At 51.0% G+C, this 70,920-nt stretch overlaps 1 protein-coding gene across 1 annotated transcript; it reads right to left on the reverse strand.

The window, feature by feature from the left end:
• Positions 1–26,640: 26,640 nt before the first annotated feature.
• CCDC69 (coiled-coil domain containing 69) lies at positions 26,641–55,515 on the reverse strand (the record flags this gene model as incomplete). Its single annotated transcript, XM_080699364.1, has 10 exons — positions 26,641–26,818; positions 27,633–27,730; positions 29,205–29,324; positions 29,911–30,012; positions 31,550–31,623; positions 41,320–41,407; positions 44,519–44,625; positions 48,411–48,480; positions 49,328–49,453; positions 55,465–55,515. 10 exons carry the CDS (start codon positions 55,513–55,515, stop codon positions 26,641–26,643), a joined length of 1,014 nt encoding a protein of 337 aa, XP_080555490.1.
• Between the last annotated feature and the right edge of the window lie 15,405 nt (positions 55,516–70,920).

Below are 70,920 nucleotides of genomic sequence, written 5' to 3' on the forward strand. Positions count from 1 at the left end.
TGGCGTCCTCATCTCTGAGATGACGCCCCCCTCATTAGGTTTGGATTGGTACTGGGTGATTATAAAAAAACCACCCAGACTTCTGTGGGAGAGCACACTATCTCACCCCAAATATATTTCCATGGCGTCCTATGAGTTAGTCATTCAGAGACATTGCAGCTTGTGGACACAAGACAGGCTGGCTCTGCAAAGCTGTCCCTTGGCAGGAAGAAAGCGACACGGATCTACCCTCATGCACTGCAGAGCTGGGCCGAGGGGCTTCTTTCTGATCCCTCTCCTCCTCCTGCTGAAAGTTAGAAAAAACTGGGGCCTAGCCAGGCACGGTGGCACATGATTGTAATCCCAGCATTTGGGAGGCTGAGTCCAGAGGATCGTGGTTCACGGACAGCCTCAGCTACTTAGTGAGGCCCTCTGCAACTCAGTGAGACCCTGTTTCAAAATAAATAATAAAAATAGATAAAAATAGGGCTGGGGGTGTGTGGCTGGGGGGAAGAGTGCCCCTGGGTTCTAACCCCAGTACTGCAAAAAAAAAAAAAAAAAAAAAAAAAGATTAGACCCTGACACCTGGCCCAGAGAGAGGTGGCAGACCACAGATAGCACTTACTTGGAGACTTGGTGTCTAACAAGACACGCCATGGCCACTGCGCCCCCGCTGCTGCACCACCGCCACGCCACACCACTCTGTCTAGCTCTAGGGGAGGTTTGGCCCCGTTACCCCTTTTAGTGTCTCAAACTCTGTTTTTTGTTTCTGAAAAATGTGTGTGTGTGTGTGTGTGTGTGCGCGCGCGCGCATGTGTGTGTGCGTGCGTGCGTGTGTGTGTGTGTGTGTGTGTGTGATACTGAGGAATGAACCCAGGGGCATTCTACCTTTGAGCTATACCCCCAGCCCTGTTTGTATTTTTTAGTTTTAAACAGGGTCTTGCTAAGTGGCTGAAGGGCTCGCTAGGTTGCTGAAGCTGGCTTTGAGGCTGGCTTTGAGCCCGGGCTCCTCGTGTCTCAGCCTCCCAAGCACTGAGATTACAGCGGTGTGCCACCACGCCTGCGCGTGTGCATTTTAAAATTGGCATGCTTTTCTCTCTATTAATCTGTATAACTGCAGTCCTTCCGTTCATAGATGAAAATAATCAAAACTAAGTCAGGCGTGGCAGCGCACGCTTGTCATCTCAGTGCTTGGGAGGCTGAAATAGGAGGATCACAGGTTCGCAGCCAGCCTCTGCTACTTAGTGAGGCCCTCTGCAACTTACTGAGACCCTGTTTCAAAATAAAAAAAGGGCTGGGGGTGTAGCTCGGGGGTAAGGGTACACTGAAGACACCCCTGCACCTCTGTGCCCAGCGGCTGGCTGTACTCGAGCTGGCCGCTCCAGTTACTCTACGGCTAGGTGTCTCCCGTCCACAATGCCTCCTCCCCCAAGTCAGAAATGCCCTCTACCAGCGTGGGTTTTTTTTTTTTTCCCTGGTACTGGGGGTGGAACCCAGGGGCATTTTACCTCTGAGCGATATCCCCAGCCCTAGTTTTTTATTTTGAAACAGGTCTCACTAAGTAGCTGAGGCTGGCTGAGAACCCGGATCCTCCTGTCTCAGCCTTCCAAACGTTGGGATTATACGTGTGTGCCACCACGCTCGGCTCTACCAGCGTTTTCTATCCAGCCTTCTAGAGTCTTGACCAATGCTTTTCCATCTTGGCCCCTTTAAAGCAAACTGGGGACTGTCCCCAAAATACCAAAAGCAACGCCCAGAGGGACCCCAGTTCTAGGGGGAGGCCTGGGCTTTGGCAGCTTCTCACATCTTTCTATGTGATTCCGAGGCTCAGCCAAGGGGGCTGAGAGGCACTTTTCCCGGTGGAATTCAAATGCCCGCCTCTTCCTGGAAGCCAGGAGCGCTTTCTGCCTCCCAGGAATACCCGAGGTGCAGGGGGCCCTGGAGACCTGAGTGGCAGCTGGGACCCCTGTGGATTTACCAGTGCTCCACTGGGGGGGTGGGCGTGGGGGCCCAGCCTCCATCCTAGTCTCTCCTAGCCTCGGGCTATTTGCAGATCAGTCAGTTCTGGATAACTGGTGGCACCACACAGAGCTTCTAACACTTTCTCCCTGGGTTCTATCTGATAAAGGACACTCCGCTTCCCTCCCCCACAGGTGGAAAAACCAGTTCTGCCTCCAATCGAATATTCCTTCCAATTATACAGGGCTCTGCGGATCCTCTTCTTGGCTGGTTACTGACGTCAGTCTCATCATTGATCAAATGGTAGGTGATTAATCGGCAGCACAGGATCATTTCTCTGTGACTCAGGCTTTTACCTTTTTGTTTGTTTGCTTTTTTTTTTTTTTTTTTTAGGTACTAGGGATTGAACCCAGGGACATTCCACCTCTGAGCTAAACCCCCAGCCCTATTTAATTTTTTAATTTGAAACAGGGTCTCACTAAGTTGTGAGGGTCGTGCTAAGTTGCTGAGGCTGGCTTCGAACCTGCGATTCTCCTGGGATTACAGGTGTGCACCACCACACCTGGCTTTTTAAATTTTTTTTGAAAATTATTATTATTACTGTACATGCTTCTTTGCTGTTCCCTGAGAGAGACTAACCATTTGCCTACGGCAAGCAGAGGGGACACGTAAGGACCGTGGAGGTCTTTCTACCCAGCAGGTGTAAAAAGCTTTCTTTAGTGACACCCTTGAAAAGTCCCAGGAAAAAGGGAACCATTTTCCACCTGCACTTTGCTCTTCCTCCTACGGCCGGAGAGAAAGGAGCTCGGGAGTTTCGGATTCTACCCAACTCCATAAGGAAAATTACTGATTAACTCAGGGCTAATTTTTCAAAAAGTACCTATCGCTCAAATGAGGCTCAGTGTAGGAGTTGGGAACAGGACAGAAAAGAGATGAGTCCCTGCTCCAACCAAGTTGGCAACTGATTACAGCCGTCTGCAAAACGGGAGATTCTGTGAACCCCCACTAACAACAACAACAAAAAATTGATGAATCAAGACATACTCTGTGTGTGTGTGTGTGTGTGTGTGTGTGTGTGTGTGCGCGCGCGCAAGCGCACGTGCTGGGATTGAACCCAGGGGAATTCTATCTCTGAGCTATACCCCCAGCTCTATTTCATTTTTATTTTGAAACAGGGTCTTGATAGGTTGATGTGTGTCTTACTGCTGGGTTCAATGCTTAGTAACACACACACACACACACACACACACACACACACACCCCCCACACACACACACTAAAAAAGGACATGTAAGAGTCTGCCATTTTCCTCCAGACTATCATCAGTGCCTCCTGGAATGTGTACACCCCACTCTGAAGGCCCTCATTCCTATAAAATCCAGATCCTTCCCAGGCTGGGGTATAGCTCAATGGTAGAGTATGTGCCACGTATGCGTGAGGCCCTGGTATCATATTAAAAAAAAAAAATCTCGGTCCTTCCCTTCCCTGTTTCTGATGGCTTCCCTGCGACCAGCCTGTGGCTGGGCGCCTCGGCTGAGGCAGCCGGGGTAAATGCCATCCTGGCCCTGGGCCTGGCACCCCCAGCTCCAGGCACTCAGCTTCTTAGAAAGCAGTGACTTCCCCTTCTGACCTGGATCCATCTTTCCCAGGCTGGACAAAGGCCTGGACATCGTCTGGTTGTCTCAGGACCGCAAAGGGTCTGACCTAGGTTTGAATCCCAGCTCACCTCTCCTTCGTATAGTGCAGAGAGGTCCCCCAAAGTATTTAGCATACCACCTCCTTTTCAGAAAAAAAACAATTACTCAGTGTCTCTCTGGAAATTAACCTCTTTTTTTTTTTTTTTTTTTAGGAACCGGGGATTCTCCTGTCTCAGCCTCCCAAGTACTGGGATTACAATCATAGGCCACCACGCCCGGCTCCAAATCCACCTTCTTTAAGCAAATAAGCAGAGGATGCAGGGACAAACTTGCCTTCTATTATAGACCTGGAATTCATTCCAGCAGCCTGGGGCGATACCACCCACTCTGGAACTTCTGGTGCAGTGTCTCCCAATACGCCCAGAGCCCGTCTACCTGAGGGGGTCTACCTCGAAGGAGCTCATTGTAAATGTAGCTCTGTGGCCCTGGGCAAGTATTGCTCCTCTGTGCACCTCTCTCACATGTGAAATGAGGATAGAAAAACAGTGCTTGTCTCAAGAGTTATGGTGAGGGTGAGAATTAAGAGGCATCCAGCCAAGCAGGCGTAATCCCAGCACTTGGGAGGCTGAGACCGGAGGATTGCAGGTTCAAAGCCAGCCTCAGCAACTTAGGGAGGCTCTCAGCAATTTAACAAGACCCTGTTTCCAAATAAAAAATAAAATAGGGCTGGAGGGTGTGGCTCAGAGGTAGAATGCCTCTGGGTTTAATCCCCAGAACCACAAAAGAGAGAGAGACAGAGAGAGAGAGAGAGAGAGAAAGAAAGCAAGCAAGAAAGAGAAGTCTAGTGCTTAGAAGAGGACCCGGACTGCAGGAAGCACTATGTAAGAGTTTGTAATTATTTTCTCTTTTAAACTTTTGAGAGCTGGAGTGTTCACGTCTACACAGTGGGCACGAGAGCACCTACCATATCCATGGCTCAGCCAGGCTCAATAAAAAATGGTGGTTGCTGTTTTACAGTTATTATTATTATTCTTTTGTGATACTGGGAATCAAACTTAGGGGTTGCTCTACCACTGACCTACCTTACTATTTTATTTATTTGTTTGCTACTGAGAATTGAACCCGTGGGCATTTTCTATGCTGAGCCATACCCCCAGCCCTATTTCATTTTTTATTTGGAAATGGTCCCTTGCTACGTTCCAGAAGGCCCCACTAAGTTGCTGAGGCTGGCCGCGCACCTGCAATTCTCCCGTCTCAGCCTCCCAAGCACTGGGATTACAGGCATGCACCACCTCGCCTGGCTACTTTATTGTTTATTCTGAGACAGGGTCTCACTAAGTTGCCCAGGCTGGCCTTGACTTTACGCTCCTCCTGTCTCAGCTCCCGAGGTGCTGAGGTTACAGGTGTGCGCCATCACGCCTGGCTACAGTTATCCTTTAGGCAGGATGAGGATGCCCGGTTTGCAGGCGAGGAACCCAGCAGCGTGCCTTCTTGAGAGCCACACCCTTTAGAGATTACAACAGCAGCCTCTTCTCGTTTCCAACACTCTGCCAAGTACAGGCACTTCCACATCTGCCTCATTAACTCACGAAGGCCTCAGTTTCATCTTCATTTTATAGAGGGGGGTCTGACGTCCTGGAAGCCAGGGACAGTCTATTGTCCAGAGCTGGTCTCTGGTCTCTGCTGGTCTCTGCGGGCATTTTTCAACAGCAGGAGGAAAGGAAATTGGGAATGCAGATGGGAATGCAGCTGGATTCCAAGCCAAGCCATTTATAAGCATAAAGACCCCCCCACACACACACTTCCTCTCCTCTGCTGGAGGGAGAGTGGGGGTGAGCACACTCAGGAATCCGAGCACATACCACATCCTGGGCCTTGTCCCCACCCAGGAAGTATCCTGGGGAGGCTGGGTGGGGGAGGCTGGTGACACCCACGGGTCTCCCCAGAAAAATCCCAGAATGGTACAGAAGCCCCATCCAAATCTGACCACTTTTGCCAGCTGGGCGCCCGGCACAGGCCTCGTCCCTCTAGAGAGGAGGCAGCCAAGGCCCAGGGGGCTGGCAGGGCGCCCAGGGGCTGGCAGGTGAGGGGCTGAACCTGGTGTCCCGGGCTCCCTGTGGGTGCTGCAGTGCAGAGGTCCCCGTGCGGGCAGCCACCCAGCACTGCAGAGCCCCCCGCCCCCACTCCAGGATCTCCCTGAGTGGCCCAGATCTGCACCTCCTCTGCACACAATCACCCACATTCTGCCGCGGCCCTTACCCAGGAACCACAAATACTTTCTGTATCCAGGCCGACTTGGGAACAAAAGGGCAGAAACCAAGGAAAGACGGGAGAGTGACTGTCACAGCTGTGCGGGGTGGAGGCCTGGCGCCTCCCCAGCCCCACCCAACTCCCAGGATCCCGGTCCTAGAGCAACTGGATGCTGGAAACCAACCCCAAGTGGCTCGGGGTGGTAAGAGCCCAGAGAGCAGGGGCTCGCCCAAGGTCCCCACCACACCTGAACGGGAACCCAGCTGCCCACGAGCCCCAGCTGGCGCCCTCTGCAAGGCCCGAAGGTCAGGCTCTCAGGGGCTGGACGGCCCCACTCCCCTGGGAGGGCCACCGAGGCCAGCGGTCTGGGTGGGTGGGGCTGCGGCTTTAAGGTGTGTTTTGGGCAAGTGGGGAGGAGGGGCGGGCCGGTTCTTGGGGGAAACTGCAGCCCTTTCTCAAAGCCTGAGGCCCTATGTCCAAATTTGGAATCGTTAGAGAAGACGGCCACAGTTAAGACAAAACGCAGGGGAGGAAGGTGGCAGAGTCCGAAAGACTTTCTCCTCCTCCTCCTCCCTTTCCCGGGCTGCCAGGGCTGGCCCAGGCACCCAACCTGTAATCAAGACGGTCCTGGTGGCTGACAAAGAAATCTGTTTCCATGGCAGTGTCTCCTGGGCCAGGGGCTCCGTTTATCAGCGCCCGACTTGGAGAAGGAAACGGAGGCTCAGGGAGGAGGCCGCTGACTGAGGCCGCACACCGCCAGCGGCTGGCCGGGACCCAGGTCACTTCCCCCTTGCTAGTGTTTGGGGGCCTCTGAAGCCCAAGCCCTGGGTAGGCACCTACGGTGCTTAGGAGGAGGGCCCGCCCCCACTCCCCTCCTGCCGGGAGACTCCTCTATAGGTTAAGTGGGGGTCCAAAGGGGTGGGGGCAGCAGAGCTCTGGGCATGGGCCGAGGGGCCTTCGCCTGTCTGCACATGGCTGCCCAGAGCACGCAGGGGCCGCTTCCAGGTCAGCCGAAGGGTTCCACTTTTCTTTTTTCTTTTTTGTACTGGGGACTGAACCAGGGGCATTCTACCTCCAAGCGGCACCCCCAGCCCTATTTTATTTCTTAATGGGAAACAGGCTCTCGCTTGGTACAGCAAGAAGCCCCGGCCAAACCCAACCCATTTTGGTAGGTTGCTGAGGCTGGTCTCGAACCTGTGATCCTCCAGTCTTGTACGGAGGGTTCTGCTCTTCACATTCTCAATCTTGGCCATACCTTTCCCGGGGACCCCAGCTGCCCCCAGTAATCCTGTGCCATCAAAGTTTCTCCAGCCCCCCCAAGCTGAGGCCGCGGGCCCCGGCCACACCCTCTGCGGGGCTGCGGACCCTCCTCGCGCGCCCCCCCCCAGCAGCGGCGCTGCCCGCCGCGCTCAGCCTGGCAGCGGCTGGGGGGCCGCAGACACCCCCAGCGCCCCGGGCGCCCCGCGCCCCCCGCCCCGCGCCCCGCGAGCCCACTCACCGCAGCCCGCGTCCCGGCAGCTCGCGGCCGAGCCCGTTAGCAGGAGCAGCTGCCGCAGCGACACGTGGCGCCCGGGGGCCAATGGGCTCGGCCGCGCCCCGCCCCGCCCGCGGGGATCCTGGGGCGTCACGGCTGGGGCGGGGCGGGGAGACCCCGAGCCCCCCGCCTGCTCCGACCCGCCCAGCTCCAGGGAGGCCGGGGCTCGGCCAGGTCACGGGCCCGGGCGGCGCGGCCCCCTGCTGGGCACCCCCCCCCCCCAATTCCTGCGCGTTGAGAAACGGGCGAGCGGAGCCAGGTCGCGAGCCCAGCGCCTCGTCTACGGCCCGGTCGGGTTTCAGGCCTCGACGGCTCCATTTACCCACTTTCAGGGAAGGAGCCTCCGGGAGGACCGGCGATGGCCAAGGTCACCTGGAGGGCCAAGGTCACCTGTCGGGGTGCAAACTCGTCCGGTGACCCCAGAGGGGCCCCGATTGGTGCTTGGAGCAGAGAGACCAGCGCTTGGAATCCAGGGCTGTTGAAAAAAATCTCTGGAATCCAGAGGGATCTGAGAGCTAAGTCTTCCTGGAGGGGGGGACGCTTCCTGCAATAAAAGTCAGGACGGGCCTCCCTCCCCAGGCCCCTCAGAAATCCTGCTCTTGTGAAAAGATCAGCTCCCTCCCCTGGCCTTGACCCTGGGCAGCCAGCTGGGGGCTGAGTCTCCGTACAAAAGACACTCAGCTGCTGTGATTTTCCACGTGGTGCTGAAAGGTTAAGATGGTCCAAGCGGCTTCAAAGTTTAGTCCTTAGCGCCCCCCACCCCGCGTGGTGGCACGTGCTAGTAATCCCAGTGTTTGAGAAGCTGAGACAGGAGAATCTTGTTCGAGGCCAGCGTGGGCTGCTTAGTGAGGCCCTCTACAACTGAGACCCTGTTTCAAAAATAAAGTATAAGCCCAGCATTTGGAAGGCTGAGACAGGAGGATCACGGTTCACAGCCAGCCTCAGCTACTTAGTGAGGCCCTCTGCAACTCAGTGAGACCTTGTTTCAAAATAAAACAATAAAAAAAAAAATAGGGCTGGAGGTGTAGCTCAGAGGTAGAATGCCCCTGGGTTCCATCCCCAGTACTGCAAAAACAAAAACAAACAAAGAACAGAATAAAAAATAGGGTTGAGGGTGTAGCTTGGAGGTAGAATGCCCCTGTCAGTCTGCCCATGCCCTGTCTGTCTGTCTGTCTGTCTGTCTCTCTCTCTCTCTCTCACACACACACACACACACACACACACACACACACACACACACACACACACACACCTTAAACCTCAGAATCTGCCACTAGTCAAAGACCTAAAGCCTCTAACAGGGAGATCTAGCCTGGAACACATTCCTTTCACCTTGTCATCCCTCCCCTTTGCAAACATGTATTAAGCACCTGCTGCATATCAGGCCCTGAGCTAAGGAGCCTGTGGGAAGTGGAGCAGGGCCCACGGGGGCGCTTTACTCACAGGGGAGACCGAGGGCCACAGCGGTGCCAGGAAGTCCTGCTGCCGCCCCAGTGGGGCCCCGCCTGGGAACCAGAGCAGTCTAACTGCAGCCGAGAAGAAGAATGCACGCTGGGGAGGCTGAGAAACGGAGCCCGCAGGGTGGGCTCTGTGTGCTGGGAGCAACAGCTCGGCAGGCGGGGCCAGCGGGCTGGAAGCCTCATCCCGCAGCTCTCCCTAGGAGCCGGGCATGCCGGTGCGCACGAACACTCGCGATGCGGCCCTTCTTTTTTAGAACAGTAGACTATTCCTTTGATTTGTATAGACTTCCATTGGTGCACTAGAGTCTCGGCGTAACGCAGTCACAGTGCTAGTGAGAACCTTGCACAGTACTGGTGGGCTTTGCCCCGCCCACTCCCCATTCCCGGTACAGATGCAGGGTGCCCAGGCTCGGCACTGGTGTGGGGATGGGAGTGGTCCCTCCTGCCCCTATCTCCCTCTCTCTCTCTCTCTCTCTCTCTCTCCCTCTCCCTCTCCCTTTCCCTCTCTCTCTCTCTCTCTCCCTCCCCTAGGCCGCCCCGGCCCCCTGGAGTGTCTCCTCCCCTCTGTTCTCGGCAGCCCTCTGCTCTCCTGATCACACCCTCGTATGAGAGAGCGCACAGGACCCTCCCCGTTCTGTGGCTGGCTGTTCTCCGGGTCCATCCAGTTTTCTGCAAACGAATATTTTCTTCTTTATTCCTGAGTAGAATCCCATTTTTCGTGGCTCTGTCACAATTTTGTAATCCTTTCGTCTGGTAATGGGCTCCCAGGTTGGTTCCATAATTTGGCCATTGTGAACTGTGCTGTGACGTGGGTATGTTTGTATTCCTATAACTCTCTGACTTCGCTCCCTCTGGGAGGACGCGCAGGAGTGTGACGGCCGGAGCGAGGCCACATTTAATCTGCACGATTCACTTAAAGGGTTCAGCCCTGCTATGCACCGCGCACGGTTCTAGGGGCTTTAGCAACGCAGACTTAGCCCTGTGGAGTCTGCGGCCAGCAGAGGGGACAGACAATAAATACAACGGTCTATTAATAATGACAAGTGCTGTGGACGAAAAGAAGTGGGTGGAGGGTCCCGGGGGAAGGCGGACCTGCAATATCACGCGGGGCATTTGGCAGAAGAATCAATAAGGGCTGGGCGCGGTGGCCAGGCTGGTAACCCCAGCATCCGGGAGGCTGAGACAGGAGGATCGCGGTTCGCGGCCAGCCTCAGCTACTTAGTGAGATGCTTGGCAACTCAGTGAGACCCTGGTTCAAAATAAAGAAAAAAATAGAGCTGGGGGTGTAGCTCGGAGGTAGAATGCCCCTGGGCCGAATCCTCAGTCCTGCAAAAAAAAAAAAAAAAAAAAAGGAGGTTCAATAAGAAAGTAGGATGTGAGCCGGCTGTGGCTGCAGGTGGATATAAGTGGTTGTCATCCAGTACTTGGGAGGCTGAGACAGGAGGATCACAAGTTCGTGGCCAGCCTCAGCTACTTAGTGAGGCTCTGTTAAAAAAAAAAATAGGGGCCGGGTGTGGTGGCGCACACTTGTAATCCCCGCGCTTGGGAGGCAGAGACAGGAGGATCGCGCAGGTTCGAAGCCAGCTGCGCACGCTGGCTTAGGAGACCCTGTTTCCAAATAAAAATGCAAAAATAGGTCTGGGAGTGTAGCCCGGAGGTAGAAGGGCTTCCAGGAACCCCAGTACCACCAAAAAAAATAAATAGGGTTGGGGGTGTAGCTCGGAGGTAGATGCCCTTATGTTCAATCCCCAGCACCACAAAAAAAGTTGTGAGTGTGTGTGTGTGTGTGTGTGAGTGTGTGTGTGTATGTGTGTGAGTGTGTGTGTGTATGTGTGTGAGTGTGTGTGTGTGAGTGTGTGTGTGTACTGGAGATAGAATCCAGGGACATTCTACTAAGTCACATCCCCAGCCCCATTTACTTTTTTATTTTGAAATAGAGTCTCACTAAGTTACTGCACGCTGCCAGCCTCAACCCGCAAACCTTCGATCCCCCTGTCTCAGCCTCCCAAGTCCTGGGATGACAGGCGTGGGCCACCGTGCCGGTCTAGGAAGTGAGCCTTGAACACAGGCCGCGGGAGTCAGGAGCTGAGCCCGCTCCTGTGCAACGCGTTCCAGGCAGGGGGTGGCCGGGCAGAGGCCTCCTGGCAGGAGCAGGCCTGCATGTCCAGACAGCAGCAAGGGGCCGGGGCGGCTGGGGAGGAGAGGAGAGATCAGGAAGGCCCAGGCTGGCCGGCCCTCCCTGTTATCCCTGAGATGGGGAGGCGGAGGCAGGAGGGCCGCCATTCCAGGCCAGCCCAGGCAGCTTAGCGAGACCCGTCTCAAAATAAGAAAAAAGGGCCAAAGATGTAGCTCAGAGGCCTCTAGAGCATCCCTGGGCCAACCCCCAGTGCCGCCCCTGAAAAAGGGGAGCCCCGACTCATTAAACAGTCACCCCCTTTGCTCCTTCCCAGTTCCTGACAACCACCAATGTGGTTTCTGCCCCTACGGCTTTACCCCATTTTGAGTATCTCCTATAAATGGAGTCATACCATATGCAGCCTCTTGGGCTTGCCTGCCTTTCATTTCAACTGTTTTTAAAGTTCACATGCCGGCCGGGCGCGGTGGGCACACTTGTCATCCCCGCGCTTGGGAGGCAGAGACAGGACGATCGCGCAGGTTCGAAGTCAGCCGTGCGCTGGCTTAGGAGACCCTGTTTCCAAATTAAAAGGTAAAAATAGGTCTGGGAGTGTAGCCCGGAGGTAGAAGGGCTTCCAGGAACCCCAGTACCACCAAAATAAATAAATAAATAAATAAATAAAGTTCATGTGCCGGCCGGGCGTGACGGCGACGCGTGGAATCCCAGCATTTGGGAGCCTGAGACAGGAGAGGAGAAAAAAAAAGGGCTGAATGTATAGCTTGGTGGTAGCATGCCCCTGGGTTCAGTACCTAGGACAGAAAGAAAAGAGAGCTGGGTGCAGTGGCGCACGCTTGGAATCCCAGTACTTGGGAGGCTGAGACAGGAGGATCTGGGTTCCAGGGCAGCCTCAGCTACTTAGTGAGACCCCAGTCGAAATAAAGAATAAAAAATAGGTCAGGGGGTGGAGCTTGGAGGTCAAATGCCCCTGGGCTCCATCCCCAATACCACACACACACACGCACACGCACACGCACACGCACACACACACACACACACATAAATAAAATAAAATAAATAATATAGGGCTGGAGGTGTACCTCAGTGGTAAAATGCCCTTGAATTCAATCCCTACAGTACACACACACACACACACACACACACACACACACACGCTTTAAGCCCACCACTGTTTTTTTGTTTTGTTTTGTTTTTTTTAGTGCAAAAAGGGAACCACCTAGGTGGTGGAGGAGCACAGGCCTCACCTGCTGGTGGAAGAAAACCCGGAAGGAAGCAAACCGCAGATGACCTCACCCTCCTGGCCCCGCCCCGGGCCCCTTCCTCCACCGACCGGCTAGTCCGCGGGGCCTGCATGGGGGCTGGCCGTACTGTGATTCAGAACAGAACAATGGGTTGGGACTCCAGTCCAGACTCTCTCACCTCTCTCTGGGCCTCAATTTAAATTCTGATTCTAGGAAGAGAAAAATTCGATATCCAGGCGCCTCCTGGAATGGCTGGGAATGGCCACATCCCGCCACCTGCTGGCCGGTTCCAGTTCGGCCTGGAGTCCTTCAGGAGAGGTGTGCCCAGGCTACCCTGTAAGGAGACTTCTAGACAACCAGGAAGACCTTCTATTGCAAATATTATTTTATCTATTTTAAAACTTATTTAAACCAGGCGTGGTGGCGCACGCTTGTAATCCCCGCGCTTGGGAGGCTGAGACAGGAGGATCGCACGGGTTCGAAGTCAGCCTCAGCTACTTAGTGAGGCTCTCAGCAACTTAGTGAGACTCTGTTTCCAAATAAAATAGAAAAAAGGTCTGGGAGTATAGCCCGGAGGTAGAAAGCTGCTGGGTTCCACTCCTAGTACCACACACACAAAAAAACTTATTTAAAACTTTATTACAAACACCTTTCTAGGCAATCCAATATTTTTCTTAAGATTTTTTTAAAGCCAGCCGTGGTGGCGCATGCTTGTAATCCCAGTACTTAGGAGGCTGAGACAGGAGGATCACAGGTTCGTAGCCAGCCTCAGCTGCTTAGTGAGACCCTGTTTCAAAATAAAAAATAAAATAGGGCTGGGGGTGAAGTTTGAAGGTAAAATGTCTCTAGGTTCCATCCCCAGTGCCACACACACACACACACACACACACACACACACACGCAAATACTTAGAAAAGCCGGGGTTCTGGTCCTACCACATTCTGGCCGAGTGACCATGGACTATTTATTTATTTTTGTCTGCGCTCCTGTTATCTCAGTTATAACGCATGGATATTATACAAGTGTTCACATCATACATTCGATGGCATTCGCTGACGCGATGGCGGAAACCATTGGGAGCAGCCGGCACGCTGTAAGGAGAACGCGTGCAAGCCTCGCCGTCCTGTCCACTTCATGGCGAGAGGCCTAGTCTTGTCGTAGTCAAAGCTGAGGCTGGGTTCTGGCTGGGTTCTAAGACCTTCACTTTTTAGTTTTGATTTTAACGGTCCGATAGGAGAAAGAGGAATGAAAGGAAATTCCCTCTTACGATGCAGGCGTGGCGGCACACCTGCAATCCAGGCACTTGTGAGCCCAGGCTGAATTTGGAGGGGGACTGACGGGAAAGAGCCGCCAGGCAGGAGCCTGCCGTGCAGACCAGGGGCTTCTTATGTGGCGTCAGGAGGAGGGAAAGACAGCGGCCTCAGCAACCTAGCGAGCCCCTATTTCAAAATAAAGTAAATAAATAAATAAATAAAAAGGGCTGGGAGTGTAGCTAGGAGGTAGAATGACTTCAGGTTCAATCCCCAGTAACACACACACACGCACACGCACGCGCACACACGCACAATTCCATATATTCTCATTTGTGAGACTCCTCAGCCCCTAACATCCTTTTTTTTTTTTTTTTTTTTTTTGTACTGGGGATCAAACCTCGGGGCGTTGCTGAGGCTGGCTTTGAACCTACCATCCTCCTGCTTTAGCCTCGAGCCCTGGGAGTAGCGGTGTGTGCCTCTGGTTTCTAACATTCTCAGGTTCGATCTGCTCCTTGAAGAGTCAGTGCTTGCTTCAGGATTCCATGGGGTACTAAGACTCTGAGATCTTCTTTCTGGGATTTCAAGATGCCATGACTCATAGAAAGTTTTAGCAAAAGATTCCATTTGCATAAATTATTCTTAAGGAATGAAAGTCTTTTCCCAAGCCGGGCTGCAGCTCATCTGACGAGCTCTTACCACAGCAAGCTGTGGGTTTCTTCTCAAATAGTGAGTATTAGAAATTCCTTTCAAAGAGCTAGGCATAGTGGCACATGCCTGTAATCCCAGTACTTGGGAGGCTGAGACGGGAGGATTGCAGGTTAGAGGACAGCCTCTGTAAGTAGTGAGACTCTCATCAAGCTAGTGAGACCTTGTTTCCAAAGAAGAAATAAAATTGGGCTGGGGGTGTAACACTAAGGTAGAATGCCCCTGGGTGCATTCCTAGGAACACACGCGCACACACACACACACACACACACACACACACACCTAATTCTTTCTCATTTCATTTTGTTTTGGTACTGAGGATGGAATACAGAGGTGTACTATCTCTGAGCTACACTCTCAGCCCTTTTTACTTCTGAAACTGGGGCTCACTAAGTTGCTGAGGGTCTTAAGTTGCTGGGGCTGGCCTTAAACTTGTGATCCTCCTGTCTCAGCCTCCCATGTATTGGGATTACAGGCAAACACCACCACACTTGGCTTATCATTTATTTGGAATATATATATGTATTTGGAATATATATATATATGTATTTAGAATATATATATATATATATATATGTATTTGGAATATATATATATATATATGTATTTGGAATATATATATATATATATATATATATATATATATATATTTGGAATATATATATGTATTTGGAATATATATATGTATTTAGAATATATATATATGTATTTGGAATATATATATGTATTTGGAATATATATATGTATTTAGAATATATATATGTATTTGGAATATATATATGTATTTGGAATATATATATGTATTTAGAATATATATATATGTATTTGGAATATATATATGTATTTGGAATATATATATCCAAATACATATATATTTGCGGTAGTGGGGGTGGAACCCAGGGGCATTCTGCCTCCAAGCTACACCCCCAGCCCTATTTTTTATTCTCTATTTTGAAACAGGGGCTCACTGAGTTGCAAAGGGCCTCACTGAGTAGCTGAGGCTGGCTGTGAACTGCGATCCTCCTGTCTCAGGCTCCCAAATGCTGGGTTTACAAGCGTGCGCCACCACGCCCAGCAAATAAATATTTGATGAGTAAAATCTGAAAGATGAATGATGCCTACAAGCCAAAGCTCTCACGAGTGGTTGTTTCTGTCTATTTATTTTATTGGTGCACTGAGTCATACATCTCGGTGGGATGCAGGCACACGCCACTCACTTAGCCTTCCCCAGTTCCCACCCATCCCTCCCCACGAGAGGTTTATTCCTAAGGTCTTCTATTCCAAGCACTTCCCCTGGGGGTGCGGCCTGGGAGAGCGTCCCTCCCAGTTTCCTGACGCTGCCTGGACCCTGTGTCCTGCGCCTCTGCTCCCCACCTGTGGCCCTTGGTGGCCTCTTTGGGAGCCCTAGGGCTCGAAGAAGAGGCTGAGCTAGTCCCCGTCTCTGCAGTTGAAACTGGCCCGGAGTGGTTCATCCATCCATCAGCAGATATTTGTCTAAAGGCCTTCAAGGCCCGAGGTGCCAGGTGTGTGCTCAGGCCCGGGGGAGACACCGGGAGCACAGGCCTTTCCTAGAGCTCATCCTCATACCCTGGGGGCCGCAGAGGGGGCAGTCGTGACCTGATCACAAGACTCTGATCGCACGGAGTCTTGTGCAATCGAGACCCGTGGGCGGTAAGCGCGGGAAGGGGCGCATGGGGTGCTCTGAGCACCCGCAACAGGCTCCACCTGGGGTCCTGGGCTCAAGGACCTCATGGGACACGTCTCAGGCCTCGGGCGGGTCCTGCATGACTGTTTTCTGGGACACATGGACATTCTTGTGAAATCTCTCCCCTGGGAAACTCTGCTAGAACTTGGGTTCAAAGTGGTGACCTGCCCAGCTCCCTGGAGACTGCGGTGCCCGTGAGGCTGGAGGCTAAGCCTTCCCCTCCCGCAGGACTCAGCCATGAAGACGAAGGCCCGGGCGCTCCCCGGATTTCCTACACCACCCTGGGAGCAAAAGGCGGGCGGTGGCTACATTTGTGGCTAAATCCTGGGACTTGAGCTGCTTTCCCTGTCTGCCTCCCCCTAGGGGAGAGAAAGTATATCCAAAGCTGATGTGCTATTTCAGTAACTTCTTTTCTGTAACATTGTCTTCAAGGAAAATGTAACGATCTGAAGCTTGAAGCTGCTCCTCATATTGTTTCCTACAAAACCCCAAGCAACCTCAGTCCCCTTTGAGGAAGAAAGGATAAACTGTGGCCAACTGGGATACTATGTAGCCCTTGAAAAAGAAGAAGGCTGGGCTCTCCTGGGCAAAGCACCTGCTTAAAAAAAAAACAAAAACAACAACAAAAAACAAAAAACAGAAAAGAGCTTTTCAGCCGGATGTGGTGGCACACTTTTATAGTCCCAGTACTTGAGAGGCTGAGAACGGAGGACCACAGGTTTGAGGCCAGCTTTAGCAACTTCATGAAGGCCTCTGCAACTCAGCGAGACCCTGCTTCAAAACAAAACATAAAGTGGGGCTGGGGGTAAATTCCAGCAGTAGAATGCCCCTGGATTCCATTCCCTGCACCATCAAGAAAAATATGTATGGTGTAAAGCCATGACCAGAAAGAAAAAGAACTCACAAAGCTGTATTTTTAAAAATAGATATGCATATATAAAGGTAGAAAAAGGTCTAAGAGACAAACCAGGCCAAAGCTGCGTTACCCCCCCCTTCTGAGGGTTTAACCCAGGAGGGCTCTGCCACTGATCTCTACCCCCAACCTTATTTTATTTATTTTGAAACAGGGTCTTGCTAAGTTGCCGTGGCTGGCTTTGAACCTGTGATGCTCCTTTCTCAGCCTCCCAAGTAAGAGGATTACAGCCATGTGCCACTGTACTTGACTTTTTTTTTCTGAGAATAAATTTTATTTGCATATGATTTAAGTGAAATTAATTTTTAGGAATAGCTGTTTTTTCATACTGTGGATTGAATCCAGGGGTGTCTATCCCCAAATTATACCTGTGGTACTTTTAATTTTATTTATTTTGTTTTGAAATAGAGCTTCTCTAAATTGCGGAGGCTGGCTTTGAATCTGTGATCCTCCCATCTCAGCCTCCTAAGTACTGAGATTGTAGGCATGTGCCACCACGCCTGGTTAGTAATACCTTATTTTATGTACTGGAGAATTGAACTCAAGGGCATTCTATCTCTGAGCTATACCTCCAGTCCTATATTTTATTCTTTATTTTGAAACAGGGTCTTACTGAGTTGCGGAGGGCCTCACTAAGTAACCGAGACTGGCTGCAAACCTGCTGTGATCCTCCTGTCTCAGCCTCCCAAATACTGGGATTACAAGTATGTGCCACCATGACTGGCTGAATACCATCTTTAGTGTAAGGGTCAGCAAATTTTTTCTGTAAGTAGCCAGAGGATGAATATTTTAGGCTTTATGGGCCACAAGCTCCCTGTCAGAACGAATCTGTTTGTTGGAGTAGTGTAAGAGCCACCATAGAAGGCGTCTGCATGAGTAAGTGTGGGCTGGGCACGGCGCTGCATGCCTGTAAAGCCAGTGCTGGGGAAGCTGAGACAGGAGGATGTAGGCTTTAGGACGGCCTCAGCAACTTAGTGAGACCTTGTTTCAAAACAAAAATAAGTAAACAAACAAACAAACAAACAGGACTGGGGTATAGCTCAGAGTAGAGTGTTCAATCCCCAGTACTGCCAAAAAAAAAAAAAAAATGTTGGGTTTGGTGGCACCTGCTTATAATACCAGTACTTGGGAAGCGGAGACAAGAAGACTGCAGGTTTGAGGACGGCCTCAGCAAGTGGTGAGACTTTCATCACTCCAGTGAGGTGCTGTTGCTAAGCAAAAATAAAGTAGGGTTGGGGGTATAGCTCGGAGGTAGAATGCCCCTGGCCTCCATCCCCAGTACTGAAAATAAAAGTAAAAATAAAAAAGAAAGTTAAAACTATTCTGGGGCACAGGCCACAGCAGTAGCCGGGCAGCCAGCTCCATTTTGCCTCCAACTCTAAGGCCACTTCAAGCCCCACCTCCCACCAGGTCACGGGTCACCTATCTTGTCCTCAGGTCCCCCTTGGCCCTCCGGTGACCTCACTGGCCCCTGGGGCTCCATCCCCGCCTCCCCGTCTGTGGGGGGCCCTCCTTCCTGGCTGCTGGGCTGTTTTTTCCTGAGTGGGCTCTGAATTGTTCCATACACCTTGGCACAGGGACTCAGAGAAAAGAACTTTGTTTGGAGTCAGGACACAGGACTGCAATTGGCCCTTGAAACCAGCCCCCTGCCCTCCCGTTCCCGGGGTCTCTCTGCTGCTCGGGCCTGCGGGCCTGCAGCGTCTCCTCTCTGGGTCTCAGTCCAGCTGCGCCGGGGACTCCAGAGCCCTCTGCCTGGCCGGCTGCTGCTCACCTCTGTCCTTCCTCCCTGGTGGCTCTTCTCACTGTCTGGGACACCCTGGCCTCTCGTCTCTGGCTTTCCTGCGAGTGCCCTGTGTATGGCGCCCAGAGGGGAGGGGCGCTGGGTCCAGGTCTAGAGGTTGGGTTCCAGGCTCAGCTGCTGTACCGGCTGGGCTTCCTTGGCTGGTCCTATCCCCTCTCCCAGGGGCATTCTACCTCTGAGCTCCACCCCCAGCCTGATTTTTTATTCTTTATTTTGAAACAGGGTCTCACTTAATTGCAAAGGGCCTCCCTAAGTAGCTGAGGCTGGCCACGAACCACGATCCTCCTGTCTCAGCCTCCTGAATGCTGGGATGACAAGTGTGCCCCACCATGCCTGGCTAAAACTATTGGCCTTTGTGAGCAAAACTGTAGATGCTTAACAATTGTTATGAGCAGCCAGGCGTGGTGGCGCACGCTTGCAATCCCAGTACTTGGGAGGCTGAGACAGGAGGATCGCAGGTTCATGGCCAGCCTCAGCTACTTAGTGAGGCCCTCTCCAACTTAGTGAGACCCTGTTTCGAAATAAAGAACAAAAAATCAGGCTAACACATACACACACACCAGACTGATAGTTTTAGTGATCTGCCAGGGCCAGCACCTGAGGATTTATAGCCCAGAACTTGATAGTAGATAGATCTGCAGGAGAGGCTAAGACCCCAGGGAGACCCTACCTCCATCTCTGAGCTCCCCACCATCCCAGGAAGAGGCCAGGGCTGTGCTTGGAAGAAGATGCAGGGATATGAAGTCACCTTTCACAACCAACCAACCTGTGGTTATCTCTGGATAGTAAGCTAAGGGGCACATTTAGGCCTTTCTCTCTTATTTATTTATTTATTTATTTATTTATTTATTTATTGCGGGTCTGGGGATGGAACCCAGGGGCATTCGACCTCCGAGCTATTTATTTCTTTTTAATTAATTTTTTTTGTCACACTGAGGATTGAACCTGGGGCATTCCACCTCTGAGTCCTATATTAGTTTTTATTTTGAAGCAGGGTCTCACTAAAGTTGGAGAGGGCCAAGTTGCTGAGGCTGGCTGAGAACCTGCCAACCTCTGCTTCTTCTTTTTCAGCCTCCGGCGGATTACAGGAAAGTACCACCACCCCGGTTTTTTTTTTTTTTCCCTTGAAATATCTGTAACACACACACACACACACACACACACACACACACACACACACACGTGTAAAAGCGAGCAGAGCTCTGAGTAAGTGGGGAGTTGTGGAGGCTAAGGAGTCCATACCTCTCTGGTTTCTCAGCAGCTGAAACCCAGCAGCCCAGCCGAGCTCGCAACGAGAGGGGCGGGAAAGCAGCCGAGCCTCAGCCACGCGAGGCCCTTGGGAGCCCCAGGCCAGAGAAAGCCCACATCAGACGGGAGCCGGCCCTGCAGGACAACCCCACCCCCACACGAGGCTCCAGCCTCCGCAGCCCAAGCCGCTCACCCCCTCCATCCTGACCCAGGTGTTAGGGAAGGGCCGCTTCCAGAGGTGGGGGGCGCTCGGTCCGCTGGGGGGGGGGGGGCGGCGGACCTGGAGGAGGAGGCGTCTGCCGGAGGTATGGACTGGATGGTGGTGGCGCAAAGCCTTTGTGGCCAGCCGGGCCCAGGTCACTGGAGAGCAGGTCAGAAGGGCATTGACGACGGTTTACAGGGGTCAAATGGCTCAGGACCCATGATTTACCCACGGTTGGTGCCCAAAGAAACAGTAAAATGGGCTCACAGGAGTACAAGACAGGGCTTCGCGAAATCCTGGGCTGTCAGCTGGTGGGTAGGGGAGAAGAGAGACGGCTGGACAAAAGAGGCCCTTGTCGCCGCCGGGCGTGGTGGCGCACGCTTGTAATCCCAGCATTTGGGAGGCTGATGGGAGGCTGAGATCGGAGGATCGTGGTTTGGGGTCAGCGTCAGCTACATAGTGAGGCCCTTCGCAACTCAGTGACACCTTGTTTTTAAAAAAAAGACTAAAAAAAAAAAAAAAAATAGGGCTGAGGGTGTAGCTTGGAGGTACAAGGTCCCTGGGTTCCATCCCCAGTACTGCAACAACAACAACAACAACAACAACAACAACAACAACAACACAACCAATGCCAAAACCAAAAAAAAAAAAAAAAAAAACTAAAAAGAGGCCCCTTGTCTGACCTGTGCTTGGGGGTCAGGCTGAAGGCCCCCCTTGCTCCTGGGCACACCCTAATAGGAAAGGCAAAAATAAGGCGACGACGACCCCACCAGCATCGCTCCCCACAGGCGGGGGTCTAAAATCAGGCTCAGAAGACGTGGCTGCCCCTCGCCCTTCAGCCTCTTGAAGCCGGGCTTCTGGGCGCCTGCCTCCCTGGGGACGGGGTGCTTCGAGGGCGTCCTCGGGTTCGGACCAGGGAAGGTACCACCGCGCGCAGAGGCGTCTGGGATTACATTTGTGTAAGAGCCCATGGGGAGCAGTTGGTCCAATGAAAAGCTGCTCACGAAGCCAGCGGTGTCAGGCGAGCCAATCAGAAGCCTTGGGTGGGGCCGATGCAAATCTTAACAGCGAACGGGGAGCTGATTGGGTGGCCCGGGAGCGGAGGGCGGGGAATGCGGACGTCAGTCCCGGGTCCCACGCGTGCCCGCCCCGCCCGGCGGCCAGCTCCTGGGGACACCTGGGAGCGCAGCTGCTGGGCGGGGCGCTGCCAGGACGGCGCGTGCGCAGAGGGCGAGGCCGCGGGGAAGACCTTCGTCGTCTTCACAGGTGCGGGAGACGCCGGCGCCCGGGGAAGTCCTCCAGATATAACTCCCACGTTTCCCCTTTAGTTAGTTATTATTTTTGGTGGTGTTGAAGATTGACCGAAGGACTCTCTACCTATGAGCTACATCCCCAGACATTTAGGAAAAAAAAAAAAATTGAAGCCAGGTGTAGTGGCGGCTGCCTGGGACCCCAGTACTTGGGAGGCTGAGACAGGAGGATCGCAGGTTTGCGACCAGCCTCAGACACTTAGCGAGACCCTCTGCAACTTAGTGAGACCCTGTTTCAAAATAAGAAATAAAGTAGGGCCAGGGGTGTAGCTCAGAGGTAGAATGCCCTTGGGTTCAATCTCCAGGACCACAAAAATAAAAAACTTTGTTTTATCCCTAGTACCAATAAATAAATCAGTTTCACTAGCTATATTTCAAGTGCCCGATGGCCACATGTGGGAGGGGTTAATACCGGGCATTGCAAACCCAGAACATTCCCCCATAATTCCTGCTCAGTGCTCAACCCAAATCCAAGGATTTGGGTTGTGTGGTTCAACGTCTCTTGAAGGAGTCGATGAATGTTTCCTTCCTTCTGCTGGCGCCTCATGTCCTGTATCTCATCTGCTTCAGCAGCTCTACAGAATAGGCCTGAATAGAGATTACTGCTCTCCGCTGCCACGCGAGAAGAAAGAAGTCTCAGGGAAGACGGGCACTGCTTACGATCCCCTAGTACAGGAGGAGGATTAAGAATCTAACAGGGAACCTTGACTCCAAGTTCAGGATTTCCCACAGTACCTTCCATATAGAGTGAGCTTTGAGAGCAAGAGGTCTGAACCCTCCTGTACACAATGAAGACCAGAGGGGAAGAGATTTAAGACACCACAAGACAGAACTGAAGCCGGGGGGCTTGCCTGTAGCATCTCCAACCCAGGACCCCTTAATAGAGGGGTTCAGAGGGCACAGAGAACAGGGATGGGCAAAGAAAGGGAGGTTTCAAGGCCCCCCCAAGGGACTTTGGCTCTTGGGTGGTGTTGGGTAATCTGTCCCAAGCTTACTTTTCCCTCTTCCTCGTTCCCAGACCCAGAAGAGCTCTTTGTCCCCACAGAAGATTACTACGAGGTGGTGCAGCTGCCCACCCATCAGCCTGCCCTGCTGCCCCGCCAGGCGACTAACCCCCTGGCCCAGGTCACCCTGCACGGAGACTTCCCTCCGGAAGAAGTACCAGTGGATGGCACGGACATCTCCTTTGATGTGAAGAATGGCTTCACCATCCACCGGCCGTGAGCCTCCTTGCTGGTTCCCTCTTCTGCTTGGCCAGCCTCGGCAGCGTGAGACAAATATCTACCAAGTACATGGCTGATCTACATCGACTGTGCGTGGGCCTGGGGCCCTGGGCAGCAGGAGTGGAGGAGCGGGGGAGAGGGACCATTGGGGGAGCCTCGGGCCCGGGGGGTATGAATTAGTCCACGCTCAACAAACGTTTAACATTCCACGGAGTCAACCCAGCATCATGCTGCTGACGCGGCTGGCTGGCGGCACACACTTGTCATCGCAGTACTTGGGAGGCTGAGACAGGGGGATTGTAAGTTTGAGAGCAGTCTCAGCAAGGAGTGAGACTCATCAGCCTAGCAAGACCTTGTTCCAAAATAAAGAGCTGGGCATGGCGGTGCACACTTGCCATCCCAGTATTTGGGAGGCTGAGACAGGAGGACCACAGGTTCCTGGAAAGCCTCAGCAAGTAGGGAAGATTCTCATCAACCTAGTGGACCCTGTTTCTAAATAAATAAAATTGGGCTGGGGGTGTTGCCCGAAGGTAGAATGCCTCTGGGTTCAGTTCCCAGTAACACACACACACACACCCCACAAAATATGGCTTGGAGTGTAGCATGGAGGTAGAATGTCTTCCCCAATACCAAAATAATAATTATTCTTCTCCTTCTCTTCCTCCTCCTTCCTTTTTTGCTTCTGTACTGGGGCTTGAACCCAGAGACATTCTACCTCTGAGCTACATACCCAGCCCTTTAAAAAAATTAATTTTTTTTTCTTTTGGTACTAGGGATTGAATCCAAGGGAATTCTGCCTCTGAGTTACACCCCAGATCTTTTTATTATATGTTTATTTATTTTATTGTGCTACTGGTGATTGAGCCTATGGGTGTTCTACCTCTGAGCAATACTCCTATCCTTTTTTTTTTTTTTGGTGGTACTGGGGTTCCTGGAAGCCCTTTTACCTCTGGGCTACACTCCCACGGGCTACACTCCCAGACCTATTTTTTAAACTTTTTTATGTGGAAACGGGGTCTCTTAAGCCAGCGAGGCTGGCTCCGAACCAGCGCAATCCTCCTGTCTCCGCCTCCCAAGCACGGGGATTACAAATTTTGAGCTGGGTGTGGTGGCGCACGCTTGTAATCCCCGAACTTGGGAGGCTGAGACAGGAGGATTGTGTAGGTTCAAAGCCAGCCTCAGCTGGCTTAAGAGACCCTGTTTCCAAATAAAATATAAAAAATAGGGCTGGGAGTGTAGCCCGGAGGTAGAATACCCCTGGGTTCCATCCCCAGTACTGCAAAAAACTGAAACAGGTTCATGCTAAATTGCTGAGGCTGGCTGTGAACCCGCGATCCTCTTATCTTCGCCTCCCAATTACTGGGAGGACAGGCATACACCCTCAGGGTCTTACTGAGTTGCAAAGGGCCTCACTAAGCAGTAGCTGAGGCTGTCCGAAAACTGTGATCTTCCGGTTGCAAAATAAAGAATAAAAAAATAGGGCTGGGGGTGTAGATTGGAGGTAGGATGCCCCTGGGTTCTATCCCCAATACCACAAAAACAAAAAGAAGAATTAATGGCAGCCAGGTATGAGGGTGTATGACAGGAAATCTGATAGACCTGGCTTCCTGTCTCAACTCTGACCTCCATCTGCGTGCAGCGAGGAGGCATGCCGCTTCCTTTATGCCTCAGGGTCCTCTGCCAACCGGAGCCACTCCTCAGGTCACTGCCAAAGAATGTGTGATTGGTCCCTCTGTTGATCTGCCTTGCAGTAATTACGGAGCACCCGCCGCATGCCAAACGCTGCACCGAGTGCTGGGACTCCAAGGATGAGTCAAAAAGAGATACAGCCTCTTCTACCTGCGAGCTCCTCGCCTGTGCAGGGAGGGGAGGAGGCGCAGGAGATGGACAGGCACGGGCTGCGGGGCGTGCCAAGTGCCCCACTGACAAGTAGGGCTGTGCGATCTGTAGCCGGTGTGGTGGCGCACACCTGTAATCCCAGTACTTGGGAGGCTGAGACAGGAGGATGGCAGGTTCGTGGCCAGCCTCAGCAACTTAGAGCCTGTTTCAAAAAAGAAAGGGAGGCTGGGGTGGAGCTCAGAGGTAGAAGGCCCCCAGATTCAATTCCCAATTCCCCCCAAAAAAGACAGTATGTTACAAAACCATTTTTGAGAGTGGGGTGTGTGTGTGTGTGTGTGTGTGTGTGTGTGTGTGTGTATGCACGTGCATGTGTGTGTGCGTTAGGAGACAGGCCAGACTCATTTCTGGCTATTTCCTGGACTTCCACAGTGGGCCCAGACCCCTCAAGGTGATGTTAGAGAGGTGATGGGGGTGATGGTCTTTCTTCTCAAAGAAGTCACCTCTGTCAACTTCAAACATCTGGTGAACAGCTGTAAAAATAGCATGCTACCAACACCAAGGGCATAGGGAATTCATTTTCTTTTTCCTTCCTTCCTTCCTTCCCTTTTTTTTTTTTTTTTTGGTGGTACTAGGGATTGAATCTAGGGACAAGCAACACCACCAGACATTTTTAAAATTTTTAAATTAAAAAAAATTTTTTTTTGCGGGTCCGGGGCTAGAACCCAGAGGCATTTGACCTACGAGCTACACCCCCTGCCCTATTTTTTTTTTATTCTTTATTTTGAAACAGGGTCTCACTAAGTTACAGAGGGCCTCACTAAGTAGCTGAGGCTGCCTGCGAACTGCGATCCTCCAGTCTCAGCCTCCCAAATGCTGGGATTACAAGTGTACGCCGCCATGCCTGGCTAAATTAAAAAAAAAATTTTAAAGGGTCTTGATAAGTGGGTGAGGGTCCCACTAAGTTGCTGAGATGGGCCTCGAACCTGTTGATCCTCCTGTCTCAGCCTCCCAAGCGCTGGGATTACAGGCACACACCACCACGCTTGGCATACCTCTGGGGCACTTCCTGATCTCCTCCAGCAACTTGAGAAGCTTAAAGAATCTGTCCTTGAAGATGGTCTGACATGAGGTGTCACCGAGTGTGGCCTTGGGCAGGTGGTCTCACTTTCCCTGAAGGGATCCATGGTGCCTCTTACCTGCTCGCCGCAGCCTGGGTTGGAGGTGGCACCGGGACAGCTGACGGACAGTGCTTCTTGTCCCCCCAGCAGCTGGGCTGCCCCCTGCGCCAGCGAGCGGGCCCACGTGATCCGCCACAAGGGTCAGGCACAGTGGGAGGCAGAGAGAGAGCACCTTGTATGTGGCAGAGACCCGGGCTGGGGACGCTGGTGTCTACACCTGCCGGGCCACCAATCTCCAGGGCACAGGCTCTGCCAGCACCTGTGTCCGCGTGACCCGAAGACCTCATGCCTCTGGTAGGCCTTTTTAGCTCCCTCCGGGGCTGCAGGCATTCGGGTATGGGGTGACCTGTGCCCTCAGGAGGAGCCCCCAGCCCATCACTCTCCCCGCCTGCTCCCCACGCAGCCGCGCCCCACGCTCTGGTCTGTTCCGAAGGCCATTCTTTCTCCCAGGTGGCCCAGCGAGGCTCGGTGGAGTCCCAGCACCCGGGGAGGGAACCCTGAACTCCAGGTGGGCCACCCGGACCCTTTATATTCTTCAAAGATGTTCTCCCCTGGTGAAGGTGCTGAGGGGAGACCCACCTCCTCCTCTCCCAGGGAGACACAAGAGCGAGTGAACCAGAGATGGCACCTTCTTCTTTTGTTTCCACCCCAGGCCAGGGTATGGCCGCCATTTTTCTTCTGCTCACCTCCACCCTGGGCTTGGCGGAGGGCCCTGTGCGTGAGGGCTAGCCCACCGCTCTCGGGCTGGCGGGGTGCTCCTGACAGTACATCCCGCAGCCTCTGGCGCCCCGGGGGGGAAGGGCAGAAGCTTGGTCTAAGTGGTTTGGAGGGGGAGAGGGCGAGGACCCCTCTGTTTGCTCCCTGGGTCAACTCGAGGAGAGGCACTTGTCGGCTGAGCCCCCGGGGGGCCTGGTGGTCCCAGGGCTCCCCGGGCACAGCACCCGGGCTCCCGTCTCGTTCATCCCCACCCTTGTTCCGTCCTGGGGGACGAACTGAGAGGATCCGGTCTTCTCTACAAAGACTCTGGACGGAGCCGTGGCCGAAGGCGTCATGGTGGCGCAGGACTGGCCTAAGTGGCGAGGAAGGAGACCTTCGTGGGGGTGACCGACGCCAGGGCGAAGGTGGAGGCAGCCTCGGCCCCGAGGACCCGGTACAGCAGCTCCTCCTTCTCCTGCTGTAGCTGCCGCTGAACCTGCGCCTCCTTGTCCAGGGCTTCGCGGGCCAGAAGCAGGTCTTCTGAGAGCTGCCTGTGGGAGCAGACGGAGTCCCGGTTTGCCTCTGGGGACGCTGCTGCAGGGGTCGCCACACCCCTCCTGGAAGCCTGTCTGAGTTGAGGGGCCAGCTGGCCCCAGGGTCACCACCACTGCCGCCATCCTCCCAGCACGAGAGTGGTGCGTGCAGCCTGAGGATGGAGCTGGGTCCTCACACGTGCTCTGCTCTGGCTGCTCCGGTCTGGGCCCTGCCCTGGCTGTGGGACCACGGGTGGGTCGTTCTCTCACTGACCGTCAGTTCCCCCATGTGTACAATGTGGATCCTAATAGTAGCATTGGCGATAGGGCCCAGCTCTGAGGACCTGATGGGGATTCTGGGAGAGAGGATGAGACGCACGCACTAAGGCACACCTGACACCCATGTGAGCTGAGGGCTGCTCCATCCCTGGGCTGCTCCGCTCCCAGCTTCCTGTTCCGGCTCCCAGGGGGCTTTCCCAGAGCCCGCGCACCACGGCACACTGGCACTTGGTTTCTACTTACGGGCTGTACCCCTAGTCCTTTCTGTTTTGAAACAGTCTCCCTAGGTTGCTAAGGTTGTACTCGAACCTGAGACCCACCTGTCCTTGCCTCTCAAGAGCTGGGAATGCAGGCGTGCACTCCATGCCTTAGGACATGGGTTTCTGAGCGGAGCTGGCCTGTTGGGTGTCCTGACTCCCAAGGATGGAGGGGCCACGTTCCCTAGTCCATCTTGCGGGCCCACCTGCCAAGCGTCCCCAAGCCCCTCTGAGACTGCCAACGGGGGGGCTGTGGCAAAAGGGGGCACGTGCGGGTGTGGGGGCAGGGGTGCTACCTTGCCAACGCCGCCTGGTTCCGGGCCCGGACGTGGAGGTCCTCGTTCTCCTGTTGCAGGGTTGTGATTTTTTCCTCCAACATCAGATTTTTTTCTTTCTGTAACAAATCAGAATCAGAGGGCCGTGGAACCCACAGAGACCCCAGCGTGCCCCGCGCGCCCAGTCTCCTGTCTCTTATCTGCAGTCCAGAAAACATCTGTTCATTCTAAACTAGATGTCACCTTTCACGGAGTGGTAAGATAACCTAAATAAACAACCTAAAATTAAGCTACACCATTAACAGAGGGCTGCCAACTTCTAGATTGCTACAGGGGAATGTTTAAAAAGTCAAAAAGACTACATACAGCTACTCCTGTTTTCTATAACTATCAGCTCATAGAAGAAAGGATATTAAAGTATTTTTTCTTTTACTGGTGCTAGGGATTGCACTCAGGGATATTTTACCTCCAAGATATGTCTCTAGCCCTTTTGATTTTTGTGGTACTGGGGAATGGAACCCCAAAGCATTCTACCTCCAAGCTCTACCCCCAACCCTATATATCAATTAATTAATTAATTTTTTGTGGTAATGGGATATTGAAACCAGAGATATTCTACCTCTGAGCTACACTCCCAGTCTTATTTTATTTTATTTTATTTTATTTTTTTGTGGTACTGAAGATCAAACCTAAGGGCATTCTACCTCTGAGCTATTTTGAAACAGGGTCTCACTAGGTTGCTGAATGTCACTACTTGCTGCGGCTGTCTGCGAACCTGCGATCTTCCTGTCTCAGCCTCCTGTGTACTGGAATTACAGGTGTGTGCCACCGTGCCCAGCTTATTTTTTATTTTGAAACAGTCAGATGGGTGTGGTGGCACATGCCTATAATCTAAGTTCTTGGGAGGCTGAGACAGGTTTGAGGTGAGCCTCAGCAACTAGGGTGGCCCTGTTTCAAAAACAACAGCCGGGCGTGGTGGCGCACGCTTGTCATCCCAGCATTCGGGGCGCTGAGACAGGAGGAACACGGTTCGCAGACAGCCTCAGCGACTTAGTGAGGCCTTCTGCAACTCAGTGAGACCCTGTTTCAAGATAAAGAATAAAAACTAGGGCTGGGGGTGTAGCTCGGAGGTAGAATGCCCCTGGGTATATCTCCCTCTCCCCACCCAAAACAGAAATGGACAGGGAGCACCTTGGGATGGTCAAGGGCTGTGTGTCCCAGGGGCGGCCAGGGAGCCTTCTTCCTGAGCAAGGCCATCTGTCTGGGTCCAGCCTTCGGTTTTGGAGGCTTCTGTGCTCCCGGAGAGAAAGCCACCTGCGTCGTCCCCATCCTCAGCCCCCAGCCCGCCCTGGCTGATACGGGTCTCCTGCCTCTCCTCTCCCGCCTCTGCCTGGCACAGGACAGGGTCAGCCAGGCTGCTGCCCCGGCATGGCTGCCGCGACCCAGCACAGGTAGATGGCCGGGGGCAGCGCAGGCCCCGGCAGGGGGCCCTCGGCAGGCCCAGGCTGCTTGCGGCAGCACGGGGCCTCCTCGGCGCCCAGGACAGAGAAGAGTCCAGCAGACAGAAGCCCACGCCCGCCCGCAGCCACGGACCACCGCCTCCGCGAGGAGCAGCCGCTTGTCCAGCTCGTGGATCTGCTCGTTCTTCATCTCGACGACGAAGTGCAGGCTCTCCAGCTCCTGCTCCCAGAACCGGCTGGGGCTCCCGTAATCCTGGACGGGGCGCAGAGGGAGGTGAGGCCTGGGGAGAGCCGGGCCTCCCTCCTCGCCACCCGGCCGCGCGTCTGACTTCCACCTGCCGCCTGCAGGAGGCGCTCGCGGCAGCCTGCGCGGGCTTCTCTCAAGGCAACAGGAGAACCAGGGAGAGCCAGCCTTCTCTGCCCACGGCAGTGCTGCCCACCAGGCCACCAGGAAGGCGCTCCTTGTACCGTCCCGACCCCAGACTGGCGCCCGATGGCCCGCTATGCCAATCCCGGGTCGAAAATGGTGCCAGTTTGACCCGATAAGCGCTAATCCACACTAGTCCTCACTTAGGTCCTCTCTAGACTCGCCCTGCCCTGCCCTCACACCATACGGTGGCACTGACTGTAGGGGGCGGGGCGCTCCCTGCCGAGAGGAGCCCCTCCCAGGCTTAAATTAAAGCTCTCTCCATGCTCTTGGCCACACCCCTTGTCTTGTCTTTTTTTTAATTTTTTATTTTTTTTTGCAGTACTGGGGATGAAACCCAGGGGCATTCTACCCCCAAGCTGCACCCCGCCCCGAGGCTGGCGGAGGACAGGCCCCAGCGCACGGCCCCCACCTGGATGTGTTTCTGATAGTTCCGGCTCAGAATGGACTCCTCAGCCCTCTTCATCTTGGCCTGAAAGGCCTCGAGCTGCGAGGTCAGTCCTGCGATGGTTTCCTGGGGAAGGGAGCAGGGTGGTTCAGGAGAGAGGATTTCAGATAGGTGTGGGGGTTCTTCAGGCTGTCTTTTGGCTATTTATTTATTGATTGTGGTACTGGGGATGGAACCCAGGGACATCCTACCTCTGAATTACACCCCCAGACCTATTTTTTAATTCTTTATTTTGAAACAGGGTCTCACTGAGTTGCGGAGGGCCTCACTAAGTAGCTCAGGCTGGCCACGAACCTGTGATCCTCCTGTCTCAGCCTCCCAAGTGCTGAGATTACAAGCGCGCGCCATCATACGCAGCTATTTTATCTATTCATTTTTTTCTTGCAGTATTGGAGATTGAGCCCAGGGGCATTCTACCTCCAAGCTCTACCCGCCACCCTTTATTATTTTTTGAGGGTATAGGGGATTGAAACCTGGGGTATTCTACCTATCCCTAGCTCTATTTTCTATTCTTTATTTTGAAACAAGTTCTCGCTAAGTTGCAAAGGGCCCCACTAAGTAGCTGAGGCTGGCCAGGAAACTGCGATTTTCCTGTCTCAGCCTCTCAAATATTTGGATAACAAGCATGTGTCACCACACACAGCTTGGGCTACGCTATTTAACAATGTGTTGTGTTTTTGTTGTTGTTATTGGGATTGAACCCAGAGGCATTTTACCTCTGAAATACACCCCAGTCCTTTTTATTTTGTATTTTTAAAATAAAATTTTAAAATAAAACAGGTCTTGCTAACTTTTTGAGGCTGGCCTCGAACCTGTGACCCTTCTGTCTCAGCCTCCCAAGGACTGGGATAATAGACTGCATCACTACTCATGGCAAGAATGTATTTAATCTACTTCAACCGCGACTTGAAATGTCCCTGGCCTACTTCTCTCTATGCAGCCTTTGCCGGCTCCTTAACCCCATGTCTTGGTATTGAAGGATAATGGATGTCAGGTTCACCTGGCTTTCAAAACCCACCCAAGCCAGGTTCAGCAAGCGTTTCCACCCTCACCTCCCCTGCTCCTGTCCCCACACCTCCTCCCGCAGCCAAGCATCCCATCGTCCTGCAAGGGGAATTTGCGTCTCCAAACCTTTTCCCCAAGAATCTCCCCCACCTAGACCTTGACCATCGCCTTCGGGGTAGGACTCGAGCCCTGGATGCGCTCCTGTGCTCCCGCCTCGGCCCTCGCCTACTGGCCTTTCTCGACTGACCATGCCCGGGCCCCTGCACCCTCCCGTATCTCCGCTATTCCTGGCCACCCCTCTCCTGCACGCTGATGTGTGGATTGCTCTGCTCTGCCGGGGGCACCCTCCTCCCACCCTTCTTCATGGAAGAAGTCCCACGGTCTTTCGACAGTCCCCAGGGTGCCCCCACTGTCCTTGGGGAACCACCCCAATCGCAAACCAAGTCCTATTGAGTGTACAGCCCGTGACGACGTGGAGGGGCCTGGGCACGGGAAGGCCGCCACCTCGGCCGTCTGCCCCCACGGTCCTTGGCGTGGGCTAGTTTAGGCTCCAGGGTCCTCCCAGCCCACACGGAGGCCAGCACGGCCGCCCCCTCACCTGAAGGGCAGCTCTGGCCTCGTCCAAGGAGCGGGTGAGGGCTTCTTTCTCTTGTTCATGTGAGGCCTGGAGGACTGCGGGGAAAGCAGGTCTCTGTGAACTCAGACCCTCGCCCCAGCGCCGGCTGGCGAGCCCCTAGGGACCGGGGAGCTGCTGGCCACCTGGGGCCCAAGTGGGCCAGGGGCCGGGAAAGGGTCTTAGTCATCTTTGAGTCTGCTAGGAGATTAAAAGATGCTTAGGAGTTGGGAAAGCAATACAATAGTGTGTGTGTGTGTGTGTGTGTGTGTGTGTGTGTGTGTGTGTGTGCCGAGTTCACTGACCACACACTCAGAAAGAAAAAAAAAAAAAAAACGGAAGAAAGGAAAAGAAAAAGATTTGTCCAGAGAGGACGTGTAGATCGCGAAGCTGCTCCTGCCCATGTTTAGCAGTACCAGTGACTGCCAAAACCCAACCCGAGTGCACGACGCGTGTCCTGGCGTGGGAACCGCAGCAGCTCACGTAAAACGCACGGCCACGGTGACCGTGCCGAGAAGCAGCGCTTGCACCTGATTCGCCTGGAGGAGGCGAGAGGCTACGGGGACGGTCAGCCCGCCTCCTCCTCACCCGACACCGACACGTGGGATAGCTCAGTCCTAGTCACCTCTGGGCGGCCCAGAGGCTGGCAGCGAGTGGAGTAAGGACAGACTCCAACCCAGAAAGCAAGTTAGCCGGGCGTGCGCGCTCGTCATCCAGGGTTCTGGCCAGCCCCAGCTACTTAGGGAGGCCCTCCGCAACTCAGTGAGACCCTGTTGCAAAACAAAGAATGAAGAACAGGGCCGTGGGTGTAGCTTGGAGGTAGAATGCCCCTGGGCTCCATCCCCAGTACCACACACACACACACACACAAAGAAGAAATTTCTGTGATACTGTGACATGCAGTATCAGGGTGGCTCTCAAAGGCAGCGCCGTAAGTAAAAGAAGCCAATATGAAGTCATATCGTAGCTGGGCGTGGTGGCACACACCTGTAATCCTAGTACCTGGGAGGCTGAGACAAGAGGATTGAAGGTTTGAGACCAGCCTCAGCAACTTAGGGAGACCCTCATTAACTAGTATACAAAATAAATAAATAAATAAATAAATAAATAAATAAATAGGACTGGTGTGTAACAACAACAAAATGATAAAGGAATTGTGTGTGTGTGTGTGTGTGTGTGTGTGTGTGTGTGTACTGGGGATTGAGCTCAGAGGCATTCTATCTCTGAGCTACACCCCTATCCCTATTTTATTTTTATTTTGAAACAAAGTCTAAGTTGTAAAGGGCTTCACTAAATTGCTGAGGTTAGCCTCAAAACTGTAATCCTCCTGTCTCAGCCTCCCCAGCACTGGGATTACAGGCGTCCACCACCACGCCCAATTTACAAAGGAATTCTGACTGGTAGGAAGAATGGAAGACAAGCAGTCCCTTCCCTCCTGGGGTATGCAGTAGGACTTTTTGTTTTTTTTGGTACTAGGGATTGAACCAGAGGCATTCTACCTCTGAGCTACACCCGCAGCTCTATTTTTTTTTTTTAATTTTATGTTAAACAGTGTCGCAAAAAAAAGTGTCTCACTAGGTTGATGAGAGTCTCACTACTTGCCGAGGCTGTCCTTGAACATGTGATCCTTCTGTCTCAGCCTCCCAAATGCTGGGATTACAAGCATGTGCCACCATGCCCGGCAACTGTAGGACTTTATTTATTTATTTATTTATTTATTTATTTATTGTCTGGGGATGGAACCCAGGACCATTTGACCCCTGAGCTACACCCCTGGCCCTATTTTTTATTCTTTATTTTGAAACCAGGTCTCACTGAGTTGCAGAGGGCCTCACTAAGTAGCTGAGGCTGTCCGCGAACCGCGGTCCTTTGGTCTCAGCCTCCCGAATGCTGGGATTACAAGCGTGCCCACCACGCCCAGCTCGAGAAGGTAGGTTTTAGAAGAAACTGGAAGTGGGGCTCAAGGAAGTTGAAGTTAAGTCCTAACCCACGGAGGCTGTCTCGTACTCACACACAGAGCGTCCAGTTCCTGGCAAGGGCTTTCATGGTTTCAAAAATGTTTTCAGCTAATGTTGCAATATGTTTCAAGATTCTTAAAATTGTTCAGACCTCTGTTCTAGTTAATCTATTTGGTAACATTTAAGGATTTAATGTGAAATGGGGATATGTCTTTATACAAAAGATGTTTAGATAGGCCGAGTATGGTGGCACATGACCCCAGTCCTTGGGAGGTTGAGACAGGAAGATCGCAGGTTTGGGGCAGGCCTCAGCTACTTAGTAAGACCCTATTTTCAAAAATAAAAAATAAAAAAAATAGGCCTAGGGTGCAGCTCAGAGGTAGAATGCCTCTGGGTTCAATTACCAATACCAGAGCCGGGCGTGGTGGCGCACGCTTGTCATCCCCACTCTTGGGAGGCTGAGACAGGAGGATCGCACAGGTTCGAAGCCAGCCTCAGCTACTTAGGCTTTCAGCAACTCAGTGAGGCCCTATTTCCAAATAAGATAGAAAATAGGTCTGGGAGTATAGCCCGGAGGTAGAAAGCCACTGGGTTCCATCCCCAGCACCACACACACACACACACACACACACACACACACACACCAATAACAACAATAAAAAAAAACCAAATTACCAATACCCCCCCCACATACATACAAAAATGTTTAGAGCAGCCCTTTGATTTCCTTTTGTGGTACTGGGGATTGAACCCGAGGTGTTTTATTTATACAATACCTTCCAGCTACACCCTTACCCTTTGTTTTTGAAACAGGGTCTTGGTAGGTTACTGCCAAGAATCTCTCTTTGTTACTGAGGCTGGGTTTGAACCTGTGATCCTCCTTTTCAGCCTCCCAAGTACTGGGATTACAGGTATGTGCCACCTTGCCTAGCTTAAACAGCGTTCCTCAAAATAGCTAACATGTAGAGGGCTAGGCTCACAGGAAATTAGCAAAACCATGCATGTAGACCATCAGGTCTAGCCTTTATACACATTTTAGTAGCGGGACATACTTGGAAACATGTTTGATACAATGTTAAATGACAAGAACAGGATATAAAATTATTTTACATGTAAAATAATCATAACCACGTTGTGTGTGGGTACTGGAGCTTGCTTTCTCTAAGTTACACCTCCAGTCCTATATTATTGCTGAGGCTGTCCTCAAACCTGCGATCCTCCACTCTCAGCCTCCCAAGTACCGGCATTATAGACATGTGTCACTATGCCTGGTTAAAAGTGTATTTTTTAAAAGGTAAATAATCACCGGGCATGGTGGCGCATGTTTGTAATCCCCGCGCTTGGGAGGCGGAGACAGGAGGATGGGCAGGTTTGAAGCCAGCCTTGCTGGCTTAAGAGACCCTGTTTCCAAATTTAAAAAAAAAAAAATACACACACACACACACACACACACACACACACACGTCTGGGAGTATAGCCCAGAGGTAGAAGGGTTTCCAGGAACCCCAGTACCACCAAAGGTAAATAATCTAGCCAGGCATGGTGGTACATACCTGTAGACCCAGCTATGGAGGAAGGGGAATCACAAGTTGGAGGTCATCCTAGGAACATTGTAAGACCAGGTCTTAAAAATAATTATAGGGGCTGGGTGTGGTAGCACTGCCTTGTAATCCCAGTACTTGGGAGGCTGAGACAGGAGGATTATAAATTCGAAGCCAGCTTCAGCAACTTAATGAGGCTGTCAGTAACTTAGAAAGACCTTGTTTCCAAATAATAAAACAAAATGGGCTGTGGATGGAACTCAGGGGTAGAATTCTTTGGGTTCAATTTCGAGTGCTACAAAAAAATAATAATGTCCACAGATAACAATACATGCCCGCAAGAGTGCTGGGGGAAAAGAATCTCTATGCAGTGCTGGTGGGAGTGTTAGTACAGTCATAATGGCGATCAGTGGGGGGGTCCTCAAACATTGAATATGGACTACCATGTAGTCCAGCCAGAGCACCTCTTGGTATTTACCCAAAAAATGAAAAACATCATCTTTTGTAGATAAGTGCACGCCTACATTTATCGCAGCACAACTCAGCCAAGTTACGGAAGAGCTGAGGTCTTCATCAACAGATAATATGGTATATATACATAATAAAGTTTTATTCAGCCATAAGGAAGAAATTATATATATAATGCCCAGCTTCTATTTTTTGTTTTTTTGATTAGAAACAGAGTCTCTGCCGGGCGTGGTGGCGCACGCTTGGAATCCCCGCGCTTGGGAGGCAGAGACAGGAGGATCGTGCAGGTTCGAAGCCAGCCGCGCGCGCTGGCTTAGGAGACCCTGTTTCCAAATAAAAATGTAAAAATAGGTCTGGGAGTGTAGCCCGGAGGTAGAAGGGCTTCCAGGAGCCCCAGTACCACCAAAACCCAACAAAACAAAAACAAAAAACCCACACAAAACAAAACAACAACAACAAAAAGAAACAGTGTCTCATGAGCCGGGCGTGGTGGTGCACGCTTGTAACCCCAGCATTCGGGAGGCTGAGACAGGAGGATCGCGGTTCCCAGACAGCCTCAGCTACTCAGTGAGGCCCTCCGCAACTCAGTGAGACCCTGTTTCAAAATGGAGAATAAAAAATAGGGCGGGAGGGTGTAGCACAGAGGTAGAATGCCCCTGGGTTCCATCCCCAGTACCACACATACACACACACACACACACACACACACACACACACACACACTAAAATAAAATAAAGAAAAGATACAGGGTCTCGCTATGTTGGTTAGAGTCTCATCATATTGTTGAAGTTGCCTTTGAACCTGTGCTCCTCCTGTCTCAGCCTCCCAAGTACTGAGATTATGGGTGTGGGCACCACGCCCAGCCTAGAAGAATGAAATTGTATTATTTTCAGGAGAATGGATATAGCTGGGGAGCATCATGTTAAGCAAAACAAGCCAGGTTCCAACAAATGGTTTGCACTTTCTCTTATATGTGGAAGCTAATAAATAAATAAATAAATAAATAAATAAATAAAAAATAGAGGAGGGGCAGCAAGTGAGATGCTGGGGAGAGAAAATGAGCAATTCTGTTATGTGCAGATATGAACATACCATAAAGAAAGCCACTGATCTGTATAATTGATTTGTAACAACAAAATTTCTTTTGACCTTAAAGTCTTCGAATGTGGGACATCTCATCCAATAAATCTATCAATAAATCGGTTATCTCTCTTTCTCAAAAAAAGATAAATAGTTCTCAGGAAGGTCATGCCAATACTGATTATGAAAGGCAAACTCGGTGTAACATCTCCAAGGTCAAGTTCCATCTTGTCAAAATACACAAAACCTGCTCTGAAGAAGAGACACAAATTGCCAGCAAGCTTAAGAAAAGGTCTTAAGAAAAGGTGATCAACAAATCATGTAGGAAATGCAAATCACAACCAAAATGACATGATGGATACACGCACTTCACAGCTCGGTGGTTTCTCAAAAAGTTCAGAATAGCCGGGCGTGGTGGCGCACGCTTGTAATCCCCGCGCTTGGGAGGCAGACAGGAGGATCGTGCAGGTTCGAAGCCAGCCGCGCGCGCTGGCTTAGGAGACCCTGTTTCCAAATAAAAATGTAAACATAGGTCTGGGAGTGTAGCCCGGAGGTAGAAGGGCTTCCAGGAACCCCAGTACCACCAAAAAAAAAAAAAAAAAAAAATTCAGAATAGAATACCCTATGACCCAGCTATTCTCCTGGGAGTATACCCAGGGAAACTGAGAATAGCTGTTCAAGGCAGTGCTTGTGTAGTGGTACTATTCACAGCGGTTAAAGAGAGAGCAGAGGCGGCCCAGGCAGCCATCACTGATGAAGGGGTAAACAGAGTATAGTATGTCCATTCAGTGGAGTATCATTCAGCCATAAACAGGAATAGGGAGCAGATGTTTGCGGCTACAGGGATGAGCCCTGGAAACATCATGCAGAAGGAAGGCAGACGGAAGAAGCCACAGGTTGCATTATTTCATTTTTATCAGGACCCAGAATGACCAGGCCACAGGGAAGAGGGCAGATTAGAGGTTGCCAAGGCCAATGGGAGGACTGGAGTGACTGACTGGTGGGTGGGGGGTTTCCTTTTGGGGCAACGAAAATGTTCTAGAATGAGATAATAGTGATGTTTGCATGGCATTGTGAATATATTACATGCCACTAATTAATGGTAAATCTTATAATGGTAAATCTTATGTCTATTTTTACCAATTTGCCATATTTTTTTAAGAAATAGAAAAATATTGTACATCCAAAGACAATGTAAACATAATTAAAAGTTACTGATAGAACGGGTTAAAATATTTCCAAATGCTATATCTGAAGGTATATTAATATTCCAAATATAAATCCTAAAAATTAGCAACAATAAAAGCAAACAATACAATTTAGAAACAGGTAAGAGACTAAAATAGATAATTAATCTCCAAAGATTTTTATATGACCAATAAACACATGAATATCACTCAGAATTATCATAATATAACTAGCCATTAAGGAAATACAAATAAAAACTATAGTGAAATACTACTTCACATTTGTTAGGATGGCTGCTTAACATGAATCACCTTGCTCCAGCCCTTTACCTGAGTTTGTTACTCTCTTTACTTGTAATGTGTGTTTCTTGTAAGCAGCAGATGGATGGATTCTGCTTTTTAATCAATTTTGCCATTTTATGTCTTTTTATTGGGGAATTGAGGCCATTTACATTCAGTGAGATAATTGAGAGATAACTTTTAATTCCTAACAAGTTAAGATTTTATTTCTGTTTGAGATACTGTTTATTCTTCTTTGCTTAGTTGTCTGTTGGATGGAAAATCTTGTTTCTCTGGTTCTGGTGTGTGTTACCTATTTCTTCTTTGTAGTTAATCTCTTTGAGTATTTTCTCTAGCGCTGGTTTTGAAGACATAAATTCCTTCAGTTTGTGTTTGTCATGGAAGCTTCTTATTTCCCCATCTAATTTGATAGAAAGTTTTGCTGGGTAGGAAATTTTTGGCTGGAAGTTGTTTTCTTTCAGAGTTTGGAATATATTACTCCAAGCCCTTCTGGCTCTCATGACTTGGTTTGGGAAGTCTGGAGTGATTCTAATTGGTTTGCCTCTGAATGTCACTTGGCCCTTTGTTTTTGTTGCCTTTAAGATTCTCTGCTTGGCTTCCACATTGGTCATTTTGACAATTATGTGGCGTGGGGATCCTCTTCTCCAATCCTGTCTAAAGGGAGTTCTATAAGTTTCCTGGACCTGTGTATCGACCTCTTGCTCTATGTTTGGAAAATTTTCTGCTATTATTTATTTGAAGAGATTATTGATCCCTTTGGTTTCACCTTCTTTTCCCTCTATTACAATTATTCTTAGGTTAGCTCTCTTAAAATGGGCCCATATTTCTTTAATGTCAGATTCCTGTTGTCTATTTTTTTTTCTAAGTTATAAATTATGCATTTGTTTTTGGAGTGATCATCTTCTAGGAGTGAGATTCTATTCTCCATGTGGTCTAATTGATTGTATATACTTTGAATTGAGGCCTTTACCTCAATGATTGATTCCTTTATTTCTTTTAGACTCTCTCTAAATTCTTTTTGAAAGTCCTGTATTATTTCTACAGTTATATTCCTGATTTGATTTTCTGGAGATCTCTGAATTTCTGTGTTATCAGGTTCTGATATTATGGGTTGTGGGCATTCATTGCTCTATTGTTGTTCCTCTTTCCCATGATTTCAGGAGTTTGTGCCTTCTCTGGGTTCTTCCCCAGGTCACCACGACTTCACTTAGGGTGCTCTGGATCTCGAGTTTCTAATCTCAGTCACCACTACTCCTTTACTGGGTTGTATCATAAAGTCTCAGACCCAGGGAGTGAATCGAGGCTGTGTGAGACCGTGGGGGTGCCGGGATGGGCTTTTTCCCACGGGGAGCTGCGACTAGGGTGTGGTATCTCTGCCACTGCTACTCCTTCACTGGGTTGGACTGCAAAATCTCAGACCCAGGGAGATTATCAAAGCTGCGCAAGTCCCTGGGGGTGCAGTGCAGGGATTTCTCCTGTAGGGGCCGCAATTTCACTTACAGTTATTGTGCGCGCTGATCTGGAGCTGTCATGGGTGTGGTGAACTCGCTGCCACTGCTGGCAATATGGCGCTGCTGTTATGCCCTCGGCTGTGAGGCTGGCTTATTTCTTTTCTGGTTTTGAGCTCCATTCTGAGTCCCTGGAAGGCGTGATGAGCTTGGCCACTGGGAGTTTTAGACGTTCTTTGTGCTGAAAGAACTGCTGAATTACACCCGAATGATCCGCAGCTGCTCACTTCAGCTCCTTGTTTACCTTTCCTCTCTGGAGCCTGGCGCTGTGAGGCATGGTGGCGCCGGTGCGGCTCCGCAATGTGGGCTGGTTTCTTTTCTGGTCTCTGGTTGTTTTTTTTTTTTTTTTTTTTGGTGGTACTGGGGTTCCTGGAAGCCCTTCTACCTCTGGGCTACACTCCCAGACCTATTTTATATATTTTTTATTTGGAAACAGGGTCTCTTAAGCCAGCAAGGTTGGCTTCGAACCTGCGTGATCCTCCTGTCTCCGCCTCCCAAGCATGGGGATTACAAGCGTGCGCCACCACACCCGGCTTGGTTGTTCTTCTAGTCTTCTTTTTCTCTGTCCCTTGTGTTTACATTTTTTATTTCTCTGCTGATAGTGTTTTCTGGCTATGAAAAGTGCTGATTTTGTGGCAATAGAGATCGAGTGTTAGCAGGACTCGTAAACGCTGTTTTTCTCTGTTGCCATCTTCCCAGAAGTCTTACCATATTTGTATATGCACAGACTTTGTATCTCTAATTCCACTGGGAAGTTATTTATTCTTTCTTTCTTTTTTTTTTCTTTCTTGAAGCTGGTTTTGAACCTATAATCCTTCTATCTCAGCTTCCCCAGTGTTGGGATTATAGGCATGCACCACCATGCCTGGCAGATGAAATAGTTATTTAAAAAATGACTCCACCTAGCTGGGCATAGTAGTGTTCACCTATAATCCCAGTACTTGGGAGGCTGAGACAGGAGGATCACAGGTTTGCAGCCAGCCTTAGCAACTTAGTGAGACCCTGTTTCAAAATAATAAAAATACTGGGAGTTTGGCTCATAGGTAGAATGGCCCTAGGTTATATCAGAGTCCCACAAAATAACAAAACCAAACAGCCTCCAACTAACCATAAATTGTAACATCCATCGTCATTGTGGGGATGAAATATGGACATAAAAATTACCTATTTGTCTAAGTTTTCTAAATTTCCTTTAGTGAATACGCATTCATTTTTAATTAATTAATTAATCTGTAATGCTTATTATTATTATTTTTTGCAGTACTGGGGATAATACCCAGGGACATTCTACCTCTGAGCTATACCTCAACCCTATTTTTTATTCTTTATTTTGAAACAGGGTCTCACTGAGTTGCAGAGGGCCTCACTAAGTAGCTGAGGCTGTCTTCAAACCAGGATCCTCCAGTCTCAGCCTCCTAAATGCTGGGTTTACAAGGGTGCGCCACCATGCCCGGCTTGTATTCATTTTTTTAAAATTCATTTTTAAATGGAAAGAAACGAACCTCAAACTCTCAAGACCAAGCAAAGCAGAGCCCCAGACTGTTAAAGCCTCACCTCCAAGGAGAAGTCCACCACCCTCTAGGGCCGAGGACCCCAAAGCCCAGCTCTCACGCCCCTAAACAGCTGACGGCTGTGGCCACGGGGAGCAGAGGGGATGGGGGTCCCCAGGAGCCACAGCAGTGCGGCCATCGGGCACAGCCTCCCCTCCTCACCTCGCAGGGCCTCCTCGTGGCGGCCTTCCAGGGCTCTCCGCTGCGCGTCCAGTCTCTCCTGAAGCTCCAGCTCCCGCTCCTTCTCCACCTATTGGGGGAGGCAGATGTGCGGGTGGGCAGGGGCGGCAGCTCCACCTCCCCCGATTCCACTCTCTGTAGGGTGGAGAAAGTGTTCCCAGGGAATTGTCTAGGCGCAAAGGGACTTGGGAGTCTAACCCTAACTCTGATGTTTGCTGGAGGCTCCTCTGCTTGCATAGGATGAGAGGCAGCTTCTTGGCACTCTGTGTGTGTGTGTGTGTGTGTGTGTGTGTGTGTGTGTGTGTGTGTGTGTGTTATTGGGGATCAAACTCTGAGGTGCTCTACTGCTGAACTATATGCCTAGTTCTTTTTTTTAAATATGGATCCTTTATGAGTTTATGTGTTGTCCTTGTTCAGGGGCCATGCTATTCTTCTCTGTATTGTTCCAGTTTTAGTGTATGCATTGCCGAAGCAAGCATGCCTAGTACCTTTTCACATTTTGTTAATTTTCTGTACTGGGGATGGGACGCAGGGGCATCCTACCTCTGAGCTACACCTGTTTTTGAAACAGGATCTCGCTAGGTTGCTGACATCTCACTACCTGCTGAGGCTGTTCTCACCCCTGAGATCCTCCTGTCTCAGCCTCCCAAGTACTGGAATTACAGGTGTGTACTACCATACCTGGCTATTTTTATTTTGAAACAAGATCTCCCTATGTTGCCGAGGCTGGCCTCCTCCTGTGTCAGCCTCCCAAGTACTGGAATTACAGGTGTGTACTACCATACCTGGCTATTTTTATTTTGAAACAAGGTCTCCCTATGTTGCCGAGGCTGGCCTCCTCCCGTGTCAGCCTCCCAAGTACTGGAATTACAGGCATGCGCCACCAGGCTTAGCTACATACTTTGAGAGAAGGTCTCACTAAGTCACCCAGGCTGGCCTCAAACTTGTGATCTTCTGACTCAGCCCTCCAAATCCTGGGATTATCATGTCTTGCCTACAGAGCCATTTTTTTTATTTCTTTTTTTTCTTTTTGGCAGTACTGGGGTTGGAACCTAGGGGCATTCGACCTCTAAGCTATGCCCCAGCCCTATTTTATATTCTTTATTTTGAAACCGGGTCTCACTGAGCTGCAGAGGGCCTCACTAAGTAGCTGAGTCTGTCTGCAAACCGCGATCCTCCTGTCTCAGCCTCCCAAATGCTGGGATGACAAGCGTGCCCACCGCGCCCGACTCACAGAGCCATTTTTTACAGCGACTAAGTATCAGAGTTTTTGAAGATTTATACCGCACATGTTTGCTGTGTGTAATTAAAGGTAACCAGTGCAGGCTTAGAGAAAGCTTTGGTAAGCTCAACTGAGCTCTTTCCTACAGCATCGCCATGTCCTACCAGCGAAGGAGGAAACCGAGGCAGCGAGGGGAGGGTGCGTGACGGAGCAGGGAATGAGGAAGAGGAAGCCCTGTGATCTGTCACGGCTCTTGTGTTTCCTTCAAGCCGGGAGGGCTCCTGGGCTTTCCTCCTGGCTCCTGGCTGGCTCATACAGGGTGGTAATTCCATGAAATGGCCTTTGAAAGTCATTTCCAAATAATATTTGTTTGTTTATTGATGGTACTGGGGATTGGACCCAGGGGTGCCCTACCTCCGAGGTATTTTTATATTTTAATAATTATATTTTAATTTTTATTTTCAGACAGGGTTTTGCTAAGTTGCTGAGGCTGACCTTGAACCTGCGATCCTCCGGTCTCAGCCTCCCAAGTGACTAGGATTACAGGTGTGCACCATTGCGCCCGGCTGTCCAAGTCACTTTTAAAGCCTCAGTGTCACTGCTCAGGGAACTTCTCTGATGCTCAGACTTGGTTAAGTACTTCTGTTCTGTACTATCACAGCCCTCTAAACTTTCCCTTTTTTTGAAGGGGGAATTTTGATATTGGGAATTGAAACCAGAGACACCCTACCTCTGAGCTACAACCCAGACCAATTTTTTAAAATGTCTTATTTAATCCCCGCGCTTGGGAGGCTGAGACAGGAGGATCGCGCAGGTTCGAAGCCAGCCTCAGCTACTTAGTGAGGCTCTCAGCAACTCAGGGAGACCCTGTTTCCAAATAAAGTATAAAAAATAGGTCTTGGAGTATAGCCCAGAGGTAGAAAAGCCCCTGGGTTACACCCTCAGTACCACCAAAAAAAAAAATAAAATAAAATAAAAAATAAATAAAATAAAAAAAATAGGGCTAGGGGTATAGCTCAGAGGTAGAGGACACCTGGGTTCAATTCTCAGCACCGGAAGGAAAGAAGGAAGGGAGAAAGGAAGGAAGGGAGGAAGGACAGAAAAAGAAAAGGGCTTATTTCTCACTCACTAGGGGCAGGCGCCCGCCATCCAGGGCCACTGCCGAGGGAGTCGGGTCCACAGGGAGTCGCTCTTTCAAGAAAGACCTCGAGGGTCCTGCTCAGCCTGGGAGTGACTTTGGTTATCCCTGCACAACTCACGGGCCACAACTAGCCCGATGACCCAGCAGCACCGAGGACTCTGGTCTTTCTCAGGTTAACAATCTTGTGAGGTGGCCGGGCGTGGTGGCTCACGCTTGTCATCCCCGCGCTTGGGAGGCTGAGACAGGAGGATCGCGCAGGTTCGAAGCCAGCCTCAGCTACTTAGTGAGGCTCTCAGCAACTTAGTGAGACCCTGTTTCCAAATGAAGTATGAAATAGGTCTGGGAGTATAGCCGGGAGGTTAGAAGGCCTCTGGGTTCCACCCCCAGTTCCACAAAAACAAAACACAAAACAAAACAAAAAAACAGTCTTGTGAGCTGACTGCAGCCAAAGTGCCAGATTCTACCTGTTGAGCCGGATGGCCTCTGACAGTGAAAACTCAGAGTGGGCACAGTTAAAGGTAGCCAATGTGCTGGCTTGGAGAAAGCTTGGGGAGCCGGGCGTGGTGGCGCAGGCTTGTAATCCCAGTACTTGGGAAGCAGAGACAGGAGGATCGCAGGTTCGAGGCCAGCCTCAGCTACTCAGTGAGGGCCTCCGCAACTCAGTGAGACTCTGTTTCAAAATAAAGAATCAAAAATAGGGCTGGGGGTGGAGCTTGGAGGCAGAATGGCCCTGGGTTCCATCCCCGGTACCACAAAAACAAAAACACCCAAAGTGGGTCTCCCCAGTGGGATTAGAGGGGCTCCGGGGCCTGGCTCACCTGCTGAGCCCACTTTTTCTTTTCTTCTTCATGCTGCTGGAGGATTCTGCTCACGTCTTCCCGGAGCCGCGTGGCCTCCTCACACGCGCACAGCTGGGCAGTAGTGGCTGTTGATAACAAAGCAAAAATCTCACCCTGAGCAGGGGGGGCAGGGCTGGCAGGGAGGGGGAGGCCGGGCCCCTCCGCTCCATCTCAGAAAGGTTTGCTTTGTTTGTTTGAATGGGGATTGAGCCTAGGCAGGGTCTACCTCTGAGCTGCACCCCCCCCCCGCCCTTATTTATTTTTTAAATTTTATTTTTTGTGGCACCGGGTATCGAACCCAGGGCCATTCTACCTTCCCGCTACATCCTCAGCCTGATTTTATTATTTTTATTTTGAAATAGGGTCTCGCTAGGTGTCTGAAAGTCTCACTACCTGCTGAGGCTGTCCTCGAACCTGAGATCCTCCTGTCTCAGCCTCCCAGGTCCTGGGATCACAGGCCTGATATCCTGACTCCATAGAAACATATGAGCTCCAACCAACATCCACACTAAAAAAATCATTAGTTGCCGAGATGTAACAACTGGGATGCTTTTAGTAATACTGATTCCCAACTGTCTTGGAATGTTCCGAAGGACTGGCAGGGCCCGCCTCTACCTCCGCTGGGGCTGGGCTGCCTCCTCTTTTGGACTGACGGGACCCTGCGGCCAGCTCTGCCCCCTCCCCTGCTGAGGACATGTGAAAGGGGCCACCCCGTCCTCTTCTGGGACCCGTGAGCCTCGGCGTCAGCATCTCCCCAGCTGGAGGTGGAGTAGCCTGTACCCGGGCAGGACACGCAACCGGGACCCTACCTCTGCTTAGGGAAACTCCCCGGCAAGCGCTGCCGTGAGCCCAGCCCGGCACAAGCTCCGCGCCTCAGCTCCCCAAGGGCTGAAACCAGGACAGTCCTGGAACCTGTCCCCTGGGGCCCATGACATCACCGAAAAACAATAGCTATCAAAATGATAAAACCAGGTAAGAGGTCCAAAGCCTCCCACGCCCAGCACTGCTCCAAGCGCCACGACCCAAGCGGTGAATGAGGTCGTCACCCCCATCGCACGGCGGGGGAAACCGAGGCAGGCAGAAGTTCTGCAACTTGCCCAAAGACACCCAGGTCACATCTAGGGGAGCAGGGTTACGAACCTACACATTGGGGGTGCTGGAAATTAAACCCAGGGGAGGGGTTCTACCTCTGAGCTCCACGCCCAGCCCTATTTTTTATTTTAATTTTTGTTTTGAAACGGAGCCTAAGTTGCTGAGATGCGATCCTGCTGTCTCAGCCTCCCAAGTATTGGGATTACAAGCGTGTGCCACTAGCGGCTAAACCTACAGATTCTGATCACATAAAAAACACTCCTAACTACACACAGTTTTATTCTGCCTGCTTGAGCACAAAGAGAAACAGTGGCTGGTGCTTGGAAGGTGCTCAGTGAGTAGGTTTTTTTTTTTTCTTTTTCTTTTGTGGTACTGAGGATTGAACCCAGGGTTATTCTACTTCTGAGCCCCAACCCCAGCTCTATTTAATTTAATCAATTAATTTGTTTTTGTGGTGCTGGGGATTGAACCTAAAAGCATTCTATCTCCAAACTTTACCCTCAAGACTGATTTTATTTTATATTATTATTATTATTATTATTAATTATTATTATTATTATTATTTTAAATTTGGAAATAGTCTTGCTAAGTTGCTGAGAGCCTTGCTAAGTTGCAGAGGCTGACTTTGAACCCGTGATCATCCTGTCTCAGCCTCCCAAGTACTGGGATTACAGGCATGCACCACCATGCCTGACTATTCTACTTTTATTTTGAAACAGGGCCTTGCTAAACTGCTGAGGGCCTCACTAAGTTGTTGAGGCTGGCCTCGACCTGTCATCCTCCTGTCTCAGCCTCCGGAGAAGTGGGATTACAGGTGTGTGTACCATGTACTGCTCAATGAATATCTTTTACTGTCCATTAAATGTTTGCCTTACATGCTCGTGATAAGCTTTAGAGGCTAGAGTAGTGTGTTAGCAATCTTACTGCTGGGAGCTATTATTAGACCGGCAGGCAGGGTCTGGCAAAGGCTGGGTCTATAAACGTGAGGACGAGGGAGAAGTCAACACTGCCATCAGTCCTGCCAATCAGAAGGAGGAGTTGGCGGGCCGCGGGCGTGAGCTCTGAGGACCAGGAGCAGACAGACGGGTGTTGGGTGGTAGTGATGGTCCACGCAGAGAGCCCGGACTCCAACACGTCTGGCTCAAGTGTTGGAAAGAAGCCTAGTTAAACATATCTTTACTAGAAACGCACTCTTCAGCCCCAGTCGCCAAGATTCTTCTTTAGTTTATCTGTGGTAGGACCCAGAATCTGTACCTTTAACGTTCTAGGTAATTTTTTTTTTTTTTTTTTTTGTGGTACTGGGGATGCTATATCCCCAGCCCTATTTTTTTATTCTTTATTTTATTTATTATTATTTTTTGTGTGGTACTGGGGATGGAACCCAGGGGCCTTCTACCTCCAGGCTACACTCCCAGACCTATTTTATATTTTTTATTTGGAAACAGGGTCTCTTAAGCCAGTAGAGGCTGGCTTCGAACCTGCACGATCCTCCTATCTCAGCCTCCCAAGCATGGGGATTACAAGCATGCGCCACCGCGCCCGGCTTTTTATTCTTTATTTTGAAACAGGGTCTCACTAAGTCGCAGAGAGTCTAAGTAGCTGAGGCTGACCTCGAACCTGTGATCCTCCTGTCTCAGATGCCCACGTACTGGGATTACAAGCGTGCACCACCATGCCTGACCTCCAGATAATTTTTTTTTGTGTGTGTGTGGTACTGGGGCTTGAACACAGTGGCATTCTACCTCTGAGCTACACCTCCAGACCTATATTTTTTATTTTTATTTTTATTTATTTATTTTTGGTGGTACTGGGGTTCCTGGAAGCCCTTCTATCTCTGGGCTACACTCCCAGACCTATTTTATACTTTTTTTATTTGGAAACAGGGTCTCTTAAGCCAGCGTGGCTGGCTTTGAACCTGCGTGATCTTCCTGTCTCCGCCTCCCAAGAGCGGGGATTACAAGCGTGCGCCACCATGCCCGGCTTTTTTATTTTTATTTTTTAACAGGGCCTCACTAACTGAGGCTTGCCTCAAAACCTGTGATCCTCTAATCCCAGCTTCTCAAGTACTGATATTTCAAGTGTGCACCACCATGCCCGGCGTCCAGGGAATATTTTATAGACAGTCAGATTGGAGAATTCTGGCCCAAGCGCTTATCTGGCACTTGAACCTCATCTATGATATCACTGCCAGCTTCGGGTTGTAATTAAACACCTTGGAGACAGGGCGCTCGTCACGTTACCAGGCAGCTCTGAGGGCTTGAAATTCATAGCCACACAAACAGGTCTTTGAGATTGGGCCGGGTTTGGTCTGTGAGCTGTTGCTACGCTGAGGCCCTAGTGCTAATCTCTGGGTCACACTGAACAAAGCTCATCTTTTTTTTTCCTTCTGGGCTCTTCAGATGCTTGGAGAACTCTGGCTTATGGCACCCTGTTCTTTACAGGTGGAAGGTTCTCTGTTCCTTCCGTTCTCTGTTCCTTCCGCTGTTCCTTGCCGGAGGTATTTTCCAGACCCTCCGCCTGACTGTGTTCCACTGTTCTCCCTCTGACTTATCTGAATCCCCCTGAACATGGATCTTCTAGAAATACGCAGAGCGCGCGGAGGTGTGGGATGGACGGTCAGAACAGGGAAGCGCAGCCAGGAGCATCACCGCCCTTAGACCGCGGAGTCTGTCAGCGGCACCTGAGGCCTCCTGGGACATGGGCGCTGTGTGGGATTAGTTGAGTGCAGGGGTAGATCTCAGGTGTGTCGGTGGGAGGGTGCATGGGGCCGGCTACTCACCTGTGTCCTTATTAAGGGGACCCAGTTCCTGTGACTTTGTTTTGGGTGGCTGGTCTGGTTCTTGGTGCCTCTGGAAGAAAGGAGACCGCAGTGTGTGGAGGGCGAGGGTGGAGGCCGGTGAGGGTGGTGGACGGGGAGATTCCTCCACAGGCAGGGCAGGAAGCCGGCCACATCACACCCTGTGCCCAGCTGCCTCGCCCAGGAAGTGGGACTTCTCACCAGGCCAGGGAAGCCCGTGGGGAGCTGGGAGCTGGGACCTCCCTTGGGTTACTGTCCTCTGGATCCTGCTGCCAGGGCCTAGGCCTTCCTTCTCCTGGGATTTGGCCAGACCTGCCATAACCCCCTTGCTGGTTATGGGCTTAAGGTACCTTAAGACAGTGGTGCACACCTGGAACCCCTAGTCCTTGGGAGGCTGGGACAGAAGGATCACAGGCTCGAGGCTAGCTTCAGCAATTTGGAGAGACCCTGGTTCAAAATAAGAAACAAGAAGGTAAATAGGGCTGGGGGTGTAGCTCAGAGGTGGAATGCCTCTGGGTTCTATCCCTAGTCACACACAAAATTATTAAAAATTCCCTAAATTAAAGACTAACTAAAATATTACTGGAGAGCTGGGCATGGTGGAGAACTTGTAGTCCTTGGGAGGTTGAGAAAGGAGAATCACAGATTCAAGGCCAGCCTCAGCAAGTAGTGAAACCTAGCAAGGGCCTGTTTCAAAATAAAAATAAAATAGGGCCTGGGTTTGTAGCTCAGAGGTATAATGCCCCTGGGTTCACTTCCCAGTACCATAAAAAAAAAAAAAGAAATAAAAAAAAATTGCCTTAAAGCATACTTCTGCCTGGGGAGAAGGTTCTGGAGCAGTGTGTAGTTTCCTCACAGAGCCAGGAATAGGACTTGGTAGTAGTGAGCTCCCAGCCCACCAGGCCCTGGCTGCCCACGCCGCTCAGTGGCTGGGCCGTCTGACAGTCGGCTGGGATGCACCCTACTGAAGACTGGGCCCTCTCTTCTGGGGGAGAGGCAGCAGCCCCGCCCGGGATCCAGGGAAGCTGTCAGCACAGGAATCTGGGGAGGGACAGGAGCCAGCTCCCTTCCTGGCTGGAGGAAGGAGGTAGATAAACGCAGAGGCCCCTCCCTTCCTGGCGGCCCTGGCGGTAGAGTCTGAGTACTGTTTTTAGGAGAGCAAGAATGCCCGGATTCCAGTCCCGCGAGTGAGTGTCCCTCCCTCCTCCAGGCCGTGGATGGAGGCCCGGAGGTCGCTAGCCTCAGCCCTGACTCCAGGGTCTAAGGGCCCAACCTCAGTTCCTCTGAGCAGCAACGGGAGGCAAGGTTATCACGAGCGAGGAACTGAGGCACTGGGTGGTTTAAGACACAGCCCCAAACACACACTTGTCATCCCCGCGCTTGGGAGGCTGAGACGGGGGGATCGCACAGGTTCGAAGCCAGCCTCAGCTACTGAGTGAGGCTCTCAGCAACTTAGTGAGACCCTGTTTCCAAATAAAGTATAAAATAGGTCTGGGAGTGTAGCCCGGACGGAGGTAGAAAGGTAGAAAGCCCCTGGGTCCCACACCTAGTACCACACACACACACACACACACACACACACACACAAAAGACACAGTCCCACAGTACTGGCATGCCCAAAGGAGTATTAGACCGGGTGGGGAATATTAATGACGATGGGGTGGTTATGGCTGCCGGGATTCTAGAATCAACCGAGTCTGGGTTTAGTTTCTAAGCTTAACACAGTGTGACTGTGACCTCTCCGGAGCTCAGTTTCTTGGGAGGTTGTGGTAGAATCAGATGAAATAATGCAGCCCCATCCTCTAGCATATTGTGTGTGTGTGTGTGTGTGTGTGTGTGTGTGTGTGTGTGTGTGACTGAAGACTGAGCCCAGGGGCATTCTGCTTCTGAACTGCACCCCTGGCTCTATTTTATCCTTTATTTTGAAACAGGGCCTTGCTAAGTTGCAAAGGGCCTCACCAAGTAGCTGAGGCTGACCAGGAACCTGTGATCCTCCTGTCTCAGCCTCCCAAGGACTGGGATGACAGAGAAGCATGGTCCACCATGCCCGGCTCCCCGCCATTTAAAAAATACTTAAAGATTTACAAACATATTTTTCCAGTTACAGTAGCAGTCGGCACTTCTTGTAGAAAGTATACAGAATGCAGAAAAATATAGAAACAAAATCACACTATGCAGAGATAACCCCAGGGCAGGGTAGCATATATCATTCACCTACACATGTATATTCAATATTGGAATATTACTATTTCCTATGATACTGGGGTAGGGTGTTCTATCTGAGTTACACCCTTAGACCGTTTTAGTTTTTATTTTCAGGCAAGGTTAGACGGGTCTGTAGCAGTGGGTGTTTGAAATCCCAGTACTTTAGGCTGAGACAGGAGAATCACAGGTTTATGGACAGCCTCAGCAAGTAGTGAGACTGTCATCAGCCTAATGAGATCCTGTTTCCAAATAAAAATAAAATAGGGGTGGGGGTGGAGGTTGGAGGTAGAATGCCCCTGAGTTCAATCTCCAGCATCCAACAGCAGGGCTTCGCTAAGTTGCCGAGGCTGTCCTCAAACCAGTGATCCCCCTCGGCTCATCCTCCAAAGCGCTGGGATTGCAGACACGCACCACCATGCCTAGCAAGGTGCCACGATGCCCCAGCATTGCTGTTTGGCTCAAAACTGCTTTGGCTATGCCTGGCACGTTGGCACATCCTTGTAATCTCAGTACTTGGGAGGCCGAGACAGGAGGATTGCAGGTTCGCGGCCAGCCTCAGCAATTTAGTGAGGTCCTCTGCAACTTACTGGGACTTTGTTTCAAAATAAAAAATAAAAAATAAAAAATAAATCTGGGGGTATAGCTTGGAGGTAGAATCCCTCTAGGATCCATTCCCAGAACCACAAAAAAATTGCTTTGGTTATTCTGAATCTTTTGTTCTTTTATATCAATTTTTGGACTTTTTTTCTATTTCTGTGATGTCATTGGTATTTTGATGGGGATTGTATTGAATCTATATATCACTTTTGGTAATATGACAATTTAAAAGATATTAATTCTGGCCGGGCGTGGCGGCGCACACTTGTAACCCCCGCACTTGGGAGGTGGAAACAGGAGGATCGCACAGGTTCGAAGCCAGGCTTGCTGGCTTAAGAGACCCTGTTTCCAAATAAAAATATAAAAAATAGGTGTCTGGGAGTGTAGCCTGGAGGTAGAAGGGTTTCCAGGAACCCCAGTACCACCAAAAAACAACAAAAAATTAATCCTGCCTATCCATGAACATGAGAGGTCTTTCCATCTTCTTGCATATTCTGTTTTTCAATGTTTTGTAATTTTTGTTGTAGAGGTTTTTCACCTATTTTCTAAAATTTATTCCTAGCCGTGTGTGTGTGTGTGTGTGTGTGTGTGTGTGTGTGTGTGTGTGTGTAGCTATTGTGAATAAAATTGTTTTCCTGATTTCTTTTTCAGCGGGTTCATCGCTTTTGCACAGAAAGCTGTTGATTTTTATATGTTGATTTTGTACCCTGCTACTTTGCTAGATTTGTTTATCAGACTTAGTAAGTCTTCTCATGGAGCATTTAGATCTTCTAAGTATATGATCATATCATCTGCAAATAGGAATAATTTGGTTTCTTTCTTTTCTGCTTATATTTTTTTTGCTTAAAATTTCAAGTACCATTTTCATTGTTGTTGTTGTTGTTGTTGTACTGGGGCTGGAACCCAGGGGCATTCTACCTTTGAGCTACATCTTCAGCCCTATTTTATTCTTTCATTTTGAAAAAGGTCTTGCTAAGTTGCAAAGGGCCTTACTAAAATTTGTGGTCTTCCTGTCTCAGCCTCCCAAGTACTGGAATTACAAGCATGCACCACTATATTTGGGGCTTATCTGAGTCTTTATGGCAAGAAGTGTTTGTCTTATAAAATTAGGGGCATAAATCTTTACAATCATTGTACCTTCTTGTTGGCTTGTTCCCTTAACCAACACGTAGTGACCGTCTTTGTCTCTTCTTAGTTGTGGCAGTTGTAAGAGTCACTGGTCCTTGTTTTTTGGATTCCATTTGCATGGAGCATCATTTTTCATCTTTTGCTTTCAGTCCGTAGATATCTTCAGTAATGAGGTGTGTTTCTTGCAGGAATCATCTAAATGGGCCTTGTTTTTAAATTCAATCTGACAGTCTATCTGCTTTAATTGGCAAACTACTTACATTTAATGTTATAGAGAGGTAAGCATTCACTCTTGACATTATGTTTATTTCTAATTTTTTATTTGATCCTAATTCTCATGTGCTCATCTACTCTTTTAATAGATTTGTTCCTTCCTGAGCCCTTTTGGTTGCTTTTAACTTCTATGTGTAGGATTCCTTTAAGTACCTTCTGTAATGCTGGTTTGGTGGTCACAAATTTCTTAAGTTTATACTTATCCTGGAATTACTTTCTCCTTTGATTCTGAAGGAAAGCTTTTCTGGATAGAGCAATCTAGATTGGCAGTTATTTTCTTCTGCCCTCCTGGCATTTAGGGTTTCTAGTAAGAAATCTGCTGTTATTTTAATTGGTTTGCCTTTATGAGTGACATGCCATTTGCTCTTGTAGCTCTTTGTTTTAAGCTGGCTGTGGTGGCACACGCTTGTAATCCCAGTACTTGAGAGACTGGGACAGGAGGATCTCAGATCTGAGGCCAGCCTCAGCAACTTAGTGAGGCCCTTGTGACTTAGTAGGGGCCAAAATAAAGAATTAAATAGGGCTGGGGGTGTACCTCGAAGGCAGAATGCCTCTGGGCTCAACCCCCCAGTAAAACACTCCCCCCCCTCTCCTAGATTTTTGGCAGTTTAACTATAATGTGTCAGGGAGAGATTTTTTTGGTCCTGTCTATGTGGGGATTTGAATGCCTCTGATATCTGAGGGTACATCACAATCCCCAGGGTTGGGGAATCTCGCTTATTTTACTGAATGGATTATCAGTGTCATTGGTCTATATATTCTCCAGTACCTATAAGCCTTGAATTAAATCTCCCTCTTAATGTTGTTTCAGAGCTCTTGTATATTTATCAGTTTCTTATTTTTCTTTATTGCTGCCTGAAAATTCAAATCTATCTACCTTTTCTCCAAAAGCCTAAAATTCTGTCTTCTGCTTGATCAGATCTATTGGTGAGCTTTTCAATTGAGATTTTCTTTTTATTTGATTTTTTTCACTTCAGAATTTATTTTTTTTTTAAAAAAGAATATCTTAAATGCTCTTTTATATCATGTACTTTCTCCCTTAGATGATTTCTCAGGCCTTCTTTTAATTTGTTGATCATTTTAACAATCGACTTTTGAGTTCTTTGGCATCTCCTCTTTTTCTGAGTTCAGTTACTGGAGGATCATAACTGTTGAACATCTTATTTCTTTGTTTTTTCATGTTACCTATGATTTTATATTAAGATCTGCCCATCTTCTGGAATAGACCTCTATTCTGCAATTATCTGAGGATCTCTTTGGTGAACCGCTTTCTCTTTACTATTATCCCAGGCCTGGGTATACCTCTGTGTCATAGCAACCATTCAGTGTGTTCACAGCACTATGATCGCTCCCTAAACCACTCTGAGAGGTGATGATGACCACTAGTAACTGAAAACCACACACGAGAAGACATAAAACATTTATTATTATTATTATTATTATTAATATTATTATTATTATTATTATTATTATTATTAATTTTGGTGCTGGGGATTGAACCTAGGGGCATTCTACCTCTGAGCTATATCCCCCAGCCCTGATTTTTTATTTTTTATTTTGAAACAGGGTCTCACTGAGTTGCAAAGGGCCTCACTAGGTATCTGAGGCTGGTCATGAACCTGCGATCCTCCTGTCTCAGCCTCTCAAGTACTGGGATTACAAGCTTGCACCACCACATCTGCCTCATAAAAACATTTTTTGTGTGTGGTACTGGGGATGGAAGGAACTGAGGGGCATTATACCTCCAAGCTATCCCCCAGCCCTATTTTTTAGTCTTTTTAATTTTTGAAACAGCGTCTTACTGAGTTGTGAAGGGTCTCACTAAGTAGCTGAGGCTGTCTGCGAACCACGATCCTCTGGTCTCAGCCTCCATAAAAACATATTTTAATACCTTTTTGTTTGTACTAGGATTGAACGCAGGAGCATTCTACTGCCAAGCTACACCCTCCAGCTATATTTTTTGTTCTGTATTTGGAAACAGGGTCTCACTAAGTTGCAGAAGGGCCTGTGTAGCTGAGGCTGGCCATGAACTCGTGATCCTCCTGTCTCAGCCTTCCAAGTACCGGGATGATGAGTGTGCACCGCCAGACCCAGCAAAACATATTTTAAATGTTCTCTACAAGCCAAGTGTGGCAGCATACAGAAGGAAAAGGAAGAAGAAAAAGTGAATTGAGAAAAAAGGGAGTAAAACGAGAGAAAAAGCAATGGAGCCATCAGCTCTAATGAATAAATTACCATGTGAAAGAAAGAAAAATACGGAAAATTGGTTTAAAGTATGCAGTGTCAAATAGTGGGGGGACCCATCAACCCACCACAAGGCGAATGCTGGTGAAATACAGCTAACATTAAAGTCCAGCATTAGTCCTTGCCGATGTGTTTGGCCTGCAAATTCTCCAGACACTGGGCGGTAGAGCACAGTAGACCCTCTCTCCTCCCCTGTGTGGCCTCTGCGTGTTGCCAGGCTGGGAGTGACACCCGCACCCTGCCGCCTGGGATGGGAAGCTGGCACGGGATTCCTCAACTCTCTAGCACAGCCTCCAGAGTGCCCGGAACTCAGGCTCTCGTGTCTCTCCACACTGACGGTGACTCCCCTTCTCTGACGTCAGCCTGTGTGGCTGTGGCTATTCTGTCATTTCCAGGCCCCTAAAAGCTCTTAGCGGGTCTGAGGGCCTGTCCCCAAGTGTCTACAGCCCTGTTGGCAGATACCTCCCTGGCTGGGAAGGCGGCTTTGCCTCTGGAGCCAACAGTACACCCTTCCCTGGTGCGGTCGAGATGACTCTGTAAGATCCGTGACAAACCCCATCAGATCTGGACAAAGGGAACTGCACCGCACTGGGTACCACCGCGCCTGGATGCTCAAATGCATCACCACCGTCATCGTCATCGTCACCATCATCACCAGCACCATCACCATCACCATCACCATCAATCACCATCACCATCATCATCGTTATTTTGTACTGAAGATGGACTCAGGGGCCTTTACCTCTGAGCTACACCCCAGCCCTACTTTATTTTTTATTTTGAAACAGGGTCTCACCAAGTTGCTGAGGGCCTGGCTATATCACTGAGGCCAGCTGTGTCCCTGCGATCCTCCTGTCTCAGCCTGGGATGATAGGCCTGTGCCTCTGCACCCTGCTCAATGCAGTCATCCTAAAGACTCAGGGAGAACATGCCTGTGGGTGAGCTTGGTTATTTTATCTACTATGGAGTGTTTAGATCGCTTCCACTTTTAATTTGCAAATTGTGCTTTAATGAACACACTGATTAGTAAAATTATGTACAGGGCTGGCGGTAAAGCTCAGTGGTAGAGCGTGTGCCTATGCACGTGTGAGCCCCTGGGTTCAATCCCCAACACACACACGCACGCACGCACGCGCACACACACACACTAAAGTAAATAAAATTTTGTACCTACCTAACATTACTAGCTCTACTTTTTATTTTTTGTTTTGAAACAGGGTCTTGTGAGGTTGCTGAGAGTCTAAGTTACTGAGCCTCCTGTGATCCTCCTTGTCTCAGCCTCCCAAGTCCTAGGATTACAGGTGTGCACCATCATGCCAACTTTTTGTTTTCTTTTTAATTTTGCGCTACTGGGGTAGAACCCAGGGGCATTCTACCCCAGTAGCGACACCCCCAGCCCTATTTTTTATTCTTTATTTTGAAACATGGTCTCACTGAGTTGCAAAGAGCCTCACTAAGTAGCTGAGGCTATCTTCGAACTGCGATCTTCCTTTTTTAACAAAGGGAGGACTGGGACTCGGGTGGCGCACTGAGAGGAACTCTGAAGGCAACCTGGGGGCAGAGGGACAGCTGGCGGCCGGGGAACCTGTATGGCTTAGGTAAGCCGCTCGCCTTCTTCGGGCCTCAGTTTCCCCATCTGTCAAGGGTCAGGGGATCTTTGGGTTCTCTCCTAAGAAGGCTGGTAAGAGGCCCCACACCTGGGTAACACATAGGGCTCTGAGCCCAGCTGCCTGGGAAGTGCCCCAGGGCCAGGCTGACATCCAACCTTAAGCACCCTGGTCTCCAGCCGGAAGCAGAAACTGAGTGAGGCCCATACGCTCTCGTCAGGGGAGAGGCCAGACACTCTCCTAGGGCCTGGCGAGACCCCTGTGGTCAGAGTATGGGGTGGGGGGACTGACCAACTGGGAGGTGTCAAAAAATAAAGAAAAAACAAAAACAACAACCTTAACTGACGGATGCGAAAGAGATCTGAAATCAAACCACAATAACAAAATGGTAGTTGGCCTGGGTGTGGTGGCGCACACCTGTAATCCCAGAACACACCTGTAATCCCAGTACACACCTGTAATCCCAGTACACTGGTGGCTGAGACAGGAGGATGACAGGTTTGAGACCAGCCTCAGCAACTTTGCAAGGCCCTTCGCAACTCAGCTAGACTCTGTTTCAAAATAAAAAACTACCCGAGTGGGCGACACATGCCTGTAAATCCCAGCACTTGGGAAGCTGAAATAGGAGGATCACAGGTTTGAAGCCAGTCTCAGCAACTTAGTGAGACCGTTGGCAACCTAGTGAGATCCTGTTTCAAAACAAGAAATAAGTAAAATGGGGCTGAGGTTGTAGCTCAGAGGTAAAGCACAACTGGGCTCAATCCCCAGCACTACAGGAAATAATAGTAATAAAAATAAAAATAAAATAGAGTTGGGGGTGTGGCTCAGAGGTAGAATGCCCCTAGGTTCTATCCCCAGTGCCCAAAAGACAAACAAAAAAACAGTTTGTCAACTTCAACAACAGGTAACAAGCAGCTCAGGAATCCCAGACACCCTGGAAGCTGAGACAGGAGGATGGCAGATCTGAGCCCAGCCTGGGCAACTTAGCAAGACTCTGTTCAAAATAAAATTTTAAGATATCTCAGTATGGTACGACTGTTAGTGTATGTGAGGTCCTAGGTTCAAACTCTTGTACTAAAAAAAAAAAAAGACAAGAAAACCTGACTTCTGCCTTCCAATCTTGGCAGGGCGTCATAGGCGGAAGGTGGCAGCGTGTCTCCTTGGAGGGCGGGCTGGTGCCAGCACTAGAGGTTTAAGCAGGAGAAGCTTTAACTTCATAGGAAGAAGAATTTCAAGCTGGGCGTGGTGGGCACGCTTGTGATCCCAGTACTTGGGAGGCTGACACAGGAGGATCCAGGTTCGCAGCCAGCCTCAGCTACTTAGTGAGGCCCTCTGCAACTCAGTGAGACCCTGTTTAAAAATAAAGAATAAAATTCAGGGCTGGGGGTGTAGCTTGGAGGTAGAATGCCCCTGAGTTCAATCCCTGGTACTGCAAATAAATAAATAAATAAATAAATAAATAAATAAATAAATAAATAACGAACGAACTTCAGGGCTGTTCTCCAATGAGGTGGTCTTGCTGCAGTGTGGGGTATGGGGTAGTAAGAGCCCTCTGTCACTGGGAGCATGCAAGGAGATCTTAGGAGGAAAGCATCATTTTTCAGGTTGGATGGAGTGATCTTTGAGGCCTTACAACTCAAAAAGTCTGTAGAGTCCAATCCTCTAAGCGTCCCCGAGGTTCAGCGCTTCAGGCTCAGCGAGCTAGGCCTTCTGTTGAGCACACTGCAGGGGGTACAGGAGACTCTGTCCAGTCCTATTTGGGGTGCGGTGTGTGGGGGTGAGTGGCCACAGTCACATATTCCAGCCTTTGGAGCGGACAATTTGGCTTTTCCTTGGGGCGGACTCTGGCTTTTTTTTTTGGGGGGGGTCTGACTCTTTGGCTTTTCTTTGGGGCAGATTCTGGCTGTTCTTTGGGGCAGACTCTTTGGTTTTACTTGGGGCTGACTGGTGTTTTTTGGGGGGCAACTCTTTGGCTTTTTCTTGGGGCTGACTCTGGCTTTTCTTTGGGGCAGACTCTGGCTTTTATTTAGGGCAGACTCTTTAGCTTTTCTTTGGGGCAAACTCTGTCTTTTCTTTGGGGCTGACTCTTTGGCTTTTCCTTGGGGCTGACTCTGTGTTTTCTTTGGGGCCGACTCTGGCTTTTCTTTGGGGCAGACTCTTTGGCTTTCATTTGGGGCAGAATCTGGCTTTTTTTGGGGGGGGGCAAATCTGTCTTTTCATTGGGGCAGACTATGTCTTCTCTTTGGGTTAGACTCTTTGGCTTTTCCTTGGGGCAGACTCTGGCTTTTCTTTGGGGCTGACTCTTTAGCTTTCCTTTGGGGCAGACTATGTTTCTCTTTGGGTTAGACTCTTAGGCTTTTCTTCGGGGCAGACTCTGGCTTTCTTTGGGGCAGAATTTGGCTTTTTTGGGGTCAGACTCTTTGGCTTTTCCTTGGGGCCGACTCTGTCTTTTCTTTGGGGCAGACTATGTCTTCTCTTTGGGTTAGACTCTTTGGCTTTTCTTTGGGGCAGACTCTAGCTTTTCTTTGGGGCAGACTCTGGCTTTTCTTTGGGGCAGACTATGTCTTCTCTTTGGGTTAGACTCTGGCTTTTCTTTGGGGCAGATTCTGGCTTTCATTTGGGGGCAGACTCTGGCTTTTCTTTGGGGCAGACTCTTTGGCTTTCATTTGGGGCTGACTTTCTTTTCTTTGGGGCAGACTCTTTGGCTTTTTCTTCGGGCTGACTCTGGATTTTTTTGGGGTGCTGACTGTGGCTTTTCTTTGGGGCTGACTCTCCTTTCTTTGGGGCTGATACTGTCTTTTCTTTAGGGCTGACTCTGGCTTCCCTTTGGGGCAGACTCTAGCTTTTCTTTGGGGTAGACTATGTCTTTTCTTTGGGGCAGACTCTTTAGCTTTTCTTTGGGGCAGACTCTAGCTTTTCTTTGGGGCAGACTCTTTGGCTTTCATTTGGGGCAGAATCTGGCTTTTTTTTTGGGGGGGCAACTCTGTCTTTTCATTGGGGCAGACTATGTCTTCTCTTTGGGTTAGACTATTTGGCTTTCCTTTGGGGCAGACTCTGGCTTTTCTTTGGGGCAGACTCTTTAGCTTTTCTTTGGGGCAGACTCTGTCTTTTCTTTGGGGCTGGCTCTTGGTGTTTTCTTTGGGGCAGATTCTTTGGCTTTCATTTGGGGCAGACTCTGGATTTTCTTTGGTGTAGACTGGCTTTACTTGGGGCAGTCTCTATCTTTTTCGGGGGTGGGGGCGACTCTGGCTTTTCTTTGGGGCAGACTCTGTCTTTTCTTTGGGGCCGGCTCTTTGGCTTTTCTTTGGGGCCTACTCTGGCTTTTCCTTGGGGCAGACTCTGGCTTTTCTTTGGGGTGGGCGGACTCTTTTGCTTTACTTTGGGGCTGACTGTCTTTTCTTTGGGGCAGACTCTGGCTTTTTTGGGGGCAGACTCTGGCTTTTCTTTGGGGTAGACTGTGGCTTTTCTTTGGGGCAGACTCTGGATTTCCTTTGGGGCAGACTGTTTGGGTTTCCTTTGTGGCAGAAGCCTTGCCTTCCCTTTCGGGTAGACTCCTTGGCTTCCCTCAAACTTAGAGCTTCACTAGGAAGAGTGAATTAAGCAGAAGCAAGTTGGAAAGAAGCTGCCCAGCCAGCCTCCCTTGGGCACCTTCTGGGACGGGAGTCCAGAGGACCTACCCTCCTAAAGACACCTGGCCTAGGTTCTCTATTTTTATATTATTATTATTATTATTATTATTATTATTATTATTATTATTATATTTTTATTATTAATTATTTGGTACTGGGGAATGAATCCAAGAACACTCTATCATTAATTCAGACTCCCAGCCCTTTTCATTTTCCATTTTGAGACAGGGCAGCACAAAGCAGCCTTGAATTTGTAGCAGTCCCATGTCAGCCTCCTGCGTACCGGGATTACGAGTGTGTGCCACCACACCTGGCTTGGCCTAAGCCTCCTTTATTTGTTTGTTTGCGGTACTGGGGATGGAACCCAGGAACATTCTATCTTCGAGCAACACCCTCAGCCCTATTTTTTATTTTTTATTTTGAAAAAGGGTCTCCTTGAGTTTTTCAAAGAGTCTCACTAAGTAGCCGAGGCTGGTCTTGAACCTGGGTTCTCCTGCCTCAGTCTCCCAGATGCTGGGATTACAAGCGTGCGCCACCACGCCAGGCTTCTAAGCCTTCTTTAAAACCATCGCTCCATCAGATCCATGGGCCTTTATAGCTTTGTGTGTTTTTGGTGAAGCACTCTACATCTCATTATTTCCGCTTGACTCAGAGGATTTAGTAACAAAGGGCCTTCACAAGACCACGCAGCCCTCCTGCATCCCGTAATGTGCGGTCCTGGCTCCCCTGGACCTCGGGGTTCTATCCTACCTATCTTAGTGGGGGACAATTAGTGGAGACCTGGGTGACCTGGCTGGAAAGGCCCTCGGAGGGGTTTAATTCCAATTCTCATCTCTTTCTCCGGATTAAAAAAACTTAGGCCCACAGGTGGGCCTCCAGATAACCTCTAAAGACCCCAAAGCTGGGAGCAGAGTCCTAAGAGAACTCAGATTCAAGGAGCCTGGGGCCCCGCCCTTCCTGTTCCCTCAAAGCTCTATATACCAGATTTACCCAAGTAGCTGGGCCTTCAGGGCAGGGGTGATTCCAGGCCCCAGGGACCCGGGTCCAGCCCTGCAGAGTCAGAGCTGCCTTCCTGGTCTGGTCTCTGCCCGGGTGCGGCTGAACAGCGCCATGGTGGCCACAGGCAGATCCGATTGGCCGGGGGCAGAGACAGGAAGGAGGCGGGTGGAGGCCCCAGGGGCCCCTCCAGGGCCTTTGGGGGAGGAAGGGTGGGGCCTAAGCCTTCAGAGCTATTGAGAAATTTTAGCCGTTCACACCCAAATGGCTGAGGCTCAGTTGGAAGAAATCCATAAATACAGGCCTCAGCATCCCCATCTCTGGCATATTTTGCCAGAGTAACGCCTAATTGTGTGTGTGTGTGTGTGTGTGTGTGTGTGTGTGTGTGTGTGTGTTTACTAGGGATTGAATTCAGGGGCATTCTACCCCTCAGCTATACCCCCAGCCTTATTTGAATTTTTTATTTTGAAACAGGGTCTCATTAAATTGGGGAGGCTGGCCACAAACCTGCAATCCTCCTATCTCAGCCTCCCAAGTACTAGGATTACAAGTGTGTGCCACCACGCCTGGCTTCTGAATTTGATTTAGTTTCCACACCACCAGGGACGAGAAAGGGTTGGCTCAACCCCTGTACAGGGGAGCACCTGCCGGTATGTGCAGTGTTGGGGTGTGGCGGTGGGCGAGGGCGGATGTGGTCCCTGGTGCCCTTATCTGATGGCTGATGCAGGAGGCCTTAGGGGGACAGGACCCCTCCTCCCCTGTCAACGCCCCGCACCTGTCAGCCAGCCTCGCAGATGCGTCTCAGAGGCCTGGCGCCAGGGCCTCCACCTCCACTTTTCTTGTCCCATATCAGCCTCCCAGGGGTCTGCGGTTCTGGTCCTCCAGAGCCAGCAGGTGCACTAGACATCATTTCTGCATTTGGGTCAGCCCTGAGCGTAGGAGGACCCCGGAGGAGCTGGACAGAAAATGGTGTCAGTGGCTAGGGTGGGGTGGGGCGGAGCGAGGCGGAGGCCGGGATCGCAGCCAGACGCCCTCCTGGTTCCTCCGCCCGACAGCAAAGGGGGCATCGGAAGCCCAGGCCCGGCTGGCCACCTGCTTGCTGTGTGAGCTTGGGGAAGAACCCTCCCCTCTCTGGCTTCAGTCTCCTCCTCTTTATGCCACGGCACTGGGCAATGGGAAATGCCAGGCCCTTCTGAAATGGCAGATGGGGAAGAGCGCCAGCGTGAGGTCACCCTGCTGTCTCATCGTCCATCAATCCTGTCAGGCCTGTGTGCTGGGCAGGGCCTCGGCTGCCAGCTTGGTCAGGGAGTAGGTACCTTCGGAGGGCCGCCGGAAAGGAGGGGCCCTTGCCCCCAGGTGGCCCTTTCCACCACCCGGTGTCTCAGCAGCCTGGGTGAGGGGCAGTAAAATCTGCTAGCGAAAGCTCAGCGAGGGTGGTGCCCGCCTATAATCCTAGATACTGAGGAGGCTGAGACAGGAGGATTGCAAGTTCGAGGCCGGCCATCCTGGGCAACTTAGCAAGACCCTGCCTCAAAATAAAACGCGCTGGGGTGGAGCTCAGTGGTAGAAGACCTGCCTAACAAGGATATTTGCAGCACTGAAGGAAAAAAAAGTTCCGAGTGGTGGTGCGAGCCTATAATCCAGGACTTGGGAAGCAGCGACAGGAGGCTGGCGGGTTCAAAGCCAGCCTCAGCAACTTAGTGAGACCCAGCTTCAAAAATTTAAACAGAGCACCGGGCGTGGTGGCGCACGCTTGTAACCACCACATGCTTGGGAGGCGGAGACAGGAGGATCGCGCAGGTTCGAAGCCAGCCTCACTGGCTTAAGAGACCCTATTTCCAAATAAAAATATAAAATAGGTCTGGGCGTGTAGCCCGGAGGTAGAGGGCTTCCAGGAACCCCAGTACCACCAATAAATAAATAAATAAATAAATAAATAAATAAATATAAAAAGAGCTAGAGTACAGCTCAGAGAAAGAATGATAGAAGGCCCCAGGGTCAATCCTCAGCAACAACAACAACAACAACAAAAAGTCCATTGTCGAAAGCATGTCACTTGGGGTCTCTCAAATCAATGACTGTGAGATGTTTTTCCATTTTCCATTATGTTTTGGGGAGCGCGGTAGAGCTGTCCCTTTATAACACAGGAACGCGGCTTTAGCTGCGTGGTCGGCGGGCATTCTGTCCTGAGCTGGGCAAAATTCTCGAGCCCTCAGGACGCTGATGTCCCTCCTGGGACCCGGGCTCAGCGCGGCCCCCACAGCGACAGCCGGCGAGGAAGAGGGCTCCCTGTCCTGCTCCCGGCTGAAGGGGACTCACGGAGGGGAGGGAAGGGGAGAGGGAGGGGAGGGGGGAAGGGGGGAGGGGAAGGGAGGGGGTACAGACGGAAATGATGCGTGGGTGCATTTCCATATCACTTTGAATCTCATTGTAACGTAGGATTATAATGTAGCAATAAAAGTATGAATAAAATAAAATTATAGTCATACTCATGTCTTTTATACAGGAAAATAACAGTAGACAGGGTGACACTGTGGTGTGTACAGCGGCTACCTCCTAAGGGTGAGATCAGAAGCACTTTTTTTTGTGTGTGGTACTAGGACACCCCCAGCCCTATATTTTTATTCTTTATTTTGAAGCAGAGTCTCACTAAGTTGCAGAGGGCCTCACTAAGTAGCTAAGGCTGGCCGTGAACCTGAGATCCTCCTGTCTCAGCCTCCCAAGTACTGAGATTACGAGTGTGCGCCCCCACGCCCTGCCCTGCGGTCTATTTCAGAATGATTTAGCCTGTGCCAGCTTCCTCTCAGCCATTCCCTTCTGCCTCTCTCCTCCCCTTCCCTGGCCTGCTACCTGGAAGCGCTCAGGACTGGCCCACTGAGGACCTGCTGCCTGAGGTCCAGCCCCGCAGCCATGGAGAGGCTCAGAGCCCTGAGGACTGGAGAGCGCCATCGCGCCTGGCACGCCATTACACACACGCAGGGGTTGACTGGGCTGCCTCCTGTCCCCCACGTGCCCGACCTGGCTGCTCAGAGGAGGACCGGTGCAGGATGGGAAGGCCCGCCTTACCTCCTGTCCTCCCAGGCAAGCCCGCTCCCTGGTCTGCGCCTTGGTGCCCCCGCCCTGCCTGGCACTCTCCCCAGGCTGAGGGAAGTGGCCATACCCCTGTGGCTCTGCCAAGAAGATCCAGGCTGGGTGTGGAGTGCACACCTGGCTCTCAACTGCGTGAGAGGCTGAGGCCCCAGGATCACAACTTCAAGGCCAGCCGGGTATTTTATAGTGAGACTGTCTCAAAACCAAAAAGTAAAAATTGCTGGAAGCCAGGCCAGGGGGACACACTTGTAATCCCAGCATTTGGGAGGCTGAGACTGGAGGATCGCAGTTCGCGGACAGTCTCAGCTATTTAGGGAGGCCCTCTGCAACTCATTGAGACCCTGTTTCAAAATAAAGAATAAAAAATAGGGCTGGGGGTGTTGCTCAGAGGTAGAATGCCCCTGGGTTCCATCCCCAGTACTGCAAAATAAATAAATAAATAAATAAATAAATAAATAAATAAATAAATAGGGCTGGGCTATAGTTCGGAGGTAGAATGCCCAAAGTCCTGGGCTCCATCCCCAATCAATCTCTCTCTCTCTCTCTCTCTCTCTCTCTCTCTCTCTCTCTCTCTCTCTCTCTCATGCAGGGGCAGGGGGACCTTAGGATTCTTTGACACACCCCCAGCCTGAGAGGAGCCGCTGCGCTCCCTCCCTCCTGGGCTTTCAACCTGTCCCAAGAAGGTGGTGGCCTAGGCCCAGGAATGGCGCATTAGCCGAGGCCAAGGGCATCTCAGACCACAGGGCTCAGAACACCCTCAGACCCCTGAGCCTGGAGGGGCCCCAGAGGCCCCAGGGGGCGTGACCCCTGCTCCCAGCCAGGGCGGTCCCCACTACAAGAACCAGCCACCTCATTGCTGCCTGCCCCCCATTACCCCCCACCCTCCCAGTGGCTCAGCCTTGGCTGGGCCGCCCTCTAGTCCTAGCCACTCCTGTGGCACCTGCAAATCCCCGACCCGAGGGGCCTCCTGTCTCTCAGCCCTCTGCCCCGGGCCAGCCCCCACTGGACTGTGCACTCAGCACCTGCTCCAGGCTCTGTCCAGGAGGTGAGCCCTAGACGGAGAGCAGAAAGCCAGCGACGGTGGTCGAGCCCGGCCAGCAGCTGGACTTCTGACTTTGGACCCCTGGCTGTGCCTCTGTTCCTTCATCTCTAAAGTGGGGGAGACTCACCCCACTGCTCAGCCCAGTTTCCAGGGCCCTGGGAGGGCTGGGCAGGATGTGCAGGAACTCTGAACTACACTGGGGCCAGCCCTTATCCCTGGGACCCTCATAGCTCCGCATGCTCTGAGCCTCTCAGCCTTGAAGCGGGCTCCCCACAGCTGGGGAGCTCAGACCTTGGGGCGCCGATACTCAGATGAGAGTGAGGGCAAGGACCCGAGCTAGGGGGGGTCCAAACAGGCAGAAACTTTGCCTGGAACGCGGCTGGGGCAGGAAGACCTCCAGGCTCTCAGGCGGCCTCTGTGCCAAAGGGCTCGAAGCCTCTGGGAGTGCGGGAGGGGTGTGGGCGCAGGGCTGCGCCTGGGGCCTCAGGCAGGCCCCCTCCCTCCTTTAGACGGTCCCCAGGAAAGACTGGAGGGTTCTGGGTCAGAGCTGGGTGAGGTTTTTTGGGTTTTGGTTTTTGTTTTTCCTAGCGGAGAAGGAGCGGTAACAGTGCTTGGGACCAGAACTGTCTCCCTGGTCTAGACACAGAGAAGGAAATAGAATCCTGGAGCGTGGGGACAGTGCTGAGCACGCGAGGAGCAGAGAGGAGCAGGAGAAGGCAGGAGCGAGGGAGGGAGGGAGGGAGGGCGCGAGCGAGCTGCTCAAGTTCAGTGCCAAATTACTAAATACACTGCCAAGGGTCGGGCATCTCGGGGCGCAGGGGGCTGACCCTGAACTTTGTGGCGTCTACTCCCACCTGGCCGGCTGGGGTGGGAGGAAGGGGGCCTGGGGACAGCTTCCTCTTCTCTGCGCCTCCCGAGGTCCGCTAGGACGGGTCCTTCTGGCTCCCGGCTCTGACCTTCTGAGCTGTCAGACCCCAGGGGGCGGCGGGTCCCACTGCGGGACACCCGAGCGGAGCCCCCCGGGCGCCTGGGGGAGGGCGGGGGGCGCGAGGACCTCCCCGGCCCTCCCAGCCCCCCGCAGCCTCAGGCGCCCGCTCCCCTCCTCGGGCCGGGGAGCCCAGAGAGGCGGCGCGGGGGCCGCACAGCGCGGCGCACCTGCCGGCCGGGGCGCCCTCCTCGCGGGGTGCGCTGCAGCGCCCGGCCCGGCCGTGTGGGGACCCCGGAGGCCGCCCTGGGGGCCGGGCCGAGCCTCGGGGTGTGGGTGCCCCCCCCCCGGCCCCCCGCCCGCCCCCGCCCCTCCGAGCAAACTTCTCGCCCGCGCACGGTACCTTCCTGGGGGCTCTGCAGCAGCAGCAGCAGCAGCCCAGCCTGCTGCGCCCGCAGCCCATCCTCCTCGGGCTCCCGCGCGGCCTCCCCGGGCCCCCCAGGCCCGGCGGCCCGGGCCCCTAGCGCCCGGCCGGACCCTGAAACTGAACCTGGAAGCGCAGGCTGGAGCCGGAGCCAGCCCCGCGGCCGCGCCGTAAATACCCGAAGAGCGGCGCCCGCAGGTGCCCGGCTCTGCAGAGCAGGCGCCCAGGCCCGGAGGTGCGGGGAGCAGAAGATGGTTTTGCGGGTCCTCAGCCGAGGGAAGACCGGGGGAGACAAGAAACAATCGCTCGGGAAACGCGACAGGGACTATGTAGTGAGGGGGTGTTTCTTTTCCAGCTGTTTTACACCTATTATTTCTAGTTCTTGTTATGCCCTTTAACAAAGGTACTACTTCCTCCATTTTATAGGGGAGGGAAACCAGGCTGAGAGGCCAAGTGATTTGCTTAAGTTGATAAAGCTGGTGAGTACTCGGACAGAAACTGCCCAGAGCCCCAGTGCTGAACCACTTCCCAGCAAATAAACCCTAATGCTGAGTTTGGGAGCGTCCTGGCAGCCGGGCGCAGAGCTCGGTCAGCTCACAAGCACTGTGACCTGCTGTGGTCATCCTGGAGAGATCTACCCGGCACAGCATCCTCGCCAGCAGACTGATGCAGGAGGAGCATGTAGGAAAATAACTTTAGGATCAGCTAAGTGTGGTGGCACACACCTCCCAGTACTTGGGAGGCTGAGACAGGAGGATCGCAGGTTCAAGGCCAGCCTCAGCAACTTAGACTCTCAGTAACCTAGGGAGACCTTATTTCAAAACAAAAAGTAAAAGAGACTGGGGGTATAGCTTAGAGGTACAATGCCCCTGGGTTCAATCTCCAGGACCACATACGCACCAAAAAAAAAAAAAAAAAAAGAAAACAAAACCAAAAAAACAACCAACCAAAAAACTCAACAACCAACCGACCACACAAACAAAAACACGCATGCAAACTTTTATCTCTTCTCTGTTAGCTGAGGTTTCTGGTAGGAAAAAGAGGCTTTTTTTTGCGGGTCTGGGGATGGAACCCAGGGGCATTCGACCTCCAGGTTACACCCCCTGCCCTATCTTTTTTTTATTCTTTATTTTGAAACCAGGTCTCACTGAGTTGCAAAGGGCCTAGGTAGCTGAGGCTGTCCTTGAACCCAGATCCTCCGGTCTCAGCCTCCCAAATGCTGGGATTACAAGTGTGCGCCACCAGGTCCGGCTAAAAGAGGCTATTTTTGAAAATCACTGTGCAGGTATATCTGTGTGTATATTAGAAAATTAGAATCGGGCCCCCCAATTCTTGGAAAGATATGCTGATTAAAAGACTAAAAAGTCCTGACTAGGGAAAGAATCTGAGCCCTCAAGAGGGGCCCCTCCACAGGGTTGGAGCCCACTGAGACGGTGCCAAGGCAACAAAGGAGGGGGAACTCGAGGCTCTTGAGATAATGTAGGGTGAGCCCCGCGAGGTGCTGCACCCCTGTAATCCCAGTGCTTGGGAGGTTGAGACAGGAGGACCGCAGGTTGGAGACAGCCTTAGCAACTTAGACCCTGTTTTGAAAGAAGGAAGAAAAGAGAGAAAGAGAAAGAAATAAAGAGAGAGAGAGAGAGAGAGAGAGAGAGAGAGAGAGAGAGAGAGAAAGAGAAAGGAGGGAAACAACGTGTTGGGTGTAGCTTGGAGGCAGGATGCCCTGGGAGTTCAGTCCCCAGTGCTTCCCAGCACCATGGCTTCCCAGTCTGCCAGGCTGTACTGAGACTGGTGCAGGGGTCTTACCCACGTCCACTGAGTGTGCAGTGACGCACAGTCAGTCCACGCACACCTCATCGGCCAAAGCAAGTTGTGCGCGGTCATGCCCGACTTCATGGGGCTGGGAAGAGCGCTGTGTGCCCAGGAGAAGACTCCGAGAGCCTGGTGAACAGCAGTCCTGTCTCCCACAGCCCCACCAGCCAGCTGCTGCCAAGGACCAGGTGCCCATTCGTGGGCACTGACTCGTTCCGGTTGGCCCAGGATTTCCCCACCTTTTAGCCCTGAGAGTCCGTGTCACAGGTACGCCAGGATGGTTGGTCGCCCTCTGAGCAACGCGTAATAAACGGCCAAGGGAGGGAAGCTTGGTCCTGGTTCTTCTATTTATTTATTTATTTGTTTGTTTTACAGTACTGGGGATGGAACCCAGGGGCATTTTACCTCTGAGCTACAACCCCAGCCTATTTTTTATTTTGAAACAGGGTCTCACTGAGTTGCAAAGGGGCTCACTAAGTATCTGAGGCTGGCCGCGATCCGCGATCCTCCCAGGTTCTGGGATTCCAGACACTTGCCACCATGTCAGGCTCTCTCTCTCTCTCTCTCTCTCTCTCTCTCTTTGGTGGTACTGGGGTTCCTGGAAACCCTTCTACCTCCGGGTTACACTCCCAGACCTATTTTTGCATTTTTATTTGGAAACAGGGTCTCCTAAACCAGCGCACATGGCTGGCTTCGAACCTGCGCGATCCTCCTGTCTCCGCCTCCCAAGCGCGGGGATGACAAGCGTGCCCACCACGCCCGGCCGGCTCTTGTTTTTAATCAGCGATGATCTCCGTTTTTGACCTTAGACCGAGGATACCGAGACAACCACACAAGACAAGTGGCAAAAACTGTGTCATGCAAAAGGTATTAGCTTCCAGAGGAGGAAAGCCACCGGGCAGACGTGGCCAGGCCAGAAGGGCTTCCTGGAGGAAGACTCACCCAAAGGATGTCCGCGCCCAGAGGAATTCTAGAACCTCCGGTCGGGGTGGGAGCTGACGCTTGGCTTCTGTTGTTTGCCGCTAAGAACAGTGAGTGATGCAGAGCTCTCTTTACCATGTCCCTGTCGGCTCCTGCGTTTCATCCCTTCAGGGATGTCACTACCCAGCTCGCCATATCTGGGGGGAGGGGGAGTAATTCTGAGGGAGGGACAGCGGGAAGCCGGGTGGCCTGTGGGGTTTGGGAGTTAGGGCGAGGGGTGGGTGCTGCTGCCGGCAGGCTCTGCGGGGCAGGACTGAAAGCACTATGGTGAAAATGACCATATACTCATGTAGATGAGGTGTTGCTTGGACTTTCGGGACCCTGCGCCGGGCTCCAGCCGTGTCTCTCCCCGGTTCAGAACTTCTCCGCTCGGTGCTGGCTAAGGTCACTGTGCCCTGAAAGCCTGCCCTGAGCTGACCCTTCTGATGGAGCCCAGTTGTTTCCCAAACTTCTGTCCGCGGCCCTGGGCATCTTTCTTCACAACCCACCTCTGTGGTTCTAATTCTACCCGTCCATCCAGAGCTCGGACACCCTGGGCTCCCGCAGCTTCTAGATAAACAGGCTGCTTCCTGACTGCGTCCCTGGCATGTAGGGAGTGCCCAGAGCCACAGGAGGGGAAATCGCTGCTGGGGCGTCCGGAAAACGTACCCGGGGGATGATTTAGCTGGGGCCAGGGATTCAGTGCTTGGCTCTTCTTTTAATATGGACCTGATGTAGTCATCCCAGCAGCCTTATTCCTTTAAGTAAAAAGATGGAAGAAGTCTTGGTATGGAGACTCCATGCTAATCTTTTTGTTTTTGTTTTTGTTTTTGGGTTTTGGTATTAAGAATTGAACCTAGGGGCATTCAACCTCTGAGCCTTATCTTGAACCCTATTTTATTTTTTCTTTGGGAACAGGGTCTTGCTGTGTTGTTGAGGCTGGCCTAGGACCTGCAATCCTCCCGTTTCAAGTACTGGGATTACAGGCGTGGATCGCCAGGCCTGGTTTTGCAGACTCTTGACAGAAAGGTTGGTTTGACAGCTTCCTCTTAGAAAATACCTAAGGAGAGAAAATAAGAGAAAATCTAAAGTTGCTGAGACCTTCGGCTTCTATTGGAGTATTCTTCAAGTATCAGGGGCCCAGCTGGGCATGGAGGCACACGCCTGTACTCCCAGGACTTGGGAGGCTGAGACAGGAGGATCGCAGGTTCGGGGCCAGCCCCAGCAACTTAGTGAGACTCTGTTTCAAAATAAAAAATAAAATAAGGCTGAGGGTGTAGCTTGGAGGTAGAATGCCCTTGGGTTTGATTCTTAGCAAAACACACACACACACAGACACACAGACACACACACACACACACACACACACACACACACACACAATCTCAGGGCTTGCCAGAACCTGGGGGCTGTTGGTTACGATGCGGTTCCCCGGGAGCCCACTCTCTTTCCTCTTTGGCTGCGCTAGGACCGGGAGGCCCGAGTCAAAGGAGCCTTGCGCTGGAGTCTCAGCCTCCCTGCTCCCGAGGTGGGGGTGTGCCACCCACCAGCAAATCAAAGCGC

Source organism: Muscardinus avellanarius (genome assembly GCF_963383645.1).
Source record: "Muscardinus avellanarius genome assembly, chromosome: 7".
In the NCBI taxonomy this organism is placed as follows: domain Eukaryota; kingdom Metazoa; phylum Chordata; class Mammalia; order Rodentia; family Gliridae; genus Muscardinus; species Muscardinus avellanarius.